Raw genomic sequence first — 72089 nt, forward strand, 5'->3', positions numbered from 1 at the left:
TAAAACGCATGAAAGTGCTACTTCAATGTTGGGCCTTTGTATGTGGCCAGGCTGTGTAAAAGCCTCACACATGTGGTATCGCCATACTCAGGAGGAGTAGAGGAATGCATTTTGGGGTGTCATTTTTGCTATGTACATGCTATGTGTTAGAAATATCTTATAAATGGACAACTTTGTGTAAAAAAAAATGCATTTTCATTTTTTTTCCACATTTTCCAAAAACTTCTGGAAAAAAAATGAACCGTTCAAAAGACTCATTATGCCTCATAGATTATACGTTGGGGTGTGTGCTTTCCAAAATGGGGTCATTTTGTGGACAATTCAATTGTCCTGGTGCTCCAGGACCTTCAAAAGTGTAATAGGTGGTTGAGAAAGGATATGTGCAATTTATGCTTGTAAAACGCATGAAAGTGCTACTTCAGTGTTGGTCCTTTGTATGTGGCCAGGCTGTGTAAAAGTCTCACACATGTGGTATCGCTATACTCAGGAGGAGTAGCAGAATGTATTTTGGGGTGTAGTTGCAATTATGCATATGCTGTGTGAGAGAAATAACCTGTTAATATGACCAGTTTGTGTAAAAAAAAAAAAAAAAAAATCTTAATTCTCCCAAGAATTGTGGGAAAAAATTACAGCTTCAAAAAACTCACCATGCCTCTTAGTAAATACATTGGACTGTCTACTTTCCAAAAAGGGGTCATTTGGGGGGTATTTGTACTTTCCTGGCTTGTTAGTGTCTCAAGAAATGAGATAGGCCTTCAGGTGAGATAGTACATCAGTTGTGATCAATTTTCAGTGATTGGCACCATAGTTTGTAGACTCTATAACTTTCACAAAGACCAAATAATATACATTAATTTGGGTTATTTTTACCAAAGATATGTAGCAGTATACATTTTGGCACAAATTTATGAAGAAAAATGACTTGTTTGCAAAATTTTACAATAGAAACTAAAAAAAAGTACGTTTTTTTCAAAATTTTCGCAGTTTTTTTGCTTACATCGCAAAAAATGAAAAACACAGTGGTGATTAAATACCACCAAAAGAAAGCTCTATTTGTGAGAAGAAAATGATAAACATTTTGTTTGGATACAGTGTAGCATGACTGAGTAATTGTCATTCAAAGTGTGAGAGCGCTGAAAGCTGAAAATTGGTCTGGGCGGGAAGGTGCATAAGTGCCTGGTATTGAAGTGGTTAAGGTTAAATCTCTTTTCTTCTAATTTTAATAAGTGGCCACATGTCTTATTAAACTCCCTTCCGCGGAAAAGTTTTCTCCCTATTGTGGGGTCACCAGTACGGTATTTATAAATTGAAACCATATCCCCTCTCAAGCGTCTCTTCTCCAGAGAGAATAAGTTCAGTGCTCGCAACCTTTCCTCATAACTAATATTCTCCAGACCCTTTATTAGCTTTGTTGCCCTTCTTTGTACTCGCTCCATTTCCAGTACATCTTTCCCGAGGACTGGTGCCCAGAACTGGACAGCATACTCCAGGTGCGGCCGGACCAGAGTCCTGTAGAGCGGGAGAATTATTGTTTTATCTCTGGAGTTGATCCCCTTTTTAATGCCAATATTCTGTTTGCTTTGTTGGCAACAGCTTGGCATTGCATGCCATTGCTGAGCCTATCATCGACTAGAACCCCCAGGTCCTTTTCCATCCTTGATTCCCCCAGAGGTTCTCCCCCCAGTGTATAGATTGCATTCATATTTTTGCCACCCGAATGCATTATTTTACATTTTTCTACATTAAACCTCATTTGCCATGTAGTTGCCCACCCCATTAATTTGTTGAGATCTTCTTGCAAGGTTTCCACATCCTGCGGAGAAGTTATTGCCCTGCTTAGCTTAGTATCGTCCGAAAATACAGAGATTGAACTGTTTATCCCATCCTCCAGGTCGTTTAGTAACAAATTAAATAGGATTGGTCCCAGCACAGAACCCGGGGGACCCCACTACCCACCACTGACCATTCCAAGTACTCCCCTTTTATCACCACCCTCTGAACTCGCCCTTGTAGCCAGTTTTCAATCCATGTACTCACCCTATGGTCCATGCCAACGGACCTTATTTTGTACCTACCATTCCAGTGAGTAGACTGTTAGTAAAAATTAGGAACAATGGTCTGTCAAATACTTGACTGAGTTCCCCCAGGACCCTCGGCTGCAAGCCATCTGGTCCAGGTGATTTATTATTGTTAAGTTTTCCAAGTCTATTTCTAATTCTGTCCCCTGTTAACCGTGGAGGTGCTTCCTGTGATGTGTCATGAGGATAAACACTGCAGTTTTGGTTATTGAAGCCCCCCGATTCCCTCGTGAAGACTGAAGAGAAGAATAAATTCAATATCTTCGCCATATCCCCATCTTTTGTAACCAGATTTCCTTCCTCATTCTTTATGGGGCCAATAAGGTCTGTCCTCCCTTTTTTACTGTTTATATACTTAAAGAATTTCTTGTTTTTTCTTTTTTGCTCTCCTCCGCTATGTGTCTTTCGTGTTCTATCTTAGCCGCCCTAATTGCACCCTTACATTCCTTGTTGCATTCTTTGTAAAGTCTGAATGCTGCTGATGATCTCTCAGCCTTGTATTTTTTTTGAAGGCCTTCTCCTTTGCTTTTATATGCCTTTTTACATTGGAGTTTTCCAAAGTTTCCAAAGTTTTCCAGGACTTTTGTTCGCTCTTTTAAATTTATTTCCCAATGGGATGCATTGGCTAATGCCCTTATTTAATGCTCCTAAAGCAAACCCATTTTTCCTTTGTGTTCTTTGTTCCTAAGATTTTATCCCAATTTATATCTTCTAGCAAGGTTCGTGGTTTAGGGAAGTTTGCTTTTTTGAAATTTCAGTGTCTTTGTATTTCCTATTTGTGTGAGTTATACACAAGCTAATTGACCTGTGATCGCTGTTTCCTAAATTGCCCCGTATTTCAACATCCCTGATCAGGTCTGTATTGTTGGTAATCAGTAGATCCAGTAACGCTTTGTTTCTAGTTGGTGCGTCTACCATGTGACCCATGGAATTGTCCTGCAAGACATTTAGGAACTGGTGAGCCTTACACGAATGCGCGGTTCCTTCCGCCCAGTCTGTGTCTGGATAATTAAAATCCCCCATTATGATAACATTTCCCATCCTTGCTGCTAATCCAAATTGTGATAGGAGATCCGTTTCCCCCTCCTCCCTCAGCTTAGGGGGCCTATAGCATACTCCCAGTATTATTTTCTCCTTAGCTTCATCCCTTTGGAGCTCTACCCATAAGGATTCCACCTCCTCCCTAGCTCCCTTAGTGATGTCATCTCTCACATTAATTTGTACATTATTCTTGATATACAGACAAACCCCTCCCCCTTTTTTACCTTCTCTATCCCTGCGAAAAAGGTAATACCCTTGAATGGTTGCCAGCCAATCATGGGAGCTGTTGGTCAACCTACCACTAATGCCCCCAATACTACCCTCTGGAATATGTTGCCTTTAAGTTGCCTTTAAATTCTCATGACTCTGCACACCAGCTGAAATATCTAGTCAGCCTGAGGCGAGGCGATTGTCAAAAAGCAGAGATTAGTGAATTAAAAGCAAAAAACAAAAAACAAAAAACAAAAAACACCTTCAGGTGTAGGTATAGTATTATTAGTATTGATCGCTGCATTCTAACCATTGTATGCATTTTTCTTTCCTCCAGCCTGTCATACAAGGTGAAGATAAAAGTTCATAAAAGTTCAGCACCTCTGTTATGTCACCATTAACCTCGAATGTGCGATACGGCGTTTATCAGTGACACACACCGGTCACTCGGGTGGCTAGGATAATTACAAAGCTGCCTCAGTGACATGGAAATTCCACCACTCAATGGAATAGCTTGTTAAAGGCCAAGTATGTGAGCGGTGATAACGATAAAAAACCTTCGCCCATCAGATAACGATGGGAAATCTATGCCAGTCACACATTTTTCTTCTACCACTTTTGTTCGGTAGCATTGGTTGAAAAAGGCATTCTGGTTTCACAAAAGACTGGAAACCTGCAGGAAACAACCATCTTGTTGGTGGACTAGTTCGGAGGTTTTTCAACCAGGGTTCCTCCAGAGGTTGCTTGGGGTTTCTTGAGCAATGAGCAATTTCTGCCTCTCAGATGGGTTCCCACTGGCACCACTGATCTTTTTATCTATCTGTAAGGAGCATTCTTCCCACTGACCATCACATGAGTTGTTGATATACTAATTATTAGCAGGGGTTTCCTGAGGCCGGAAAATTATTTCAAGGGTTCCTCTGCATTGAAAATATTGAGAAAGGCTGGACTAGAGGATCCTGCTAACCTTGCATGGGCTTCTGTCAGCCCCACCACTCAGCTAGCTTGGCACCACTTGCTATAGAATTGTGTTTGCACCAACTCCATGATATCCAGCTATCTCTGTGACTGCCCCCAAATTTACATTTTGCTCCATGCTCCAAAACTGTGTCCTCTCAGCACATGTAGCACATGAGTACCTTACTCTTTATTTTGGGTTAAGACCCAGGCCTGTTTTTGACTTTCTGTCTATGACCCTGCCTGAGGCTGAACACATCCTGCCATAACCTCTTGCCCGTGTTACTCCTCTGCCTAAACACCGCCTGGGCTAGCCTTCATCCATGTTACAGACTATGCTCTTGCCCATGGGGTCTTCAAACTCTGGGTCAGTGGCCACTTAAATAGATCTTCAGGTCAGCCTATGGTCTCCAATTTCCCCCCAACATCCACATCACCTGTCTGTCTCCAACGCAGGTTCACTGGGAGGCACCCTGATGTAAGGGGAGACTGTAATAGGGATCTAGATGTAAGAGGGGGTCTCTGATGGGGACCCTAATGTAAGGGGAGATCTTGAGGGGGATCCTGATGTAATGGGGGATTCTGAGGGGGACCCTGAGATATAGGAGGACTCTGATGGGGACCCTGATGTATGGGGAGACTCTGATGGGGACCCTGATGTAAAGAGGAACTGTGATGAGACCCTTATGTAAGGAGGAACTCGGATGGAGACCCTGATAGAAGGAGGAACTCTGATGGAAACCCTGATGTAAGGAGGAACTCTAAAGGGGGCCGTGATGTAAATGGAGATTTTGATGTAAGGAGATACTCTGATGGGGACTCTGATGGGGACCCTGATGTAAGGGGAGACTCTGATGGGGACCCAGATGTAAGGAGGAAGTCTAATGGGGACCCTGATGTAAAGGGGGATTTTGATGGGAATCTTGATGAAAGGGGAGACTCTGCTGGGGACCCTGATGTAAGGATGGACTTTGATAGGGACTTTAATGGGGACCCTGATGTAAAGGGGACTCTTCAGGGGACCCTGATGCATGGGGGGACTCTGGGGGGGATCCAAATGCTTGGGGGGGCTTTGAGGGGGACCCTGATGCATGGGGGGATACTGATGGGGACCCAAAAGTATGGGGAGACTCTGATGGAGACCCTGATATAAAGGCAAACTTTGATGGGGACCCTGATGTAAGGGTGAACTTTGATAGGGACCCTGGTGCATGGGGGGACTTTGAGGGAGACCCTGATGCATGGGGGGACTCTGGGGGGGATCCTGATGTAAGGGGGATTCTGAGGGGGATCCTGATGTAAGGGGGATCTTGAGGGGGATCCTGATGTAAGGGGGATCTTGAGGGGGATCCTGATGTAAGGGGGAATTCTGAGGGGGACCCTGAGGTATAGGAGGACTCTGATGGGGACCGTGATGTATGGGGAGACTCTGATGGGGACCCTGATATAAAGGCAATGTTTGATGGGGACCCTGATGTAAGAGCGGACTTTGATTGGAACTCTGATTTATGGGGGGATCTGAGGGGTACCATGAAAGTCTTCAGGCCAGCCTATGGTCTCTATTTCCCCCCCAACATCCACCACCCCTGCCTGCCTCTAGTGCAGGTTCCCCAGAAGGTACTCTGATGGGGACCCTGATGTATGGGGGGACCCTGACGGGCTCAAGTTTATTTAGAATTTATTTGCTTTGTTTTACTGAAGTTATTTCTCTGTTCCCTGCTTTTGCCTGACGATAATCTACTCCAGTTGGCCAATTGTTAGCTCATCTGCTGTTGAAAATCTGAGCGCTACAACCTGGAAACGTCACATGTGGCAGCCAAACCCTCCTAGTAAAGGTTCCCGTGGAGCAGGGGCCTCCAAACTTTCTAAACAAAGTTTATTGTCCTTCAGACTTTAGGAGGGCTGGATTGTGGCCATCGGGAGTACAAAATGTCCCAGCATCAGTGGGAATAAACAATCCCTCATCATTGGTGTCATTGGTAGGAATTGTGCCTCTTCATTGGTGTTATTGGGAGGAATTGTGCCCTTTATTGGAGTCACTGCTCTGTGTTGTGCTCATGCAATAAAATCCGTTTGGACGCTACCTTGTTGATCCATGGCGTGCTGGCAAATATTTACATTGTGACTTTCTGAACCAGTTCCCAGCTGGTTGTTGCTGCAGCACCCAAAACCTTCAGAGCTTTATCCAGGAACGTGTGCGATGGGAATATGGAGTACTTCATTGGAGTCAGTGAATAACATAGCAACCCAAGGACCAGAAAAAAAAGCAAGCAAAGGGTCACATTTGGTCTCCGAGCCACAGTTTGGAGACCATGGCTGTGGAGGATCAGTTCTTTACCGTTTAAGCTGGCCATACACACCCCTTGGGGTGACTATGAGGGAAGTTGCAGACACACATTGCACAAGCATGGTCCACCGCTGCCGGGGAACCAGTCCAGAGGAAGAACGTGCAGCACGACAGAGGCTGAAGGAGATCAATGCAAAAAAGGGATGATAAGAGTTAAAAAAAAAACAGACTGTAAAGTCAAGCTGGGGCCTTGAAAATAAGATTTAGATTCTCCATTTCTTATATATTCCAGATGAAGATATGACCTCCAGTTAATGCATTGTGTAATACACGTGTAGGACATCCTGTGACCTGCATAGAGGGTAAACATTCTCTGTAGGGGACTGGACTTGATTGCTGTCAACGACACCAGTGGAAAACACTCCGGAGGCCACATCAATCTCGTGTTTATCTTCCGCAGTAAAATAAGCATTTCGCCCGCGCATGTAATAAAGCGAAGGCGCGATCGGAGCTGAATATTGAGCCCCGGTGTGAAACTAATTGATTTTCATATCTCCCGAGGGGGTGGCATTGTCAGTCGCGGCGTCTCATCGGAAACCTGTCAGACCGGCTGATGTTTTTGTATCACGGTAATGGGTTAGCCTTCGCCCGGGGAATATCCAAGATATGCATCAGTTTTACACCCCGAGATGTGACAGATACAGCTATTAAAATCCATTTTTTTTTAAAGTTCCCATCTCCGCTTCTGTCACATCCTATGAAAAGGTGATAATCTTCCGTTGGGACTGTCGAAATAGACTTCTGAGTTTTGCTACGCACCAGTGGCGGCTGGTATGTTCTTCTTTTGGGGGGCAGCAAACAAACAACACCCCCACGGCGCGGCAGCAATTAAAACAAAACCCCCCTTCCCCTGCGTGCGGGCGGTCGGCACTTACCCGCTCGTGTGGCGGGGCTGTGGTGTCCTCTCCTCCTGGAGTGCGGGCATCGGCCGCGGCGGCTCCGGTGTCCACTCCTCCGGCTTCCTCTGCCACCGTGTGTGTCTCCTCTTCCGCCAAAGCGCTAGACATCCAATAGGATCGCCTGACGCTTTGGCCGATCGGGAAACAGGTGTCACAGACCTGCCCCCTAAACGACGGGGAGGAGCTTTAGTGTGATAGTAGCGAAAATTAATTTGCTTATCGTCACACAACAGGGTGGGATCGGAGCACAATGCTCTGCGCTCCGAGCTGACCCTTTTTTGAAGCCTATTAGAGCCTCTGGCTCTAATCAGGTGCTTAAAAAAAACACCCCATGGTCCGGCGCCACTGATATGTAGATCAGGGGGCCGGACGCATGGATAGGGGAGGTGGCACCCGTGTGCCCTTAATGGACGGGCCGCCACTGCTGTGCACAGAAGTATGGACCAATGGAAAAAAAAAAAAAAGAGGAAACAGACCGCTTTGGAGAACAATGGAGGCCAAAGAGATTCAGTTATGTGTTTAAAAAAAAATCAAATGAATTTGTCAAACTATGTCAATTTGTCACACGGGTGTCATTATAGTCAGATCGGTGTTTTTAGGGACAGGTCTTTGTTTCCTCATGTATACATTCAATTACAGTATTTGGATGTGTTGGTACATTCATTTTCTTCAGGCCCTTCGACATGCAACCAATGACCAACAAAATGCGCTTAATCATTTGTTCTAGTGCAGTGGTTCTCAACTCCTGTCCTCAGGACCCACCAACAGGTCAGGTTTGCAAGATAACTGAAATACATCACAGGTGATATCATTTGCTGCTCAGTGATTGCAGTATTGTAGTCTGCATCTCCCCAAGGTGATACTTAAAATCCGGCCTGTTAGTGGGTCCTGAGGACGGGAGTTGAGAACCACTGTCCTAGTGTATCATAAGGCAACAGATGTTGCTTCAACTCATGTGTAAGCAGGTGCAGTTAGCTAGTCTCCCACTAGGTGGCTCTGTCCCAGAATAGTGTTTGGCGACAGAGAATAATGCAAGCAGGCGCTAGGTCCCTTTTAGCAAGAGCTCTCCTTGTAGTGTTGTAATGAGTGAGTCAGTGGGCATACAGTATATACAGTATGCCATGAAAGTGGATTATCTAATATTCTGTGTGCTATATGTCCTCATCCTTAAATCTACTACAGGGGTCTTCAAACTTTCTAAACATAGGGCCAGTGTACTGTCCTTCAGACTTTAGGTGGACCGGACTTTGGTCAGTGGGAGTAGAAAGTGTTTCTGTCAGGGCTGGGCTCAGCCCTTCCTAGTCTGAGCTGGCCGCTCAGCTGTCAGCTAATTGCCAGCTCCTTTCTCTCCACAGTTACTCAGCTGTTGATGATATCCTGCTCGTCAGTCCTGCCTACTTAAGCTGTCCAGTCCAGAGGATCTCTGCCTTCGCCTTGGTCAACATGACAGAAACTCTCCTGCAATACTGTTCAAGACTGGCTTTGCTGACATCCCTTCTGGCTCCAGATCCTGCTTGCTGTTCCACTACATTGATTCCTGACTTCTGGCTTGGCTGACTATCCATTCCATTTACTGAGCTTTGGCTCACCTTGGTCAACATGACAGAAACTCTCCTGCAATCCTGTTCAAGACTGGCTTTGCTGACATCCCTTCTGGCTCCAGATCCTGCTTGCTGTTCCACTACATTGATCCCTGACTTCTGGCTTGGCTGACTATCCATTCCGTTTACTGAGCTTTGGCTATGTTCTGACTACGTTTGTTCTTTTTACTTTTATTATTAGACAAGTGTGATTTAACTGTACTTCTTTCTCGGCCTGATTTCATGGTTTCTGACAGTTTCAGCATCAGTGGGCATAAACTATGCCCCATCATTGGTGTCAGTGAGAGGAATTGTGTTCCATTGTTTGTGTCATTGGGAGGAGCTGTGCCCCATCCTTGGTGTTATTGGGAGGGATTGTGCCTCTACTTTGGTGTCAGTGAATAAAATCGTGCTCCAATGGCCAAATAAAAGCAAGCAAAGGGCCACCTCTGGCCCCCCGGGCCGCAGTTTGGAGACCACTGATTTACTATATACAAGCAACAGTGGAATTTTAGAGGAGTATATAGATACAAGGAAAACACTGCATATATAAAAACCATACATTTTATTATAACAAATCAATAAAAGCCAAAACACAAACCAGACAATAAAATATTAAATATAGGGCTCAAGTATTTGTTTAGATCCAATATAAGTCACGTGTAAACTCGACGCGTTTTGATAGATCTTCTTCAGGAGTACATGTGAACAATCAGCATGATGAAACCCATAATTCACATTGTATTAAAAACCACAGATTCGCTAGAATCCAACAGGTGTGTGTCATCCCTCCCCTATGTTGGGGGAAAGGTAGGAGGTTCTCATAAGGTCGGTTTATACAAAAGATGTTAGAGAGCCCTCATTGGTCATCTATAATCCAATTAGATGGACACATCTATTAAGAGATAAAGGCACACCACCATCTATGTTTCAAAATGCGCAGAGGGCTGGGGGCTTATACACATCGCATTATCAAACTATTCTGGGTGTCCGGAGGACATATACTGTATATGTCTGGTTGGGAGGAGCCTAGTACAGTCAGGGCATAAGAGCCAGAGATCCCAACATCAGGCAGATGGAGTCATCTAAGTGGAGGTCCTGGAGGACACGGTGAGGTAGTCCTGCACTCAGAAGAGCTGGCTGTAGTCATCCCGTCTCTTATGGTGGTGGAGGCTAGAGCAGATTGCAAAAGGACTTTTAGGCCAGGCCAAGTGTTCTGTGAAGTGAGTCTATCCACCTGGAGGACCTGGGAGCGTACAGTCAGAGGTGTCACTGCAGTGACCCGGTCTCAGGAACTACATGCAAGGAGTTGTGAGCTGGGCACAGATAGCCTAAGGCAAGTCAGAGCCCTCTGAGTGAGTACTAATGACCCTGGGAAGGAAAGAGACTGTATAAAGGGAAGATGGCTTAAGGGTGAAGTGTTCTATGCTGCTTTCACATGAAACTGCTGCAGATCATCCACTATATGTAATTGATAAAATGCTGCCACGTGACCCCAGATAGTAAGTCTATGTGATGTGATTGTAAATGTCATCTTCCAGTGGTGGCTGGTGTTTTTTTTAGGGGGTGGCAAACAACCCCCCCCTTGAGTGGTCGGTGGAACCCCCCCCCCTGCTGTTTGCCAGTTGGTCCGGCACTTACCCCATCTAGGCGGGTAGCGGCTCCGTGTCCTTTCCTTCATCGGTGGCTTCCAGCGTGCGTCTCCTCCCCTCCTCCTGGACATCCAATAGGATTGTCTGTCCTCTCAGCTAATCGGATGAAGGGTGTCAAAACCCGCTTCCTGATTGTCCAGGAGGAGGATCAGTGTTACAATAGTGAATATTCATTCGCTGTAGTAACACACCTGGGTGGGCTGTGAGCACATTCTCTGCACCCCGAGCCCACCCTATTTTGAAGCCTATTAGAGCCTCTGGCTCAAATCAGTGCTAAAAAAAAAAACACCCCATCCTCTGGCAAAGAGTTGGGCACAATATGGTGGAGGTTTAGGGCTTCAAGCAGGTAGATTGTTGCTCAAGCATGTAGAAGCTGGGCAGGGACTTGTACCAGTTGATGCCACACATCGGCCAATCACAAGCCCCCTTACATGTGCACAAATGTGAACACAATTTTTATCACTATGGGTATTTATATAGCCCAACTCAGAGCTCCCCCTGTTTATTGAAAGCCTCCAGGCAGTATATTATGCTTTTTCATTTTTTCTAGTTGAGTCTTCCATATGATCACATGTACCATTTCTGTATTCATCTGTTCTACAAGCTGCACGGTTCTGGGAGAGCAAGGTGAAAACCCCTTAGTGCCATCCAACCCCCTACACTCACCGTATGTCCTCAGCTCTCCAGGTTACATGACCCTGAGCAGTCTACAACACAGAAAACTGAGGACATCTTGTGGCAGAAAGAGATTATTGCAGGGTCAATGACAGAGAGAAGGTGTAATACATCCAGAGCTGACTTTTTTTTTAAACACTGGATAATGGGGGGACATTTTTAAGAGCATCAGCCCAGAACTGAGCAATAACAAATGCACTTTATAGTAACACACTGGGTCGTGTCATCAATGTCTTTGGACTGTTTAATATTTGCACAGATACAGTGCCATCTTAAGAGCATTATAGGCCCCCGAGCAATACAGGGCCCTGTCTACACAATCACGCACGAGAATAAAAATGCAAATTATCAATAATGCTATATTTATTGGTACTTCCAACAAAATCAGTGTTTAAACATTAACACAATGTTTGGACAATATAACACAAGCTCTGCTCTAAAGTTTATTTTCACCAACACGTAATAAAGTTTCTTTTTCCTCACCTTTGTTACACTTCCTCGAACTAGTGGCAACTCTAAGATTGATATATAAGGGGGACACATAAGATATTACAGTCAAAACTTGGGGGGCTTGGGCACTAATAACTTTCACCACTAAATCATACAACTAAAAACAACTAAATAAATATATATAAATGTACACACTCACACTCTGGTGCTGCTGGTGCTGCCTGATGGGTATTAATGCTGGCGTGGGTACTGCTGGTGCTGGTGGGTACAGTGCAGACCCCCCCTACAATACAGATCCCCCCTACAGTGCAGACACCCCTACAGTGCAGACCCCACTACAGTGCAGACCCCCCTCCTACAGTGCAGACCCCCCTCCTACAGTGCAGACCCCCCTCCTACAGTGCAGACCCCCCTCCTACAGTGCAGACCCCCCTACAGTACAGACCCCTCTACAGTGCAGACCCCCTACAATACAGACCCCCCTACAATGCAGACCCCCCTACAGTACAGAACCCCCCCCTACAGTACAGACCCCCTACAGTACAGACACCCCCTACAGTGCAACCCCTCCTACAGTGCAGACCCCCCCACAATACAGATCCCCCCTACAATACAGACCCCCCCTACAATACAGACCCCCCCTTCAGACCCATAATGTACCTCAGTCCTCAGATGATCAGGCGGGACATGCGCAGCACTGGTAGGGTCCCCTCTCCATAAACATAAAGGAGGAGGGGGAGGCGGCTTCACCTCTGCTCGGCTATGTGAGACAGCCAACTTGAGACTGATCACGGCCACGAGAGAAGGGGATCGTTGCAGCCGGGTGTGCCAACGGGTGTCACTTGGGTGCGGCTTGAACCCCCCCCTCCTGCAAAGCCACTGCAGCTCGCCTCAGGCTCTCCGTGTGCCTGTCACCACCCGCTAGTCTGTGCCGCTGCCTTAACCCGCCCGCTATCTCCGCTAGTCTACTTCGGTCATGGAGGGGGTGCATCGGCCTGACACCCCCCCCCAGTGTGTGGCACGCGGTGCGGCCCGGACATCTGAATGATGCTTGGCTGGGGTCGCTGGGCAGGTGGGGCCCCCCCCCCAGGCAAGTGGGGCCCCTGGGCAACTGCCCAGCGAGCCCATGCGAAAAGACGGCCCTGCACAGATATCTCCTGCATTGGGAAAACCTGCACTGCAGAGCTAATAATAGAGACTCACCTTGGTCTTGCTACACAGAGCGTATAAAAAGCTCCAAAAATATGCGGTAATGGAGCCAAGGCGAACGCTAGCTAAATGCTTTTAAGAGGTCAAGCAAAACATGTCCATCTGACCTCCATTACTGGGAATGACGACAAAGACTTAGAGAAGCTGAATGGGGCAGCGTGGAGTGTTTACAACACTGGCAAGGGCTGAAAACAATTAAATGAAGAACGTTGCAGGATAGTAGCAAGAATTTTTAAATAATACTATTTTTTACCAGATTAAAAAAAAAAAAATTCAAGCTGGGCTTTGTCATTCCTGCAGTAGGGGGTGCTTGGGCACAGCGGGCCACTCAGCACCCTTAACTAAACAAAGATCTTCCTCATCAGCAACGGCCACTAACAGTTGCCAATGCATTGACTTCCATCTGACAAAGTAGGAATGTAAGAATGTATTGAGAGAGAGAGAGAGAGAGAGAGAGAGAGAGAGAGAGAGAGAGAGAGAGAGAGAGAGAAAGAGAGAGGGGGGGGGGGAGAGACTTTGGAGCATCTGGAAAAATGATAATTAGCCACTCACATGTAGTAGGATTGAAAGCTTATGTTACATGCTACAGAGATTATAACATGCACTTTCAATTCTACTACATGTGAGTGGCTATAGCCGAAAGACAGCTACAGCACAGGCCTAACTTACCCGGTGGGCGTCCATGTACGTCCTCCTCCCATGCATGTGCTGCCGTGGGGCGTAGGCGATGTGCGATGTGATCAGCGAGTCCACGAGACTCGGATGATCACAGATCGGAGTAAGGGGCCAATCCCGGCCCTTTACCACGTGATCAGCTGTCAGTCAATGACAGCTGATCACGTGATGTAAACAGAAGCCGGTGATCTGCTTTTTTTCCCTGGAGAGAGAGAAAAAAAAAAGGCGATTAATGGCTTGTGTAAACGTGACATTGGTCCGGCACATGGACTGCCCACTGCTGCTAAGCAGTGCCCACCAGTGCCACCTACCAGTGCATATCAGTACTGCTAAGCAGTGTCCACCAGTGCCATCTACCAGTGCCACCTATAGTGCCCACCAGTGCCACCTATCAGTGCTGCCCATCAGTGTCACCTACCAGTGCCCATCAGTGTCACCTACCAGTGCCCATCAGTGCTGCCTATCAGTGCCCATCAGTGCTGCCTATCAGTTCTCGTCAGTGCCACCTATCAGTGCAGCCTTATCAGTGCAGCCTATCAGTGCCCATCAGTGCAGCCTATCAGTGCCCATCAGTGCCCATCAGTGCCACCTCATCAGCATACATAAGTGAAGGAGAAAAATTATCTGTTTGCAAAATTTTATCACAAACTATGAAAACAGTTTTTTTTTCTTCTAAATTTTCGGTCTTTTTTGTTTGTTTAGGAAAAAATGAAAACCCCAGTGGTGATTAAATACCACCAAAAGAAACCTCTATTTGTGTGAAAAAAAAAATAAAAATGTCATATGTGTACAGCGTCCCATGACAGCGCAATTGTCATTCAAAGTGTGACAGTGCTGAAAGCTGAAAATTGACCTGGGCAGGAAGGGGGTTTAGGTGCCCGGTAAGCAAGTGGTTAAAGGATAAGTTCACCTTTTGGAGCGTGTTGCACCTTATACCCATATTTAGGGTGTGACATGCTCCAGCAATCTCCCAGTACAGCGTCATTGTAGTATGGAGTGATGGCCTTCCATGGCCTCTGCAGCCAGTTTCAGTATTCATAATGACAACCTTGGGCAATAAATAACTGAACTCTTCAGTCATATCAGCACTATGTAAAGATTCCTGGAATTCAGCTTTAGGTCTCGGATGCAATGTAAGCGCAGGAAAGCAGCTGATATGCAAGGTCTCTTTGGGGGCGTGTCCGAGATGCGTTCACATTGACTTGTATGACGGCATAAAAGCAACTCAGTACACAGCAAAATAAGGGAAACAAGAGAATGGCACGCCAAAAGATTCAACTCAAAATTAAACACGGCATTCCCTGTTCCTCCACACTGCCTTATAAAGTGTCAGAGGTGAAGTTTGTTGATCCTTGCTGAAGCCTGCTAGCAGCTTGTTTAATACCTTCCCGCACTGTTGTTCTGGGACGATATCATATGACTTTGTCACAGAACGCGCCACGCAACGGCGATGACTGATCACTGCACTGGCCCGCTGCCAGTGTCATGTGATCGCTGTGACCATTCACAGAAGATCACATGACAATTGTAAACAGTGGGTGGCTTCCTTTCATGCCATCCATTGCATACAATTTTGTTGCTAGCTGTGATTGGTCACAGTGATCACATGGTACAGACAGGGCCAATCACAGCTAATCACAACAAAAGACACTGAATGAATCAGTTTCATTCAGTAAAAATGGTTGCTTATGCCAATGAAATTCATTGATATACTGTATGTGTTAGGGTTGTCCCGATACCACTTCCGTTGTTCCGCCCGCTGACTTCTGGTTGCGCCGGGTCGCTTTATTCATCTATCCCGGGTATCGGATCTGGCAGCGGGAGCATTCGTGCAAATGCTCGGTATCGGTCCCAATAACGATACTAGTATTGGTATCGGGACAAACCCTAGTATGTGTAAAAAAGGAATGACACAGGAAAAAAGACTTAGTTAGACTTACAGGTGATGGTATTTCTAAGAGCCTTTCAGGACAACCTTGGAGTGCGCAGCTCCGCCCATTTTCCAGGAAACACATGCAACCTTTAAATCCCTCCTCTTCCACCATGGCTTCAGTTATTGTGTGGTCTCCGACATACTGGAAAAACAAAGCACAGAGAGCCACCAAACAACCATGATAGACATTTAAAACCACTTCTAAGATAAACAAGGGAGGGAAGTAGCGGTTGTCCTGAAAGGCTCTTAGAAATACCGTCACCAGTAAGTCTAAGTGTTTCTCAAATCGCCTTTCAGGACAACCTTGGAGAGGATAACCGAGAAATTTACCCTAGGGTGGGACTACTGCCTGCAGTACCATCCTGCCGAAGGCTTGATTTGCGGCGGACAGTAAGTCCAACCTATAATGTAGGAGACATGTTGAGTAGTTGGACCAACTGGCAGCCTTGCAAATTTGTTCAGGCGTAGCACCGGCCCTTTCGGCCCAGGAAACTGCCGTTGATCTCGTAGAATGAGCAGCAATACCTGGGGGGGGGGGGGGTATTTCTCCCTTGGCCTTGTAGGCCTCTGTGATTGCCAATCTAAGCCATCTGCCCAGCGTGCTTTTGGATGCTTTTTCCCCTTTACGTGAGCCTGAAAATATCACAAAGAGAGCGTTTGACCTTCTGAATTCTTTAGTGATTGTTAGAAAGTGTAACAAACATCTCCTCATGTCCCGTGTGTGAAAAGCTTCTTCTCCTGGATTGGTAGGAGCTGAAGAGAAAGTGGGCAGGACTTTTTCCTGTGAGTGGTGAAGAAACCTAGGAATGCTGGGTCTGTTTGAAGGATCACTCTGTCTGAAAAGACCTTCAGAAAAGGTTCTGTGACTGCCAGGGCCTGAAGCTCGCTGACTCTTCTTGCCGACGTGATGGCTACCAGAAAAATTGTTACAAGAACTAAGTTCTGTAAGGATGCTTCCTGTAAGGGTTCACATGGAGCTCCCGTGAGACCCTGTAAAACAACAGACAAATCCCAATGGAGAAAAACTTTGAGGGCTACTGGCCTATTTCGTGAAAGTGCCCTAAAAAATCTTGCAATTAAGACTTCTCTGGATAGAGTCCTATTCTAGCCCCTTCTCCGTTCCATCATGGAGAAGTTCTAAGACTGACACTAAACTTTTTCCAGGGCTGACGACCTTGCTGACATCTTAACTACTTGAGCAGATGCATCAGCCATGTACTTTACTGCCTTCAGTATCAATGGAAAGGCCTCCAAAAGATCTTTCCCTGATATACCTGCCTCTACGTGGCTTTTCAGCTTCTCTACCCAGCATTCAAGGTTCCTTGCGACAACCGTGGAAGCCATAGCGGGATTGAGGCTGGCTGGTGTGGAATCCAATGCTTTTTTCAGGAGGGAGTCAGCTCTTTTATCCATCGCATCCTTCAGCACCCCCATGTCCTCGAATGCTAGATCTGTGCGTCGGGAAACCAGCGAGAATGCAGCATCTACCCGTGGTTTCTTGTTCCATACCTCTGACTCCTTATCTTCGAAGGGAAACCTTCTCCTAAGGGTCTTGGAAAAGAAGGGGCCTCTTCTCAGGGTCCTTCCATTCTTTCTTTGCCGTCTCCGAGAGGATCCTATGGACTGGGAATACTCTGTGTTTAGTGTTATCCAGTCCCAGGTACATTTTGTCATGAACCGACAGTTGCACCTTCTCCTCCTGGATTTCGAGGGTAGTGTAGATCGCTCTCAGAAGGTCGTCCACTTCCTCCAACGATAGCTTGTACCTAGAGGCTGGGCTATCGTCTTCCTCCTCCTCCTCTGAATCCCTGAAGGAGTGAAGAGTACTTGCCCCCTCATCACCTGAGTCCACAACCTCCACTGTTCTGGAGGAGGATGCCCTCGGGCTGGATGGTTGATGCTGGGGCTCAACCTGGACTGCCGGGCTCTCTACCAGCATGGACTTGACTGAACTCAGTGAACTCGTAAGTTCCCGTACTGAAGAGGACAAGTCCTTGTATTGCTGGGACATTTCCTCTTCAACCAAGTCCTTAATTCAGGACCTGCACATTGCCAGTATATATCCCATAGTTTGTAGACGCGATAATTTTTGCGTAAACCAATCAGTATACGCTTATTGGAATTTTTTTTTTTTTTTACCAAAAACATGTAGCAGAATACATATTGGCCTAAGATGAAGAAAAAATGACATCAATTTTATTTGGATACAACGTCGCACGACCGCGCAATTGTCAAAGTAATGCAATTCCGTATCACAAAAAATGGCCTGGTGATTAAGGGGGGTAAATCTTCTGGAGGTGAAGGAAATGATATACAGATGATAGCAGGGAGTGTATATTTTCTCTTATGGGTGTCCCCATCAAGGCTAATAGAGTCAAGGGGGACACAAGGATCTGTCTGGGAAGGAGACAGAAACGGAGCTGTAGGTAGAACACACTGTACATTGTATCAATACAGTTCTGGGTGATTTGCTACACTTTACAGATTTAAATAGCTACAAAAAGGAATGACAATATTACCTGCTGATACAAAGTATCTCTGCAATGACTTCTTCATCTCTGCTATCCACCGCATAGCGAACAGCGACATCTAGCGGCCGGCTCAGCACATAGCGCACTACGACATCTAGCGGCCGGCTCAGCACATAGCGCACTACGACATCTAGCGGCCGGCTAACCACATAGCGCACAGCGACATCTAGCGGCCGGCTCAGCGCGCAGCGCACAGCCACATCTATAGGACGTCCCAGCATTTAGCACACAGCGACATCTAGCGGTCGCTTCTGTAAATTCTTCCTCCCCCTACAGGATCGTTATTCGGACTATACCATCTCTATCCAATGGGGGGGGGGACACTCGTTACGTTTTGCTTAACATGAGACAACGAACAAAGCCTGTCAGTGAAAGTGTTCTTATTGGCTTCTTTTGGATAAACGTGTTCTTATTGGCGGTGCTACATAAAACGGGGGTGTTTTTTTTTTGTCGCGGGTCCATCTATCTATACAAGGTGGGAGGAGTCTCCCCGGCACGGAGCCGGCAGTGGTACGGTCCCAAGATGTCCGCCACCATGAAGAAAGCGGTGAGGAGCGTGTGTGGGGGATGTTTACCGGGTGTGTGGGGTGTATGGGGTGTATGAGACCCGGTGTGGGGCGGGGCCCGAGGGGTTATTGTAATTCAATACATCCCCGCCCCGGGGGGAAATTATGGGGTACAAGAATGTGCCGCATATTACACCTCATAGCACCCCATATTATACCTCCATATTACCCCACAGCACCCCATATTACCCCATAGCACTCAATATTATTCCACAGCACTCAATATTACCTCATAGTACTCGATATTACCCCACAGCACTCAATATTACCTCACAGCACTCAATATTACCTCACAGTACTCGATATTACCTCACAGTACTCGATATTACCTCATAGCACCCCATATTATACCTCCATATTACCCCATAGCACTCAATATTACTCCACAGCACTCAATATTACCTCATAGTACTCGATATTACCCCACAGCACTCAATATTACCTCACAGCACTCAATATTACCTCACAGCACTCAATATTACCTCACAGCACTCAATATTACCTCACAGCACTCAATATTACCTCACAGTACTAAATATTACCTCATAGCACCCCATATTACACCTCCATAGTACCTCACAGTACTCCGTATTACCTCACAGTACTAAATATTACCTCACAGTACCCCATAGCACCTCATAGCACTCCAGATTACCCCATATTACCTCACAGCACCTCACAGTACCCCATATTGCCTCACAGTACCCCATATTACCTCACAGCACCTCATAGTACCCCATATTACCTCACAGCACCTCATAGTACCCCATATTACCTCACAGCACCCCGTATTACCTCACAGCACCCCGTATTACCTCACAGCACTAAATATTACCTCACAGCACCCCATAGCACCTAATATTACTCCTGATTACCCCATATTACCTCACAGCACTCCATATTACCTCACAGCACTCCATATTACCTCACAGCACTCGATATTACCTCACAGTACTAAATATTACCTCATAGCACCCCATATTACACCTCCATAGTACCTCACAGTACTCCATATTACCTGATAGCACTCAATATTACCTCATAGCACCCCATATTACCTCACAGTACTAAATATTACCTCACAGTACCCCATAGCACTCCAGATTACCCCATATTACCTCACAGCACCTCATAGTACCCCATAGTACCCCATATTGCCTCACAGTACCCCATATTACCTCACAGCACTCCATATTACCCCATATTACCTCACAGCACTCCATATTACCTCGCAGCACCCCGTATTACCTCACAGCACTAAATATTACCTCACAGCACCCCGTATTACCTCACAGCACCCCATAGCACCTAATAGTACTCCTGATTACCCCATATTACCTCACAGCACCCCATATTACCTCACAGCACCCCATATTACCTCACAGCACCCCATATTACCTCACAGCACTCCATATTACCTCACAGCACTCCATATTACCTCACAGCACAGCACTCCATATTACCTCACAGCACAGCACTCCATATTACCTCACAGCACAGCACTCCATATTACCTCACAGCACAGCACTCCATATTACCTCACAGCACAGCACTCCATATTACCTCACAGCACAGCACTCCATATTACCTCACAGCACAGCACTCCATATTACCTCACAGCACAGCACTCCATATTACCTCACAGCACAGCACTCCATATTACCTCACAGCACAGCACTCCATATTACCTCACAGCACTCGATATTCCCTTACAGTACTAAATATTACCTCATAGCACCCCATATTACACCTCCATAGTACCTCACAGTACTCCGTATTACCTCACAGTACTAAATATTACCTCACAGTATCCCATAGCACCTCATAGTACTCCAGATTACCCCATATTACCTCACAGCACCTCACAGCACCCCATATTGCCTCACAGCACCCCATATTGCCTCACAGCACCCCATATTGCCTCACAGCACCCCATATTGCCTCACAGCACCCCATATTGCCTCACAGCACCCCATATTGCCTCACAGCACCCCATATTGCCTCACAGCACCTCATATTGCCTCATAGCACTCAATATTACCTCATAGCACCCCATATTACACCTCCTTATTACCTCACAGCACCCCATATTACCTCACAGTACCTCATAGCACCCCATGTTACCTCATAGTGCTCAGTATTACCTCACAGTACTAAATATTACCTCACAGTACCCCATAGCACCTCATAGCACTCCACATTACCCCATATTACCTCACAGCACCTCATAGTACCCCATATTACCTCACAGCACTCCATATTACCTCACAGCACTCCATATTACCTCACAGCACTCCATATTACCTCACAGCACCCCATATTACCTCACAGCACCCCATATTACGGAGTACTGTGAGGTACTATGGAGGTGTAATATGGGGTGCTGTGAGGTAATATGGAGTGCTGTGAGGTAATATGGAGTGCTGTGAGGTAATATGGGGTGCTGTGAGGTAATATGGGGTACTATGAGGTGCTGTGAGGTAATATGGGGTAATGTGGAGTGCTATGAGGTGCTATGGGGTACTGTGAGGTAATATTTAGTACTGTGAGGTAATACTGAGCACTATGAGGTAACATGGGGTGCTATGAGGTACTGTGAGGTAATATGGGGTGCTGTGAGGTAATAAGGAGGTGTAATATGGGGTGCTATGAGGTAATATGGGGTGCTATGAGGTAATATGGGGTGCTGTGAGGCAATATGGGGTGCTGTGAGGCAATATGGGGTAATCTGGAGTACTATGAGGTGCTATGGGATACTGTGAGGTAATATTTAGTACTGTGAGGTAATACGGAGTACTGTGAGGTACTATGGAGGTGTATTACCTCACAGTACTAAATATTACCTCACAGTATCCCATAGCACCTCATAGTACTCCAGATTACCCCATATTACCTCACAGCACCTCACAGCACCCCATATTGCCTCACAGCACCCCATATTGCCTCACAACACCCCATATTGCCTCACAACACCCCATATTGCCTCACAGCACCCCATATTACCTCATAGCACTCAATATTACCTCATAGGACCCCATATTACACCTCCTTATTACCTCACAGCACCCCATATTACCTCACAGTACCTCATAGCACCCCATGTTACCTCATAGTGCTCAGTATTACCTCACAGTACTAAATATTACCTCACAGTACCCCATAGCACCTCATAGCACTCCACATTACCCCATATTACCTCACAGCACCTCACAGCACTCCATAATACCTCACAGCACTCCATATTACCTCACAGCACTCCATATTACCTCACAGCACCCCATAGCACCTAATAGTACCCCATATTACCTCACAGCACTCCATATTACCTCACAGCACTAAATATTACCTCACAGCACCCCATAGCACCTAATAGTACTCCTGATTACCCCATAGCACCCCATATAACCTCACAGCACCCCATATAACCTCACAGCACCCCATATTACCTCACAGCACCTCATAGCACCCCATATTACCTCACAGCACTCCATATTACCTCACAGCACCCCATATTATCTTACACTACCTCCATAGTTGTCCATATAATCTCCTATTACTCCTCATAGTACTCCATATTTCCTCCTGTTACCCTCCCAGTTCCCCATACCACCCCCCAATACCCCTCCCATTACCCCATACCACCCCCTATTACACCCCCATTACCCCTTACAGTACCCCATACCACCCCCATTACCCCTCACAGTACCCCATACTACTACCCCTCACAGTACCCCATACCACCCCCCATTACCCCTCACAGTACCCCATACCCCCTCCCATTACCCCTCATAGTACCCCATACCACCACTCACAGTACCCCATACTACCCTCCCATTACCTCTCACAGTACCCCATACCACCCCCCATTACCCTATGACTTCCTGATTTTTCCCTGGGACAGGAAGTGAATGAATAGACGTGTATCCTCGCCCAATATCAATCTATAATGTATGGTTGTAGATGCACACTGACCCATCACTGTTCCCGGCAGGTCGCTGAGGACGTCAATGTCACCTTTGAGGACCAACAGAAAATTAATATCTTCGCCAGGAACACGAGTCGTATCAACGAGCTGAGAGATGAGATTGAGCTGAAGAAGGTACGCTGGGATTCCCCCCCCCACCTCCTGTCTGTGTGCTGATTGGATTCCCTCTGCTCTGGGGGGGGGATTCCCCTGTATTCAGCTGGCCGTACACTGATCATCTGTGGGCTGAACCAAAGAAAATAGCAGGTTCCTCCATCCACGCCATACAGCGCTGATGGAAGGATCTCTCGCTGTGGCTGTCCTGACAGCGGCTTCTTCTGATTGGACGCAGCACTCATTCAGCCAACAATTTTCTATGTAAATATATTGAGAATACAGGTTAGACCGCGAGGAATCGCACAAAAAAGTGTTCAGGCTGGAAAGGTATTGCTGTAGATAACATCCATGAGTATACAGTACATCATCCTATGACATAGGGATGGTCTGTATACATCTCCTAAAAGATCAGACAATATACGGAGCTCCTTCCATTTGTCAATCAAGGGATATTGGCCCAGGGTGGGAGGGGGGGGAGGGTTTGGCTGACATGGCCACCCACTGAGTGAATTTCGGGCTGGTTCCATAGGAACTGTGCAAAATTTCTATAGTATTTGGCCAACTTAAAGGGTAACTCTGCTTTTGAGGGGAAAAGAAAATCACAAAGAAAAATAATATAGCGTATACAATTGCTACACAAGTCATTATTGTAATTGAATTAGGGTTGCACCGATACCAATACTAGTGCGGATACCGAGCATTTGCCCGAGTACTTGTACTCGGGCAAATGCTCCGATGCTTAATCTGATACCTGGACATTTAAGGGTGATCGGTGGGGGGGTTACATGCACCGATTTCCCTGTATAGATTTCAAAAAGCAGCCGACAGCCGCTTCTCCTCCTCCTCCCTCCCGCTGCTTTTAGCTGCTTTATTAAAATCTATACAGGGGGATCGGTGCTTGTAACCCCCCCCCCACGTCACATCGATCACCCCTGACTTTCCCGCATGTCCCCCCTCTGTGTCTCCTCCTCCGGTCCCCCCTATGTGCTCCTCCACCCCCTCTGTCCTCGATCTGTCAGGATTGATAGCGGAGGAAAATCTGTCATTTACCGGCTCCTTCGGAGTCAGTGATCACTGTCCGTTTATAACTGTCACCGAGCATCGTAAACTGTGTTTACGATGCTTCAGTTTATGAATGGAGAGGAGCCTCTGTCTCCTCTCCATTCATCTCCAGTGCAGCTGAGGCTGCAGAGAAAAGGGACTGGGGAATCTGTGTTCTCCGTCCCTTTCCATGTCTCAAAAGGGAGATCTCACCAAACCCCCCCCAACAGGGCTGATAAAAAAAAATAAATAAAAAGAAAGAATTGTGGTAAATATTTAAAAGGTTAAATTGTAAAAATAATAAAAAATAAAATAAACACTGACACCGTCCACTCCCACCCCCCAAAAAAAGAAAGTAAGAAAGAGAAAAAAAATGTAATTGTAAAAAAAAATAAATTAATAAAAAGCTACTGACACATCATCAGTGCTGCATATTAGTGCCACTGTCACATGACATTAAAAAAAAAAAGGATCTGTAATCGGTATCGGCGAGTACTTGGAAAAAAAAAGTATCGGTACTTATACTTAAAAAAAAAAAGTGGTATCTGTGCAACCCTAAATTAAATGTTAATAAAAAAATAACTTTCCTTTTCAGTGCTGGTTCACACATTGCATACAACTCGCAGGCAGTTCACACTGCCCTATGCGAACCGCTGTGGGTGTCAATAGAAAGTTAATGATTCCCCCAAATCGGTTCACATATCACAGTTGCAAACTGTGAATTCAGACCGAAATCGGATTGCATTGGGTGTGAACACCCATGCGATCCGATTCTGGTGCGGACAAAAAAAAAAGAAGAGGGTTCTGCACGATTTCGGTCTGAATGTGATGCGAATTCAGCCATATAATCTGTATGTAGCGTGGTGCAAATCACATGCAATGTCTGGCATCGCACAAGTGTGAACCGGCAATCATTCTGCAGCCGCTGTCATTACCTGGGGGTGTGTACAGAACGCCCTCCCAGAAATGTAGTTTCCTGCTTGTGTGATTGGCTCACTGACTTTCCCAGAAGCCTGCACTCTGATACAAGTCAGATTTTTGGCATCCCCTGCAATAAAAATTTAATTTTTGTTGAAATGCTCCTAAAGGGAAATCATGCCTAAAGAAATGCAGATCCTGCCACTTTCCTCATTCAAGCCCTGCAGGTGCAGCAGCTGATTGATAATTATAACATCACTTCCATTAGATTCACACATGGACACAGAGAAACAAACCGCTTATTCTCCAGAATATCAGAAGGTCGGAATCTGCAACATGGTTGGATCAAATCCCTGCAATGTACATAGGTCACCCAGAGGGGTGTGGTGTTTTTTCTCAAGTCGTCTTCCAGGACGGCACCCTGAGAGATGACTGGTCCACCTGACAGGAAACACAATCAATCAAGAGGTTAAAGGCCCCCGCCCCTCCCGATGCTCCTCAGTTTTTGATTGTGTTTCCCCACAGCGAAACCGTTTGTTATTTTTCTGTTGACCTAAAAGCCTGGGGCTGGTGGTCTCCCCCTGGGAGCTGGACCAAATGCCTGGGAAGCCTCTGGGTCCGGCCGGATGGTTCTCATCCTTCCTGGGGGGTTTCCCAATCCGTGTCTCGGGGGAGGGCAGCAGAACCGTGCTAATGGAAGAGCCCCCCCGAGTGCTGAAGAACCCTGGGTGCGGTGGTGTACCCAGAACTTCAGGGGCCAAATTTCCTGTTGCCCTTCCTTACCTGTGCGGTGGCCGCGCAGTTGCAGGAGTTGGTGGTTTTCCTTCTACTGGCTACAAGACCACAGGAGGTGAGTCTGGGACCCGTTCTGGGGTCTGGCCAGGGCTGCCGTTCGTCCGCCAACCGTTCACAGGAGGTCGCGCGGCAAGAAGCTCCACATGGAGAGCTTTTCTTCCAGGGACCTTTCTGAGTGTAGCTCAGCACCATTTTCCTGAAGATCAGGAAATGACATCACTTCCTCCTCTAAGAGGAGGGAGTGGGAAGGGCTGCAGCAGGAAGTGACCTCAGGTCCAGTATCACTTCCTGTCTTCGGCAAGATGGCGGTGGCAAGTTGCAGCCAGCATACAGAGGATATAAAAAGCCACAGGGAACAGGCGCCCATGTCTCCTCTGCGTTCCTGTATGCAGCACCTCCAGGGAGAGATTGGAAGTAGCATGGAACATGAGAAGGAGAGACCTGCAGGGTCTGCGGCCATGGAAGAGACCACAGGGGGTGAGTCTGACCGGCCTTCGGAGGTTTAGAGGGGGAGGGTACCCCAACTCCTCTCCTCTGACTCTCACAGTGTATGCCTGTGTGTTTTTTTTCAGGGGACGACGCTATTGCCCGTGAGGTTGCCAGTCGTCCTGTGAAATCCTCCACCCGCTCCAAACGATGTGGGAACTGTAATGACAGGCTACCCCCAGAACATCCAAAGCCCTTCTGTTTTAAATGCATACAGAAGTTGACAGGGAAGGAGACATCTCAGATAATGAAGGAATTTCTTACTGTGCAAACTGAGATGCTGTCCACCTTAAAGTCTTTTCAGGCCACCCTTAAGCCTAGGGATTCAGAGGCTCACTCTAGTAAGGATGCCTCTTCCCAGGAGAGCTCCACCTCCTCTAGGAGGTATCGGGCAGAGGTACTGAAGTATCCACTCCCCCACGATTCAGAGGAAGAGTGTGATTTAGAAGTTCCTAATCAGGAGTTTTCTGATGAAGGGGTGGTGGACAGCCAAGAGGAGGATGGGAGGGAGGAATCCAGGTCTAGCAGACATATATTTTCTGCCGACGACATGGAAGATCTTCTGAAAGCTATTTATGCCTCAGAAGGGATTCAAGAGCCTGCTGCACAGGTGTCCGCTCAGGATAGGATGTATAGAGGCTTGATTAAACCTCAGGCCAGGGTCCTTCCGGTACATTCCGCCCTTAAAGAAGTCATCTTAGGGGAATGGAGAGAACCAGAAAGAAGGCTTCTGAAATATAAAACCTGGAAGCGCAGATGCCCCTTCTCTGAGGAGAATGAGGAAAAGTTTTTCAAAACTCCTAGACTAGACGCCTCCTTAGCACGGGTCTCTAAGCAGTCGGATCTTTCCTTTGAAGATACCGGTAACTTAAAGGATCAAATGGATCGCAGGGCTGAAACCATTTTACGCAGAGCCTGGGAAGCTAACGCTGCGGCTATGAGCCCCGCATTGGCCTCAGCTTGCATTGCAAGGAATGCCGACACGTGGGTCTGTAAATTAATGGACCACGTATCCCGAACCTCAAAATCTAAGGAGGTCCTGGATTCTCTGGAGGTCATAGGGAATGCTGTCGCATATTTAGCAGATGCTGCGGTTGAGACAGTGCGTACAACCGCTAAGACAGGTGCCTTACTAAACTCAGCCAGACGAGCCCTCTGGGTTAAAACCTGGGATGGGGATAGCTCATCCAAGACCCATCTATGTGGTCTCCCTTTTGAAGGGACGCTCCTTTTTGGTGCTGGCCTAGATCAGGCTCTAGCTAGATCTACCGAGAGGGGGAAAAAATTTCCTACCAAACCTAGGAGAGAGAGGAAGTGTTTTTTTTCGTGGCCCCCAGGCAAGGAATCGCTTCTCAGAGAAAAAGGTCTCCCCTAATAGACGTTGGGGCGCAGGAAAAGACAAACAAAAAACTGGCGTTCTCTTTTCCAGCCAGAAGTCAGTTGACAAGACCCCCAAATGACTTTCCGGTAGGGGGCAGACTTTCCCACTTTGCCTCTCAGTGGGAAAGGATCACCCAAAGCCCCTATGTACTTCGGATCATAAGAGAGGGTTACAGATTGGAGTTTCTCTCCCCTCCACCCCTCAAGTTTCTCTTGACCTACCTTCCCAGGGATCCCTGCAAGGTGGTAGGAATCCTTCAGAATATAAGAGAGCTGGCCAGTCAGGAGGTTATAATACCTGTTCCATTGGACCAGCAGGGTCAGGGGTTTTATTCCCACATTTTCGTGATACCAAAACCCTCAGGAAGGTATCGTCTTATTATAAATCTAAGGAACCTCAATGTTTCTTTCTCGAACATCACGGGACACAGAGCCACAGTAATTACTGATGGGTTATATAGGTATCACTGGTGATTGGACACTGGCACACCCTATCAGGAAGTTCAACCCCCTATATAATCCCTCCCCCTTGCAGGGATACCTCAGTTTTTACGCCAGTGTCTTAGGTGATGGACGTGTAAAGATGTCCTGTGCTGAGCTCCAAAGGCAATATCCTAAGATCCTATACTGGGGCAAGCCAGGCGAACCGGATCCATTCAAAGTGTCTTTTCATGGCCGAATTGAATGGTACCCGGGCCTCGTGTCCGAAGAAACGAGGTTTTACCCGTAATGCTTCTCTTTTTAGAGAGCTGGACCCCGCAGATCAGAAAATGGCTTTAAACTTCCTAATTTCTGGCGAGGTGCTTTACGGTCCCAGAACTGTTGGATCCCCCTACTGATGGGGGCCCCAGTCTCTGACGGTTTTTTCAAACGGAGCCCACCGTGAGAGGTGAAGATTGGGTCTGTGTAAACGGCACCCTGCGGCTGGATAAGGTAAGAGGAGATTCCACAGAATTTTTGAGTTCTAGTGGCTTTTCTCCTTTAAGGTAAATGCATGCTATGCCTATTGTGACCACCGGGGGCTGCCAAGAGCACAAACCTACACATGCTGACTGATTGTCTCAGGTGTTGTAATCGCTGTGTATGTCCCAGCGTATCAAGCAGGCTGCAAGCAGGTAAGGTGGATGGGGGGATTTCTCATGTTTGAATGTTCCCCCCCAGGCTAGAGAGGGGCCACAGGGGTCTAGAAAGTGGTTATACCACCCGGGCTCTGTGGCCTAATGGCCACCATCTCTGAAGATAGCCGTTCAGGCAAATCTTGTTACCAGTCTCCCTCCTCCCCCCCCCCCCCCCCCCATCCCCAGCCTTTTCTCCAGAGCATGACAGGAGAGTCGGCAGTGCGGGAAGCGCTCGTTTTTTTTCAAAACTCGAGGGGGGGGGGGGGGCGGCGGTAGAGGAGGGGGCGGGATGTCAGCACAGAGTGTTTAGACTCCCACTCAGGCCAGCTGCAGGCTATTAAAGGCACTCTGTACAGGTGCACTCAGCCTTCTGAGAGACACAGAGCTGACGGTCGCATGTAAGGTGGGACACAGGCATTCTCCTAGGCAGCATTTACTGAAGTAACACCAGACTGAGCATTGGGTAGCAAGGCTTTTAGCCAGACTACATCGCTCAGCGGACAGTGTTCATTTGTATACCTCACACCTTGTTGCTTTGCACTATGGGTAGAAGAGGTTCAAGCACCCCAGGAACCAGAGACACTAGGGGATCTCGTTCAGGTTCTGAGGGCCCCCTGTCGGCAGCATCCTTCCCCCCTAAAGATGGGCCAGGGACGGCTAGCCAGGGAGAGCCATCGGGGTCAGGGGCTACACCTGCTTCTGGCACTTCAGCCCCTGTATATATTACACAAGAGGTTTTTTCCCTCAACCATTAATGGTCTAGAGGAAAGATTAATGGCCGTGATTACGTCTTCACTCAGTGGAAGAAAACGCACTAGGCTTTCCTCTGTTCCCCAAGACCCTCAGACAGAGGAGCTCTGGGATAAAGGAGATGAATCCCTTTCAGAGGATCAGGATGGGATGGATGATTCCTCTTCGGAGGATTCAGGTGGAGAGGGACCCTCTGCGACTTCCCAAGAGGAGAAAGTCTTAGTGCAGATCCTCACTGGATTGGTCCGCTCCACATTTAAGTTGCCCATACCTGAAACTGCTAAAGAATCCTCTTCTGCTTTGGGGTCACTGAAACCTTTCCAAGCAGCACATGCTTTTCCTGTTCATACTTTACTTGAAAAGCTTATTTAGTCTGAGTGGGATCACCCAGACAAATGTTTTTTTCCGCCGAGAAAGTTTTCAACACTTTATCCGATGGAAGAAAAGTTTATTAAAATGTGGGGAATACCAGCTATTGATGCCGCCATTTCCTCCATAAATAATAGCCTGACTTGTCCTGTAGACAATGCTCAGATGCTCAGGGATCCTGTAGATAAAAGGATGGAATCCCTATTGAAGGATGTTTTCTCCTTAGCAGGATCAGTGGCCCAACCTGCAATAGCAGCGATTGGAGTCTGTCAATACTTAAGAGACCATGTTAAGCAGGTCATCAAAGTATTACCTGAACAGCAGGCCCAGGGGTTTGCTAACCTTCCAGCGGCCTTATGCTTTGTGGTTGACGCCATTAGAGATTCTATCGTGCAAACCTCCTGTCTTTCACTGGGGTTGGTGCATATACGTAGAATCCTATGGTTGAAAAATTGGTCAGCCGAAGCACCATGTAAGAAGCTACTGGCTGGGTTTCCATTTCGTGGTGCAAGGTTGTTTGGAGAGGACTTGGATAACTATATCAAGAGAATCTCTTGTGGGAAAAGCACTCTCTTACCTGTCAAGAAGAAGAGTAAGCGTCCCTCTTTCAAACGGACTCTTTCCCCAGCGCCGGGGGCTTCAGCCTCCAGGCAGTCTCGACGGCCGCCTCCATCGGGGTCCAGAGACAAGAGTCAACCCCAGGGACAAACACTAAGACCTCTGCATGAGGGGGCGCCCCCGCTCACTCGAGTGGGGGGGAAGACTGCGACAATTCTCAGAGCTCTGGCAGGAGGACTTCCAGGACAGATGGGTAGTCTCCACGGTAACCTTAGGGTACAAGCTGGAGTTTCAGGAATTCCCTTCTCCTCGGTTCCTCAGATCAAATGTTCCCAGAGACCCAGAGAAGAAGCAGTCGCTCCTTCTAGCGTTAGAGCGACTTTTGTCGCAGGAGGTCATTATGATAGTTCCCGCAAAGGACCAGGGATTGGGCTTCTATTCCAACCTTTTTACGGTCCAAAAGCCAAATGGGGATGTCAGGCCCATTTTGGACTTAAGGGATCTGAACTGATTCCTAAGGATTCAATCCTTCCGCATGGAATCAATTCGAACAGTAGTTCCCACCCTGCAGGGAGGAGAATTTCTGGCATCAATAGACATCAGAGATGCATATCTGCATGTGCCCATTTTTCCTGCTCATCAGAAGTTTCTGCGCTTCGAGGTAGGAGGGCGCCATTTCCAGTTTATGGCTCTGCCCTTTGGGATAGCCACTGCACCTCGAGTGTTCACAAAGATCTTGGCTCCTCCTCTGGCCAGATTAAGGGCTCAGGGTATAGCTGTCATAGCATACCTAGACGACCTGCTCTTGATAGACCGGTCGGTAGCCTCTTTGAATGGAAACTTGAGGACCACGGTCAGGTATCTAGAACACCTGGGTTGGATCCTCAACTTAGAAAAGTCTTTCCAAAAACCAGTAAGAAGACTGGAATATTTAGGTCTGATTATACATACAAGCCAGGAGAAAATATTTCTACCCCAGGCAAAGATCACTGCTTTGAGAGAGCTGATTCTGACAGTAAGGACCAAGAAGGGTCCCTCAGTCCGCCTTTGTATGAGGCTACTAGGGAAGATGGTGTCTTCATTCGAAGCAGTTCCCTATGCTCAGTTTCACTCAAGAATGCTGCAACACAGTATTCTGTCGACCTGGAACAAGAAGGTTCAGGCATTAGACTTTCCGATGCACCTGTCGCATGCGGTGCGTCAGAGCCTCAATTGGTGGCTCATACCCGAAAACCTGCAGAAGGGGAAATCCTTTCTACCGGTTACCTGGACGGTGGTAACAACAGATGCCAGTCTGTCAGGTTGGGGAGCAGTTCTGGAACAGGCTGCGGTCCAAGGAGTATGGTCCAAGACAGAGAGGACCTTACCCATCAACATTCTGGAGATCCGGGCGATACATCTAGCTCTAAAAGCCTGGACTATCAGGCTACAGGGTTGTCCGGTCAGGATCCAGTCCGACAATGCCACAGCAGTGGCTTATGTCAATCATCAAGGAGGCACCCGGAGCCGAGCTGCTCAAAAAGAGGTGAACCAGATCTTAGTCTGGGCAGAGATGCATGTGCCATGCATATCGGCAGTTTTCATCCCGGGAATAGAGAATTGGCAGGCGGACTATCTAAGTCGCCAGCAGTTACTTCCAGGGGAATGGTCTCTGCATCCCGACGTCTTTTGGGCCATATGCCAAAGATGGGGGGTTCCAGATGTAGATCTCTTTGCATCCCGATTCAACAAAAAGATAGACAGATTTGTGGCAAGGACAAAAGATCCTCTTGCATGCGGGACGGATGCGTTGGTGATTCCGTGGCATCGGTTCTCACTGATTTACGCATTCCCGCCTATTCTGCTACTACCACGACTCCTTCGCAGGAAAGGAAGTCGGTACTTCTGGTGGCCCCCGCTTGGCCCAGAAGGACTTGGTATGCAGAAATAGTAAGGATGACGGTAGGTTCCCCGTGGACACTACCGGAACGCCCAGACCTGTTATCTCAGGGTCCTGTGTTCCATCCTGCCTTACAAACGCTAAATTTGACGGTTTGGCTATTGAGACCCACGTTCTACTTCCCACCCGTTCTATTTAGGAAACATGTAATGTTTAAAGTGTGGTGGTGGTTATGTTTTTCACTCTCGTGCACTGGTGTGGGTCAATACTTTGTCACAACTGAGGAGCATCGGGAGGGGCGGGGGCCTTTAACCTCTTGATTGATTGTGTTTCCTGTCAGGTGGACCAGTCATCTCTCAGGGTGCCGTCCTGGAAGACTTCCCAGAAACACCGTTACCGGTAAGTGTAACTGGTTCTTTTTTTCCCTGTTTTTTTTTCTTAACAAAAGGGGAATTTTTTTCTAAACAGTTCGGCCCCTTTCAAGTTCTGTGACTTGGGACTGCAAAGTCACATGACACGTCGTACCCGATGATTTACAATGAGTACCATTCATATCTGTGAGACTTCAAAGTAGTCCCTGCACTGCTTTGGTCCGACTTTGATGCGACTTGAGGTCCATAGACCTTTAAAGATTACACAGGCATCGCTTCAAGCCGCGTGGCAAAGTTGCATCAAAGTCGCATGACTTTCAGGTTGTACAAGTGTGAAAGGGGCCTTTAGATTTTTCTTTATTCGGTTGCTGCATTCTATTATCTTGCAGAGCATAGCCGCTTTCTCATGAGCTCTGTCAGTACATAACCCTGTGCAGTCAATGTGTGATTACGGCCTTCACAATCTCACCACTTCTTACTTGTAATTTGTTGATCATTCTGACAGAAAGAGCTCCAGAATTTGGAGGACGCCTGTGATGACCTCATGATGCTGGACGACTCCCTGCTGATTCCTTACCAAATCGGCGATGTGTTCATCAGTCATCCTCAGGAGGAGACACAGGAGATGCTAGAAGCTGCCAAGGTTAGTAAGCACCTTTGGAACTTAACGTTTGCCATAGGAATCCTTTCGTTTTCTTTTGTCACAATCATTTGAGCAATCTACTAATGCAAGGGAGACTCTTGCTGAAATATAAATCCCCCCCCCTTCCCTAAGGGATTGTTTTTTCCCCAATGGTACTCTCAGAAGTTGTGCTGATAATTGGGGTCACTGTGACAAGCAGATCCTAAATTCAATTGTTGGTCCTGCCCATCGGAATTGTAGTGGAACATTTTTAAGCTTCTCTTAACGACATATAATTCCGCTGAAAAGCACAGTTATAGTTTTCTTGTATAATGCGCTTGTATATCTCCAAGTAACACAGACACTGGTATCACGTTGAGCTTAGCAAAATCCTCCTTAGTAGGAGCTGCTGCCTCTTATTTATACCGTAAAACATAAATAACAAAAGGAAGGTGGTGGCTTCAGAATCAGCCAATCAGACACTTGTATTCCTTCAAATAGAATTCCAGTAATGACATGTGCAAACAGTCGTGGGCAGTCTCCTGTTGAGACACAATGTGCCTCACATTTGTGAATACTACAAACATGGCTCTGATCACGGCTGTGTGCACATTCCTACCGCTAACCATTGACGCGCGCCATACTCTACCATGGCTCGGTAAGCTATCACCTCGTATGGTTATGCTATGTTGTTCCCATGTACGCAGATCTGTTTGCTAGGAGCGTTAATGCAGTCGCCATGAGGTGGCCAGTCTCTTGGTGAGGCAAAAAACGAACATCCCTTAAAGGGCGAACAGATCTGCCGTGTCCACGGGAAGGTTTCCGCAATCAGTGGTCCTCCACTGACGTCTGTATATGCGAATACGCTTGCATGAGCGTATTACAACAAAACTGACTCTGGGGGAAATCTGACAATATACATTAATACAAATTTCCACAACAGAATACAGCGGACAAAACTCTGAGCCAACTATAATTACCAAAAAACAATATATATATATATATATATATATATATATATATATATATATATATATATATATATATATATTTATATTATTACACACAGTGGGGACGGAAAGTATTCAGACCCCTTTAAATTTTTCACTCTTTGTTATATTGCTGCTAAAATCATTTAAGTTCATTTTTTTCCTCATTAATGTACACACAGCACCCCATATTGACAGAAAAACACAGAATAGTTGACATTTTTGCAGATTTATTAAAGAAGAAAAACTGAAATATCACATGGTCCTTAGTATTCAGACCCTTTGCTCAGTATTTAGTAGAAGCCCCTTTTGATCTAATACAGCCATGAGTCTTTTTGGGAAAGATGCAACAAGTTTTTCACACCTGGATTTGGGGATCCTCTGCCATTCCTCCTTGCAGATCCTCTCCAGTTCTGTCAGGTTGGATGGTAAACGTTGGTGGACGGCCATTTTTAGGTCTCTCCAGAGATGCTCAGTTGGGTTTAAGTGAGGGCTCTGGCTGGGCCATTCAAGAACAGTCACGAAGTTGTTGTGAAGCCACTCCTTTGTTATTTTAGCTGTGTGCTTAGGGTCATTGTCTTGTTGGAAGGTAAACCTTCGGCCCAGTCTGAGGTCCTGAGCACTCTGGAGAAGGTTTCCGTCCAGGATATCCCTGTACTTGGCCGCATTCATCTTTCATATACCGCTTAGAATTAAGGCCAAAAAGTTCTGTCTTGGTCTCATCAGACCAGAGAATCTTATTTCTCACCACCTTGAAGTCCTTCAGATGTTTTTTCAGCAAACTCCATGCGGGCTTTCATGTGTCTTGCACTGAGGAGAGGCTTCCGTCGGGCCACTCTGCCATAGAGCCCCGACTGGTGGAGGGCTGCAGTGATGGTTGACTTTCTACAACTTTCTCCCATCTCCCCAGTGGCGTAGCGTGGGTTGTCAGCACCCGGGGCAAGGCAAGTAATTTGCGCCCCCCCCCCCCAACCTGCGGACTTTTAGCTATCCCTGAGTCCCTTCAAATACAATAGTACTGACCTACCTGATTCCTATACTGACCACTACACTGCAAAACTACACTGTCCACTACACTACATTGTCCACTACACTGACCACTATACTATACTGACCACTATATTACACTGACCACTACACTGACCACCACACTGACCACCATACTACACTGTCCACTATACTGACCACTATACTACACTACACTGTCCACTATACTACACTACACTTGACCACCATACTACACTGACCACTATACTACACTGTCCACTATACTACATTATACTGACCACCATACTACACTGACCACCATACTACACTGACCACTATACTACACTACACTGACCACCATACTACACTGACCACTACACTACACTGACCACTATACTACACTGTCCACTATACTACACTATACTGACCACCATACTACACTGACCACCATACTACACTGACCACCATACTACACTGACCACCATACTACACTGTCCACCAAACTACACTGTCCACCAAACTACACTGTCCACCAAACTACACTGTCCACCAAACTACACTGTCCACCAAACTACACTGTCCACCAAACTACACTGTCCACCAAACTACACTGTCCACCAAACTACACTGTCCACCAAACTACACTGTCCACCAAACTACACTGTCCACCAAACTACACTGTCCACCAAACTACACTGTCCACCAAACTACACTGTCCACCAAACTACACTGTCCACCAAACTACACTGTCCACCAAACTACACTGTCCACCAAACTACACTGTCCACCAAACTACACTGTCCACCAAACTACACTGTCCACCAAACTACACTGACCACTACTCTGACCACTATACTACACTGTCCGCCATACTACACTGTCCGCCATACTACACTGTCCGCCATACTACACTGTCCGCCATACTACACTGTCCGCCATACTACACTGTCCGCCATACTACACTGTCCGCCATACTACACTGTCCGCCATACTACACTGTCCGCCATACTACACTGTCCGCCATACTACACTGTCCGCCATACTACACTACACTGACCACTATACTACACTACACTGACCACTATACCACACTGACCACCATACTACACTATCCACTACACTATACTGACCACCATACTACACTGTCCACCACATTACACTATACTGACCACCATACTACACTGAGCACTACACTAACCACTACACTAAACTACACTGTCCACTATACTACACTGTCCACTATACTACACTGTCCACTATACTACACTGTCCACTATACTACACTGTCCACTATACTACACTGTCCACTATACTACACTGACCACTATACTACACTGACCACCATACTACACTGACCACCATACTACACTGACCACCATACTACACTGTCCACCATACTACACTACACTGTCCACCATACTACACTACACTGTCCACCATACTACACTGTCCACCATACTACACTGTCCACCATACTACACTGTCCACCATACTACACTAACCACTACTCTGACCACTATACTACACTACACTGTCCGCCATACTACACTGTCCGCCATACTACACTGTCCGCCATACTACACTGTCCGCCATACTACACTGTCCGCCATACTACACTGTCCGCCATACTACACTGTCCGCCATACTACACTGACCACCATACTACACTGTCCACCATACTACACTATACTGACCACCATACTACACTGACCACCATACTACACTATACTGACCACCATACTACACTGTCCACTACACTAAACTACACTGACCACCATACTACACTGTCCACCATACTACACTGTCCACCATACTACACTGTCCACCATACTACACTGTCCACCATACTACACTGACCACCATACTACACTGACCACCATACTATACTGTCCACTATACTACACTGTCCACTACACTACACTGACTGACCTCCATACTGAACTACACTATACTATACTGACCACTATGCTAACCACTATACTATACTACACTAACCACTATACTATACTACACTATACTGTCCACTACACTGCCCCCCCCATAGTGACACTACACTGACCTCCATACTATACTACACTGTCCTGCCTACAGTCTCTCTCTCTCTCGCCCCCCTCCCCCTCCCAGTAAAATGACTCTCACTTACCTTCTTATCCTGGCTGCATCGATCCGGATGAGGAGGAGAACACAGCGGCGGCTCACTTTCTTCTCACCCCTGCGCTCTGCTTGCTGCCATGTTCAGTATCCAGCGCCCTGTGATTGGGTGTATGGGGGTCATGTGCGGAGGCAGGGCGCCTCACATGACCCCCATACACCCAATCACAGGGCGCCGGACACTTAACATGGCGGCCGGAGCCCGGGGACACAAAATTAGAAATTAGGAGGAGGCAGCCAGTGACACATACTGGCGCCCCCCTAAATATCGCGCCCGGGGCCACGGCACCCCCTGCACCCCCCACGCTACGCCACTGCATCTCCCGACTACATCTCTGGAGCTCAGCCACAGTGATCTTTGGGTTCTTCTTTACTTCTCTCACCAAGGCTCTTCTCCCCCGATAGCTCAGTTTGGCCGGACGGCAAGCTCTAGGAAGGGTTCTGGTCGTCCGAAATGTCTTCCATTTAAGGATTATGGAGGCCACTGTGCTCTTAGGAACCTTAAGTGCAGCAGAAATTTTTTTGTAACCTTGGCCAGATCTGTGCCTTGCCACAATTCTGTCTCTGAGCTCTTCAGGCAGTTCCTTTGACCTCATGATTCTCATTTGCTCTGACATGCACTGTGAGCTGTAAGGTCTTATATAGACAGGTGTGTGGCTTTCCTAATCAAGTCCAATCAGTATAATCAAACACAGCTGGACTCAAATGAAGGTGTAGAACCATCTCAAGGATGATCAGAAGAAATGGACAGCCCCTGAGTTATATATATGAGTGTCACAGCAAAGGGTCTGAATACTTAGGATCATGTGATATTTCAGTTTTTCTTTTTTAATAAATCTGCAAAAATGTCAACAATTCTGTGTTTTTCTGCCAATATGGGGGGCTGTGTGTACAATATGGGGGGCTGTGTGTACAATATGGGGGGCTGTGTGTACAATATGGGGGGCTGTGTGTACAATATGGGGGGCTGTGTGTACAATATGGGGGGCTGTGTGTACAATATGGGGTGCTGTGTGTACAATATGGGGGGCTGTGTGTACATTAATGAGGGAAAAAAATGAACTTAAATGATTTTAGCAAATGGCTGCAATATAACAAAGAGTGAAAAATTTAAGGGGGTCTGAAAACTTTCCGTCCCCACTGTATATAAAATATATATATATATATGGTGCTTGGAGGACGTTCCTGTTTGCCTAAAGCGGTAATAAACCCCAAAAACAATAATGTAGTATATTGCGGCTTACCAATCATTCGTTTTGGTGGCTGCATTAGATTTCTTTCTTTCATTTTTGGACAGCAGCATTGTCATTCTGGGGGGATGGGAGTGTTAAATGCGTCAGCACATATATATATATTTTTTTTTTTTTCCTTATGGGATAAAGGTTTGACATGAATAAATAAAAGCTGATCATTGTAAGCACCCCTGCCAGTGGTAAATGGTTTGTCTCCTCTCTGTAACTGCTACTTTGGCAGGACAGCTTAAACTGCAGATTTACAGGCTGGATCACCAGATGAAAAGAAAGTCTAGCAAAGAAAACAAATTCAGTCAACACAACTAAGAATTTGTACGCTGCAATATAATAAATGCTTGCTTTTGGGTTTAATCCCACTTTAATTTCCAGAAAATATATGTCCCATGATTCTTTGGGACTTGTGTGGTTTGTAGGGCAGTTCTGGGTGTTACTGTGGGTGGAGCTTTGGAGGTAGACGTTACCTGAAGGCTCAAGGTATAGTACAAGCAAGGCTTGGGGAGGTAGGGGTGCCTGAATAGGATTGTATTCACTAATTGCGATCTATTTTACATGCCGCACAGAATCGGGAGTCTCAACAGTGTGGCTCTGGACAGGAAGTGGCTGTGCGACTCTTTAATGAAGCACAGCCAAAAAAAATGGCATTCAGTGAAAGGAAGAAGTAATATTTACTCTATATGAATATGGACAGGCTTGTGTCATGGGAAGCTTGAGGTGATTGCAGCCGTATTAGTGCACTTGCAACAATAACAATTGAGTACCGTCTGTGATACTTTTTTTTTTATTTCGGCTAACATTCAAAATTTTCAGGACAAGCTTTTGAGGTGCGCCCCCCTTTTTTCAAGGCCCAAGCAGTACTTAGTATTTAGGCCAATATGTATTCTGCTACATATGTTTGGGAAAAATAAAAATCCCAATAGCGCAAATTGAGTGGTTTGTGCAAAAGTTGTTATAGCGTCTACAAACTATGGGGTATTTTTAATTTATTTTTTACTAGTAATGGCAGCGATCAGTGACTTACAGCGGGACTGCGATATTGCGGCGGATGTTCAGACACTAACTGACACGTTTGACATTTTTTGGGGACCAGTGACACTAATACAATGATCAGTGCTAAAAATATGAACTGTCACTGTACTAATGACACTGGCTGGGAAGGGATAAACGTCAGGGGCGATCAAAGGGTTAACTGTGTGCCTAGCTGGTGTTTTGTTACAGGGAGGTGCTTGTACTAGGGGAAAACATGCTTTGCAGAGACACGGGATCCGTGCCTTCCCTCCTGTCAGAATTGCGATCTGCCTTGTGTACATAGACAGACCAGCGTTCTTCCTCTCGGCTGGATCATCAGCGGGTGCCAGCGGACATCTGTCTTGCAGCAATAATTTTTTTTTTTTTTTCACAATTCTTAGAGCATAAAATGCAATAAAACTAAACAAAACGCAGTGTTAGTTTACCACTTCAAGATTAGGCCTATTCCTGACATTTGTTTACAAGCTAACATCAGTATTTTTTGCTAGAAAATTACTTAGAACCCCCAAACATTATAATTTTTTTTTTTTAGCAGAGACTCTAGTTCAGGGATATACAATTAGCGGACCTCCAGCTGTTGCAGAACTACAAGTCCCATGAGGCATAGCAAGATTCTGATGGCCACAAGCATGACACCCAGAGGCAGAGGCATGATGGGACTTGTTGTTTTCCAATAGCTGGAGGTCTGCTAATTGCATATCCCTGGTCTAGAGAATAAAATGGCAATCGTTGCAAAATTTTATGTCACGCGGTATTTGCGCAGCGGTCTTTCAAACACCATTTGTTCGGAAAAAATACACTTCAGTGCAGAGGAGTGATTTGAACACTGGTTACATTTGCTGGCGCAACTTACCTATGCGTTTTCTTTGGCGCGCGAGCGAACACGTTCCCTTTTTTTCTAAGAAAAAAAAATTTTGATGACTTTTATTGCTGTCTCAAGGAATGTAAACATCCCTTGTGACAATAATAGGCAGTGACAGGTCCTCTTTGTTTAGGTTTTTGAATACTGTTGGCTGCCGAGTAAACAGGAAGTGATGTTGTGACGTCGCTTCCAGTTTACTACATCGGAGACCTGATCAAACCCGATTCCAGGTTTGTTCAGGTCTCTAGGCCAGCCGGCGGCCTAGAGACCTGTCTTCTGGTGGAACGGGATACCCGGGCAGAGCGGCGGGAAGTCCCTCTTGATGCTTGAAATAACAGCCGATTGGCTGCTTAGCCGCATCCGTTGTTCTTACAAGAAAGCTGATCGTCGGCTCAAAAAAAAAAAAAAAACGGTACCGGGGTGATGCCTGCAGCTGCATATCACCCCGCTACAACCACTTCAGCAAAATGACGTACAAGTATGTGATTTTGTGGGAACTGGTTAAAAATAAATAGTGTTACTGCAAATAAAGACATTTTGATCTGTAATTTGTCCTGTTTTTAAAATTTATACTAAAATTATGATTCTGGCACAAAGCATTATAAAGTTATTTACAAATGAAAGTACTGTTTCTCTCTTCCCCCCCCCCCCCCCCCTTCCGTTGTACATCCCAGAGCTGCTGATCTCCTGCAGCCTCTTTGCAGCCACGTCCCGTCTACATGTTCTAATAGGAAGTGCCTGTATTGTAATGAAAGTGGTAGGTTTAAACTTATATTTAAAACAACTTTTGAAATGACAGCTGAGTGCATGTGCAGTTCCCAAAGCGGGAGGGGTGAGACTTTTGCATTGGGTCTTTAAAGACTTCTGTGAGCTCCGTTGTGGAGCAGTCACTAACGGGAGTGGGGGGTGGGGGTGGGGGGGTTACACGGTTTTGGGGACAAAACATATGTTAATGCAAATGCTGTTTCTGCCTCGGAATGATAAATGATTATTTTGATTGGCGTCCCTTTTTTAGGTTTTGGAGAAAAGCATCTCCTGTACTGCGTTGGGTAAAATGTACAGAGTCTGGCAGGATGTAATTAACCGCCATCACTCTACTCTAAATAGCTCGGCAAAAAGCGGCGGCTGGTTGTGGTGCCTGCCCCCTCCGTCAGTCATGAGGCTATTCTGGTCGGTTTCTATTGAACATGATGTGTATCTGAAGAACTCTCTAAGTGACATGTTTAGAGATAATAGCGGGTTATATATATAGGTGTGCGATGTGTGAACCGATCTCCTGAGCAAATACAAGAACTCTTTAGACTGTCTTAAAATAATCTCCACAGGTTATTGGGATGTGAAAGTAACTCTTCCTTGGAAAGTTGAAATTGAGGGGCATTTATAAACCGGATGAACAATGGCCATGTACTATTTTGCTGATGATTTAAGTTCTAGATGAGTAAAAAGTGCTCAGTTATATACACAAACGGCACAACATTTGGAAAAAAGTAACATACACTGCAGTAGAAAAAAAATATTTTAAGTGCAAAACTGAAGTTTTCAGCTGCCTTGAGCTTAATACATTTTTAATAAAGGTCTCCTATAATTTTTATGTGACCGTGTACCTTCTCTAGCCACATAAATGAAAAATAAAATGTAAAAAAAAAAAAAAATATATATATATATATATTTATATATTAGCAGAGACTCTAGAGAATAAAATGGTGATCATTGCAATTTTTCATGTCACACTATTTCCGTTGCAGTCTTTCAAATGCAGTTTTTTTTGTAAGAAATTACACTTTCATGAAAAAAAAACAAACAGTAAAGTTAGCCCAATTTTTCTGTATAATGTGAAAGATGATGTTATGCAGAGTAAATGGATACTTAACATGTCACACTTTAAAATTGTGCACGCTGGTGGAATGGCGACAAACTAAGGTAATTAAAAATCTCCATAGGCGACGCATACCAATTTAGAATTACAGAGGAGGTCTAGCGCTATAATTATTGCACTTGCTCAAAGGATCGCGGTGATACCTCACCTCTTACGTGTGCATTCAGCCTCTGCGCGCAAACACGGAGGGGCGCTTTAAATTTTTAATTTTTTTACACTGCCCTTTTTTATTTTTTTATTTTTTTTATCACTTTTATTGCTGTCACAAGGAATTTAAACATACCGTATATACTCGAGTATAAGCTGAGTTTTTCAGCACATTTTTTTTTGTGCTGAAAGTGCCCCCCTCAGCTTATACTCGAGTCAAGCACTTTTCTGCAGCAAAGAGTGTCATTTTCCGAACCGAATTTGGGGCCCTGTATCTCATGGCCACTTGGAGCTAGGAACCCCAAATTCGGCGTAGAAACCCAGTGGAACTAGCACTACAACATATCCAAAGCTGGGGTTCCTAGAACCAAGTGGCCCCAAGATACGGGGCCCCAAAGTCGCTTCGGAAAATGTCATTCTCTGCTGCAGAAAAGTGCTTGACATTTTCCGAACCGAATTTTGGGCCCCGTATCTTGGGGCCACTTGGTGCTAGGAGCCCCAGCTTTGGATATGTTGTAGTGCTAGTTCCACTGGGCTTGCAATGTCATTTCGGGACCCTTTGGGTCCAGAGACCCCAAATTTTGGCTGCAGCTGGAGGGCATCTAGGAACCCTTAACTGCCGAGTTTGAAGTTTGGGGGACCTATGGCTGCAAATGGGTACAGTGAGGCTGCAGATGGGCATTGTTGACCCTCTTTTCCACTTACAGTAGCTGCGCATTTCTCACCCTAGGCTTATACTCAAGTCAATACGTTTCCCCAGTTTTCTGTGGTAAAATTAGGTGCCTCGGCTTATATTCGGGTCGACTTATACTCCAGTATATACGGTACCTTGTGACAGCAATAGTCATGTGTCAGGTATGTGTGTGTTTTCTTTTTAGGAATCTTAGGTCTATAAGACTACAAATCCCTTCTTGTGCACGTAAAGTGGAATTCCACCCAAAAGTGGAACTTCCCGCTTTAAGCACTCCTCACAACCCTTACATGCTACATTTGGCATGTCATTTTTTTTGGGGGGGTTACTAAGTTTTGACAGGTACTGAGCGGAAGTTCTTCTCTCTCCCTGCAATTTTCTGGGATACGTCACAGTTCCCAGAGGATTGCGTGCAGAGTGCGCTCCCGGCTGCAAGCCGCATGCTGTCACAGCCGGGTGCCAGCAGCAGGGGGGTGAGAAGTGAGGCTTTGGGACGGCTGGATCGTGGGACAGGTGAGTGTGTGTTTATTAAGTCAGCAGCTACACTTTTTGTACCTGCTGGCTTTTAATAAATGCAGAAATAGCTGGAACTCTGCTTTTAAAAGCATTAAAAATGTTTTGGCTGTTTTTAATTCTGACATTTTTTTGTAAATCTAGCGCCTTTTAAGGCTTCAGTAAACCGGAAGTGATGTCATTGCATCCGGGTTACTAGATCCAAGACCCAATCAAAGCCCATTTTGGCTTTGTTCAGGTCTCCGGCCAGCCAGCGGACATGTTGGCTGGTCGCTCGGGCCTCCCGGTGGGACAGAGGGGCCTAGGTGGCGTGGCGACAGGCGGCGAGTGGGAGGGGGGCTGCTTGCGATAACAGTCGAGCGGCTGCATCGGTTGTTCCTAGAAGAGAGCTGACCATCGGCTTTAAAAACGGTGCTGGGGTGATGCCTGCAGCTGCATATCACCCCGGCACAACCACCTGAAGCAGAATGACGGACAGGTATGTGATTTTACGTCAAGTGATTAATGAATTTTTGATAAAGGTCTTTTATAATTTTTATGCTTCCCCTTTGTGACTATGTGTGCCTTCTCTAGTGATAGAGAAGGCACACATCATCCATCATCCTAAAACATAGAGCAGGGCTCACCAAACTTTCTAAGCAAAGGGTCAGTTTACTGGCATTCAGGCTTTAGGGCTGGCTGGAATGTGGCCAGTGGGAGTAGAAAATGCCCCGGCATCATGGCCCCATTATTGATCATAATAAGGGGAATAGTGCCCCATTGTTAAGAATAATGCCCCAACGATGGTGTCAGTAGGGGGAATGGTGCCCCATCATTGGTGTCAAGTATATGTCGGAGCTATATAAATTTATAATATTAGTGTGTGACTGTGGGGGGACATTAGAGTGTAAGCTCCTCTGGTGCAGGGACTGATTGGACTGGCTCGGTGTTCTCTGTACATTGCTGTAGAATATATGGTGAGGGGTTAGCCTGTAACTTTCTCTGGAGAAGACTGATATAAATAGGTCAGAGCTGGCTGAGGAATAAGTTGGAAATGTATGTTCGTAAATTTATTAGGCAGGATCTTGAAGGGTCTACAGTGCCCAGTGGGCAAATCTTCCCGTTTTTTTTTTTTTTTTTTTTTTTTCTTTCCAATGACCCCCAAATAAATTCTGAATCCGCCCCTCAGGGCATACTTCAGGAGCCTGTAGAAACACAGCGGAATGCTATTTGTTTTGTGCAGCTTCCGGTCTCGGTGTCCCACTTTCCAGAGCGGCCGGCTGTGAAATGTCTGTGTTCTCTCTGTTCTCTGTGGTCAGTCTGTTTTTTTGTTTTTCTCACTTATCCAGAAAGCAGTGGAGGAAGAAATGGAATCGTTACAGTCCCGGGTAGAGTCTATACAACAAGTGCTCTCTGATCTTAAGATCCAGCTTTACGCCAAGTTTGGAAACAACATCAACCTGGAGGCGGAAGACAGCTAAATCATTTCAAATCAATATACATTTTTTTTTTTTTTTTTCTTAATATCTTTTATTTTATTGATTGCACATATGAAATATGAGGCCAGACTGCTTAATACCCCTTGATGCAGAACTGGATTTTGCAGCCCTAAGAACCACTTTCTAAAAGGCGTTCATCCATGTGAAGCAATGGCATCTCAGAATCTGATTGTACAATCTCCTTTTTAGATTCATTAACATCTGTTTAGTACATGGCCCTCTCGGAACAATTAATTTATTTTTGGTCCAATAGACTCCACCACTACACAAATGTTTGTCACTTTAATAGAGATTGTACAGTTTGGATCATAATGTTTTGAACGGCAGACAAGGTGAGACTGTGTCTTAATTCTGATTTTTTTTTTTTTTTAGAGACCCTGTCATCCTAGAATAGAGGTAAAATGCTAAAATGCTGACCCCCCATCTTTCCTCATTGGCTCACTGACAGGAGCCAATGGCTCCTGCTGCTGTCTCAGCCAATGAGGAGGGAGAGTCCCCAGACAGGGCGAAGCTCTTGTGCACATCACTGGATCGAGATGGAGCTCATGTAAGTATTGGGGGGGGGGGGGGGGGGGGGTGCTGCTGCACACAGAAATGCTTTTTATCTTAATGCATAGAATGCACCTTCTGCCTTTTACAACCACTTTTAAGCTGACCATGCATGCCACAACAGAATCCCACATCCATACAAACGAGCTTGATGGAGGAATCCTCACCCGCCCCCCCCCCCCTCCCCCTTATCCCCTCCTAATGACCCCCCCACCCCCCTCTTCCCCAGCAGGACATTGTAATCTGACAGCGGCTGCAGCCACTGATTGATGGGATTTCCAGCATGTCCCCTCGACAGAAATTGATTATACAATCGACTTATGTCAAAATTGGGGGGGCTCCACACTAATCAATGGGCCACGTTCGGTCATTGTATGGCCAGCATTATGCAGGCTGCAGCCCTGGAACAGAGAGAAGGGAGAAGACTTGGTACATGAGAGAGGTGAGTATTCTACTTCTTCTATTACAGGGAACTTCAGGTAGAATTTTTTTTATTTTTGGGGTCGACAGAGTCTTATTAAAGTGGAACTACGCTATCTCATCACCACAAACCAAAAAATTCAGTGTAAGGCTGGGCTCACATATATGTAGCGGGGTTTCAGAGCGGCAGTCCCGTTCCCGTTCACTGGTTCAAGTGCGATTCGGGTGCAAATTTGTACCTAGAAAGCACAAGACCCTTTTTTTTTTTATTTTTCTCATTCAAAGTTTTATTAAGAGAAAATGAAGGTGATAACATGCATATTTCGTAAATTGCTGATTTTTTTTTTATATATTAAACTGCACCACACATTAAAAACTCATCCAACTCACATGTATGTGAACCCAGCCTAATTCATTTTTAATATTCTAAACCAACTCCCCTATCCATTCATGTCTCTATACTTTGTTGCTGAGAAATCACTTTGAACCCCCCCCCCCCCCCCCCCCCGAGCATTGCAGGCCATGGCCGAGTAAGGGCAGATGATTTGTGCAGAATTTGCTCCCTTGAATCCATCTGCCCTTAGATCAGGCATGCAGGCAGGAGGGTGTTGAGTTGCATCTTGATATATGCAACTCAACTCCAATATGTGCTGATAAAAACCCTCCTGCCTTCCTTGAAGACTCCTGGAATGTATGACAGCATTTTGGCCTAGACCACAAACCAGGAAGTATCTGAAGAAATATAAAAACAAAACAAAAAAAAAAGTTTAAAACAAGCAAATATAATATACCTTCCTATCTATTTATTAATACTAGCAGCATGAGGATTAAAAGTAGTCAATGTTGTTTGAGAGAGTAAAGTTCCACTTTAGTCCCCCCCATTCACAGCAGTGCAATTTGTGCCTATGGAACCGTTCAAATTAATACAAGCCACACCCATTTGAATGATTACCATAGGTGTGAATAGGGTGCGACTTGTCATGTGATTTTGAACTTTGGAAAAGTTTCTTTTACTATCTTTGGCGATTTTCATGTGCTACTTGCATTGACATCTGCACATGAAATCACACAGATGTTGGCAAAAACCGTACATGAAATCGCACTGACCGGCGCCTTTTGAAGTAGCGTGATTTTCAAAGCCGCGTTCGGTGTGAACCAGGGCTTAAGATCGAAGTAAGACTTCCTCACCTTCTTGTCTGCCTCTTAAGCTGTGTCTGTTTTATGTTCACAAGAACTCTGCTGAAAATACATTCTCTCTTCTCATAGGAAATCGTGCAACAAACATTATTATTATTATTATAACATGGAATGCGTTCTTCAGACTCTGCTTTGAAAAGTGCACTCTGTTCATTTTTTTTATGGCAATGTATGAATTTCAAATTTATTAAATCATTTGCTGCCATTTGGAAATGTGTTTTTTTGTTTGTTTTTGTTTTTAACTGAATCCTTATATAATTGGTTATCCCTGAATGGATACGTCTTTTATAAGGCCTGGTTCACACCTAATGCATGTCTTAGTGCGTTTTCAGTTTTTCACAAACGCACTACAGTCCATATAACATGGGTTCCTAGGGATGTAGTTCACATCTGTGCAATTTATGGAAAGGGGCCAGGGACTTGTTTTTTGGTTCCATAGACTTCAGTGGATAAAAAAATGTGTATTGAAAAAAACGCAAAACGTACCTGGAATATGCAACCTGCATAGGTGTGAATCGGGCCTAAATCTCGAGGTTGCACGTACTAGGAGTCATCGATTTGTGTCTTTTGTTGTAGGCTGATACACTATATTGTCAAAAGTATTGGGACGCCTGCCTTTACACAAACTTTAATGGCCTCCCAGTCTTAGTCCGTAGGGTGTACAAAGCAAGGTCCATAAAGACCTGGATGAGTGAGTTTGGGGTGGAGGAACTTGGCTGGCCTGCACAGAGTCCTGATTTCAACACGATAGAACACCTTTGGGATGAATTAGGGCGGAGACTGCAAGCTAGGCCTTCTCGTCCAACATCAGCGCCTGACCTCACAAATGCTCTTCTGGAAGAATGGTCAAACATTCCCATAGACACACTCCTAAACATTGTGGACGGCCTTCCCAGAAGAGTTGAAGCTGTTATAGCTGTAAAGGGTGGGCCAACTCAATATTGAACCCTACAGACTAAGACTGGGATGCCATTAAAGTCCATGTGCGTGTAAAGGCAGACGTCCCAATACTTTAGGTAATATAGTGTATATCCATCTGCGTTTTTGGATTACAGGTTTTGCTGGGTTCTGTGGTGTGGGGTTGGTGACATAGAACATCCTATAGATGACCTGAGTGGAGAGACTCGGCCAGGATTGGACACTCACTTTTGTTCTATTGTTTAGGTGCTATAGCCCAACTGTATAATAATGAAACATCTGACATAGACCGTATCTAAACCTTGTTTGACAGACGGCATTCATGAAATCACCGCCTGTAGCATTTACTCTTGTAAATGTATTCTGTAAATGCAAAATAAAATAGCATTCTGCCTTTTCAGATCCTTTTTCTTCTATTTTTTTTTTTTTTTTTATTTATCTTTTGTCCTTCCAGTTTTAGAAAAGCATTTAAAAAAAAAAAAAACAACTTCTTAGCGTTATGCAATTTTAATGTCCCAAAGACTGCGGTGCTTTCTGAAGCAGTGCTTCGGGTGTTAACATTTTAATGCCTTGTTTGCAGTTCTCCAAAACTTCCGGCCTCCCGACGCACCAAGTACAATAATAAACTTGTGAGAAATGAAAATTCTGTTTTGTGGTGTTTTTTACTGGTAAATAAAAATGTTCAGTAAATGTTTGGGTCTATTTAGACATTGTTCATGGCAAAGGTTTATTAATTCATTAGAAGGCAGAACAGATACACAGTAACCGCTTCAGCTCCAGAAGATTTACCCTCCCCCCCCCCCCCTTTCCTGACCAGGCCATTTTTTTTTTTTTTTTTTCAATATGGCGCTCTGTTACATTAACTGACAATTGCACAGTTGAGCGATGCTGCACCCAAATAATGCTTTCTTTTTTGGTCACCTCTGCAGTTTTTATTTTTTGTGCTATTAACAAAAAAACATTGACCACTTTGAAAAAAAAAAAAACTTTTTTTTTTTTTAAATTTCTCCTATAAAACATATCCAATAAAAAAAAGAAATCAAATTTCTTTATCAATTTAGGCCAATATGTATTCTGCTACATATTTTTTGGTGGTAAAATTCCCAAGAAGCGTATATTGATTGGTTTGCACAAATGTTATAGCGTCTACAAACTATGGGATAGATTTATGGAATTTTAATTTTTTTTTACTAGTAATGGCGGAGATCAGCGATTTATAGCGGGACTGCGACATTGTGGCAGCCAATTCTGACACTAACGACACTTTTTGGGGACCAGTGACACTAATACAGCGATCAGTGCTATAAAATATTCTGTCACTGTACTAATGACACTGGCAGGGAAGGGGTTAATATCAGGGGCGATCAAGGGGTTTAATGTGTCCCTAGGGAGTGCTTTCTAATTGTGGGAAGACCGAGATCCGTTCTACCTCTCTCAGGAACGATTGGTGGGTCCCAGCGGACCTCGGGCACTAGTCCTCCCACTGACACCAATGATGGGGCACTAGTCCCTGACACCAATGATGGGGCGCTGTTCCTCCCACTGACACCGATGATGGGGTACAGTTCCTTCCACTGACACCAATGATGGGGCACTAGTCTTCCCACTGACACCAATGATGGGGCACTAGTCCCTGACACCAATGATGGGGCGCTGTTCCTCCCACTGACACCGATGATGGGGTACAGTTCCTTCCACTGACACCAATGATGGGGCACTAGTCTTCCCCCTGACACCGATGATGGGGCACTGTTCCTCCCACTGACACCGATGATGGGGCACTATTCCTCCCACTGACACCAATAATGGGGCACTATTCCTCCCACTGACACCAATAATGGGGCACTATTCCTCCCACTGACACCAATAATGGGGCACTATTCCTCCCACTGACACGATGATGGGGCACTATTCCTCCCCCTGACACCAATGATGGGGCACTATTCCTCCCACTGACACCAATGATGGGGCACTATTCCTCCCACTGACACCAATGACGGGGCACTTTTCCCACTGACACCAATGACGGGGCACTATTCCTCCTACTGACACCAATGATGGGGCACTATTCCTCCCACTGACACCAATGATGGGGCACTATTCCTCCCACTGACACCAATGACGGGGCACTATTCTTCCCACTGACACCAATGATGGGGCACTATTCCTCCCACTGACACCAATGATGGGGCACTATTCCTCCCACTGACACCAATGACGGGGCACCATTCTTCCCACTGACACCAATGATGGGGCACTATTCCTCCCACTGACATCAATGATGGGGTACAGTTCCTCCCACTGACACCGATGATGGGGTACAGTTCCTTTCACTGACACTAATGATGGGGCACTAGTCTTCCCACTGACCCCAATAATGGGGCACTATTCCTCCCACTGACACGATGATGGGGCCCTATTCCTCCCACTGACACCAATGATGGGGCACTATTCCTCCCACTGACACCAGTAATGGGGCACTATTCCTCCCACTGACACCAATGATGGGGGCACTATTCCTCCCACTGACACCAATGATGGGGCACCATTCTTCCCACTGACACCAATGATGGGGCACTGTTCCTCCCACTGACACCAATGATGGGGCACTGTTCCTGCCACTGATACCAATGACGGGGCACTATTCCCACTGACACCAATGATGGGGCACTTTTCCTCCCACTGACACCAATGATGGGTCACTATTCCTCCCACTGATACCAATGATGGGGCACTATTCCCACTGACACCAATGATGGGGCACTTTTCCTCCCACTGACACCAATGACGGGGCACTATTCCCACTGACACCAATGATGGGGCACTTTTCCTCCCACTGACACCAATGATGTGGCACTATTCCTCCCACTGACACCAATGACGGGGCACTATTCCCACTGACACCAATGATGGGGCACTTTTCCTCCCACTGACACCAATGATGGGGGCACTATTCTTCCTACTGACACCCATGATGGGGGGCACTATTCCTTCCACTGACACCAATGATGGGGCACTATTCCTCCCACTGACACCGATGATGGGGCACTATTCCTCCCACTGTCACCAATGATGGGGCACTATTCCTCCCACTGACACCAATGATGGGGTACAGTTCCTTCCACTGACACTAATGATGGGGCACTAGTCTTCCCACTGACCCCAATAATGGGGCACTATTCCTCCCACTAACACCGATAATGGGGGCACTATTCTTCCCAATGACACCGATAATGGAGCATTATTCCTCCCACTGACACCAATGATGGGGCACTATTCCTCCCACTGGCACTGATGGTGGGGGCACTATTCTTCCCACTGACACCGATAATGGGGCACTATTCCTCCCACTGACACCAATGATGGGGCACTATTCCTCCCACTGACACCGATGATGGGGCACTATTCCTCCCACTGACACTGATGATGGGGGTACTATTCCTTCCACTGACACCAGTAATGGGGCACTATTCCTCCCACTGACACCAATAATGGGGCACTATTCCTCCCACTGGCACCGATGATGGGGGCACTATTCCTCCCACTGACACCAAAGTGCAGCGAACCTCTCACGGAAAAATGTTGGTACACTTCTATGTACCTACTCTGTGGCCAAAGCACAGTGGAGCAATGTGAAGCCGCCCTTCATGTGAGTGTAAACTCCCACTAGTCCCATATTAAGGTCACTAGTCTCACTCTAGAGTAATATTTGCACAAGGATCTTTCCCCCAATAGTCTCACGCCAAGTCCGACTCTCACTAGTCTTACACAGGAGTTGGATACCCACTAGTCCCAAGTTCAGGGTTTGACCCCCCACTAGTTTTACACCATGTCAGACTCACACTATTCTCACACTAGGGTTGGACCCCCCACTAGTCTCAAACCAGGGCCTTACCCCCACTAGTTTCATGCAGGGTCAGACTCACACTAGTCTCACACTTGGGTTGGACCCCCACAAGTCCCAAGCAGGTGTCGGTCCCTCCATAAATCCCACTCCAGGGTTGGGCCCCCACTAGTTTCACACCGGGTCAGACACACTAGTTTCACACTGGTGTTGGACCCCCCACAAGCCCCACACTGGGGTTGGTCCTACAAAAGCCCCACGCCGGAGTCTTATCCCAATAATTTCATGCCAGGGCCTGCCCCAACTAGTTTTACCCTGGGTCAGACTCACACTAGTATCACACTGGGGTTGGACCCCCACTAGTTTCACACTGGGGCAGACTCACACTAGTCTCACAATGGGGTTAGGCACCCACAAGCCCTACGCCGGGGTTGGTCCTACACAAGCCCCACTCCGGGGTCTGACTAGTCTCATGCCAGGTCTCATGCCAGGGTCTGACCCCCACTAGTTTAACACCGGTTTGGACCACCACAAATCCCACTCCAGAGTTGGACCTCCTCTAGTTTCACTCCAGGTTAGACTCACACTGGGGTTGGACCCCCACAAGCTCCACGCTGGGGTTGGTCCTACACAAGCCCCACGCCAGGGTCTGACCCCCTCTAGTTTCACAATGGGTCAGACTCGCACTAGTCTTGCACTGGGGTTGGACCCCCACAAGTCCCACGCCGGGGTCAGTCCCCCAAAAATCCCACACCAGGGTTGGACCCCCACTAGTTTCACGCTGGGTCAGACTCACGCTAGCCTCACACTGGGGTTGAACCCCCACAAGCATCACACTGGGATTGGTCCTACACAAGCCCCACACCGGGGTCTGACCCCCCACTAGTTTTACAGCGGGTCAGACTTGCACTAGTCCCACACTGGGGTTGGACCCCCACAAGCCCATGCCGTCTGACCCCGACAAGTTTCACACTGGGTAAGACTCACGCTAGTCTTACACTGGGGTTAGCCCCCCCCACTAGTTGCACACTGGAGTGGACCCCCACTATTCTCACACAAGGTTTGGACCCCCACTTGTCTTATGCTTCATTTTTTTTTTTTTTATTTAAATCAGTAGCCCAATATTTCAAATCATTTATCTCCCACTGCAATGCTCACCTCTTCACCAGTGCTATCTACTACAGACTGACCACTGCAGTCCATCTCTGGTCCTATCTCGGTTAGATGATGTCCATGTCATTCAGCCCACTTTTGAGTACAGGGTGTCTTGTCATTATTTTTGTTGTTCTCTAAAAATTATTATTTTCAAATAATTTTATTGTAAAGTTTTACACTTTTAAGCTTAGACCCTGTGCATTTTAGGATGCTGTACCTTCGCGTAAGAGAATTCAGACATTTGACTTGGGTTGTCCTTTAACATATGATATGTACACAGCGCCGTCTCCTGTAATGCTGGTCTAATGCCGGGGACAGTCATTATGTACGCTCTGCAAGTCAAGGCGAACATGGACATACTATAAGAACTGCACGTTACTCCTTCACATTTCTATCAAAAAGCAGGAGGTCCATTGCCGTTCTAAAATCGGTGTAACCAATTCCCGGGCATTACATTTTCTTATTTCCTCGGAGTGCCATTCCATTCTCGCACATTACCTCCATTACAACAACATAATCTACATTTAAATATGACATTTCTGGAGAAAACGCATCCATTTTTATTTTATGTATTTGTTTTGTGATTACATTGGTTCTGACATTGGGACCCCCAGGCTAGAAAGCGCTGAAATACCCAGTGTAGATAATTGACTGAGTGCATAAGCTGAGTGCGCGGCACGTCGAGAACCGTCAGCGTGAAATTGTTTAAAGGGAGGCAGTAGAATCAAAACCTTGTGTAAGAGCCTCTCGGATCTCCGCCTAGAGGAAGCCTGAGGCGCTTCCATTCCTCCTGCATCAATTTAGATTCTGGAAAATCACTGGCGAGCTCAGCCTTCTTTTTCCTAATGTCATAGCTCTGTGCGATATTACGTTAAGTATTTCTACAAATCCCAGGCTTAGACTTTTGTTTATAGATACTTAGGAAAAGGTGTGTAGATTTAACTTCCAGTCTGCGCCTTTGGCTGGTTTTTGTTTGTGGTATTGTTCTTTCTTATCAATGAAAAACTAAACCCAAAACAAACATGTAATATATTGCAGCTCAACAATCTTTAGATGTGGTAGTGTCATGGTCAGATGGTCAGAAGTCAGGCTCGGAGACCAGTAGCTAAAGCAGTAGAGAGGCTCCCACCAACCAGCAGGATAGATATACAAGCAGGTCACCCTGGCAGATGACAAGGGCTCACTCGATGTGCGGGGTCTAAGCACTAACCGCCATTCCCCAGAGCTCCTGATGGTGGAGATGGGTTTTGCTGCCTGTTAGTGCCAGGTGATGGTCCTCAGTATCGATCCACCAGGAGGTGAGCAAGCTGGGGTCCAGTAGCAGATATAGCCGGTAGGGATCAAGCAGAAGCGTAGTCAGTAAACAAGCCAAAGGTTGATAACAAGTGGTTGCAGGTTGGGTTCAAGCAAAAGTGTAGTTGGTAAATAAGCCAAAGGTCGGTAACAAGTGGTTGCAGGTTGGGCTTAATATTATTATTATTATTTTTCAGGATTTATATAGCGCCAACAGTTTACGCAGCGCTTTACAATATAAAAAGGATACAATACAGTTATAATACAATAAAATACAAGAGGATTAAGAGGGCCCTGCTCAGAAGAGCTTACAATCTAATAGGGTGGGGCAGGTGGTACAAAAGGTTGTAACTGTGGGGAATGAGCTGGTGGAAATGGTAGGAGATTAGTTGGAGACGTGATAGGCTTTCCTGAAGAGATGAGTTTTCAGGGATCGCCTGAAGGTAGCAAGAGTAGGGGATAGCTGGATAGATGGAGGTAGCGAGTTCCAGAGGTAGGGAGAGGCTCTGGAGAAATCCTGGAGACGAGCATGGGAGGAGGAGATGAGAGAGCTTGAAAGCAGGAGGTCTTGAGAGGAGCGGAGAGGTCGATTTGGATGATATTTGGAGACAAGATTAGTGATGTAGCTCGGGGCAGAGTTGTGAATTGCTTTGTATGTTGTGGTTAGTATTTTGAATTTAAAGTGGAGTTCCACCCAAAAGTGGAACTTCCACTCATTAGATTCCTCCCCCCCTCCGGTGACACAGTTGGCACCTTTCAGGGGGGAGGGGGGTACAGATACCTGTATATTACAGGTATCTGTACCCACTTCCGGCATAGATATCCGCAGAATCTGCGGGTATTTACGCCACATCCTGTTCCCCCCCCGCTGCCTGCTGGGAAACACACGGGTCCCAGAGGCAGCAGGGACCATCCGTATTGCGCTGCGCGACTCGCGCATGCGCAGTAGGGAACCGGGAAGTGAAGCCGCACGGCTTCACTTCCTGATTCCCTTTCCGAAGATGGAGGCGGCAGCACCCGAGGAAGAAGAGACGCTTCGGCCTCGGGTGCCGACATCGCGGGCGCCCTGGACAGGTAAGTGTCCATGTTTTAAAAGTCAGCAGCTGCAGTATTTGTAGCTGCTGACTTTTAAAAAAATTTTTTTTAGGTGACACTCCGCTTTAATTCGCTGGGTGATTGGAAGCCAGTGCAGGGATTGGAGTAGAGGGTTGGCAGACACTGAGCAGTTGGTAAGGTGGATAAGTCTGGCAGCAGCATTCATGATAGACTGAAGAGGGGATAGCCTGTGGAGAGGTAAGCCAATGAGAAGGGAGTTGCAATAGTCAAGGCGAGAGATAACAAGGGAGTGAATGAGGAGCTTGGTGGTTTCATTTGTTAAAAAGGGGCGAATTTTAGAGATGTTACGAAGGTGAATTCTACAAACTTTTGACAACGATTGGATTTGAGGCTGAAATGACAAGTCAGAGTCTAGGATTACACCTAGTACCCTGGCGTGAGGGGAGGGACTGATGGTTGCATTGTTGATTTTGAAGGAAAAGTCATGGAGGGGTGCACGGGCGGGCGGGAATATTAATAGCTCCGTTTTAGAGAGATTTAGTTTAAGGAAGTGGTGCGACATCCATGCTGATCAAGCAAAAGCGAGGTCAGTAAACAAGCCAAAGGTCGGTAACAAGCGGTTGCAAGTTAGGATCAAGCAGAAGAGTATTCAGTAAACAAGCCAAAGGTCAGTAACAAGTGATTGCAGGTAGGGATCAAGCAGAAGCATAGTCGGTAAACAAGCCAAAGGTCAGTAACAAGTGGTTGCAGGTTGGGATCAAGCCGAAGCGTAGTTGGTAAATAAGCCAAAGGTCGGTAACAAGTGGTTGCAGGTTGGGATCAAGCAAAAACGTAGTCAGTAAACAAGCCAAAGGTCGATAACAAGTTGTTTCAGATTGGGATCAAGCAAAAGCTTAGTCAGTGAACAAGCCAAAGGTCGGTAACAAGTGGTTGCAGGTTGGGATCAAGCAGAAGAGTTGTCAGTAAACAAGCCAAAGATCGGTAACAAGTGGTTGCAGGTTGGGATCAAGCAGAAGCGTAGTCAGTAAACAAGCCAAAGGTCAGTAACAAGTGCTTGCAGGTTGGGATCAAGCCAAAGCGAAGTTGAAGAGCAAGCCAAAGGTTGGCAATGAGTGGTATGGTAGCTACGGATGACAGCAAGAGTGACAAGAGCGACATATTGGCTGGAGAGAGCACAATAATCTGGCAAAGAGGAAGTGCAAAGGCACGGCTTAAATAAGAAGTTCATAGGAGTACTAAAGAGTTGAATTTTTAAGAGAAATAAGGCAAGGTGACACCAGACTAATCCCATTGTGTAGGACCCTCCAAGAGATAGCCAACAGACAGAAACAATAGGTGACTCAATTAAAGCGGAGGTTCACACAAAAATTGAACCTCCGCTTTTCTGAACCCTCCCCCCTTTGGTGTCACATTTGGCACCTTTCAGGGGGGGAGGGGGGTGCAGATACCTGTATAAGACAGGTATTTGCACCCACTTCCGGCATAGACTCCCACGGGAGTCTACGCCCCCTTCCGTCCCCACCGCGCTGTCTGCTGGGACACACACGGGTCCCAGAGACAGCGGGGACCAGTTAGGAAGCGCAGCGCGACTTGCACATGCGCAGTAGGGAATCGGGAAGTGAAGCGCAGCGCTTCACTTCCTGATTCCCTTACAGAGAATGGTGGCGGCAGCACCCGAGGACCGAGGGACGATTCGGTCTCTGGTGCCGACATCGCTGGACCCTGGGACAGGTGAGTGTCCTTATTTTTAAATTCAGCAACTGCAGTATTTGTAGCTGCTGAGTTTTAATTTTTTTTTTTTCGCGGGACTCCCTCTTGGGAATGCACACAATGTGAGAGACGCACATAACATAAACAGTGATCCCACCCCACCTCAGACTGGCCGGCACCCGTCTACAACAGTCTATGAGACCAACTCATACAATGTTCCAGCAGTCTGATACAGTGGAATTAATTTATCTTCATAGATTTTTGAGGGAGATTGTTAATAAATATTTCTGTCCCAAGTGAAGGAGCCTCTCCAACCCAGTCTGCAAGAGGGCCACCATATTCCCTGTGATCATTAACCTGTACAAGATTAATATTACACCTTTTCAACCACTCTAGAAGAGAAGCTTTATTGTCCTTATTCAGAGAATGAATCCAAGCCTCGCTCCCAGCGTTCATCACATGGTCTATCATTGGAGAATGATCTGCTCTCTCCATGGGCCATAATCAATCAGTAGGAGGCATGCCCCTAGTCCTCTCCAAAAGCCCCTGTCCTGGTTGGATCTGTCACAGGTGACATCACTGTTTTTCAAAGATATAGTACAGTGAATGAGTGTTGTCACCCTAGAACAGAAAGTGTGTTAGTTATGACACCAGCAGCTGTATAGCTGCTAATTGCTTCCAAATAACCCCATATGTTACTAAAATATAAAAATGTCTCTGGCAGGGAAAAATATATATATTTTTTTGTATAAAGTAGGTGTGGGGGTTTGCAGTCCTACCAGGCTTTTATTGTTTGGGGTGCATACACAGGAGGCGCTAATGTCATGGATATGCAGTGATGTTTGTCTGTCAGGTTACCTCTCCATGTGTTCAGCTTTAGAGGCCAGCCACTCTCACCTGGCTGCTTAAGTAATCTCTCTTCAAAGCATGGCTCCACCCCAGCCCCTATCAGGGAACTCTATATTAACCTGTGCACTGCAAGTCAGCCTTGCTGATCAATATTGTGTTTTTGGCTTCCATGTGCTACTTTCTCTGTGTGCTATGTCTGATTCCAACCGATCTTGGCTTGTTCTTGACTATTCTTACCTGCTTGCTACCCCGACCTTTAGCTATCTCCTAACTATCCTTACCTGTTTGTTGCCCCGACTTTTGGCTATCTGCTTCCTCTCTACCTCTCTGTAGTCTACCGTGAGCGTGAGCTGGGAGGCCCTAGGGGTCACGATCTGGAGCCAGACTACAGCTAAATCCATCCCCACCACTAGGGGCCCCTGGTGAACACCCGCTGGCTCTTAGATTCCAAGCCCTGGGAAATCTCATGCTCTAGCGCCCAGTGTCATCTGTGTTGGTACTACAGAGTACCTGCTCTCCTGTATCACCTAGAGCTCCATCCGCAGCAGTCAGCCGTAGGGTCCACTACCTTGCGGTACACTCCAGACCCCAACAGGGTGCATCTGTCACCTGGACTCAGGTGACCTGACAGTTTGATCAGCCATGGTCCCAGCTGACATGCCTCTACCCGCAGATAATCCATTACAGGGCATAGTCCGCAGACTTGAGACCCAGGAATCAAATAAGACTCAGGAGGTGATGCGATTTCTCTAGGATCTGGCTTCCTACTTCGAGCAGCTTCAGGCCTCCTTGGGAACCCCGAGTCAGCAACCTCAAGTACAATCGGCGGCTGCACCTATTCCGGTCGCAATCGCAGCCACACATTCACTACAAATTCCAGCTCCATCCCATTTCTCTGGGGACTCCAAGGCCTACAGGGTGTTCCTCAGCCAATGCACCATTCATTTTGAGCTCCAGCCTCAAAACTTCCTGTCTGATCGGGCAAAGTTAGCGTATATAATTTCCCTCCTTTACGGTGAAGCTTAAGCCTGGGCTGCCCCCCTGTGGGAGAAGAATGATCCTATGGTTTCCAGCCTGTCCGACTTCTTGAAGCTCTTTCGTAACATCTTTGAGGAGCCGGCTCAGGTTTCCTCAGTGGCCAGTGCCCTTTTACATCTTCGCCAAGAATCTTCTTTAGTGGGACAATAAGCTCTTCAGTTCCGTATCCTCACAGCTAAGATGAGCTGGAACAATGAGGCCCTGTTTGCAACCTTTTTACATGACCTCTCTGACCGAGTGAAAGACGAATTAGCGGAACCATCCCCGCCAGTCTGCACGATGTAATTTCCTTGTGTAACCAGATCGACATTCTTTTTCAGGAGAGGTGCCTAGAAAAAAGACGCCAGCACTCCCTGGGCCCTAGCCAGTCTGAGCTTTCCTCCCTTCACCCCATGGAGCATCTTCTGCCTGTTGAGGAACCTATGCAGCTGGGCCGGACCAGGCTAACCCCGAAGAACGTGCTAGGCAGAGAACTCTGGGCTTGTGTCTCTATTGTGGCGGCAAGGGTAATTTTCATGACTCCTGCTTGCTTCATCTGGGAATTCCTCGGGTCTAATACATCTGGAAGGTGATGAATGGAAAACTGCATTTAACACTAGAGACGAGCATTACGACTACCTAGTTATGCCTTTTAGTTTGTGTAATGCTCCAGCTATATTCCAAAACATTGTCAATTAAATCTTCAGGGATCTGCTGTATCAGTTTGTTGTCATCTATTTGGATGACAATCTCATCTTTTTGGAAAATCTGCTTGTCCACAGAAACCATGTTGGCACTGTACTTCAGCACCTTAAAGAGAATAATCTGTATACCAAGCTGGAGAAATGTTCTTTTGAATGATCTGAGGTCCTGTTTCTGGGATGCTTTGTCTTGAGTTTGGGTCTTCGTATGGATCCTGGAAAGGTCTTGGCCATTACCAACTGGCCTCTTCCTGCTAGCCTCAAGGCCACACAGCGCTTTCTTGGGTTCACAAATTATTATAGGCAGTTCATAAGGAATTACTCTTCCATTGCTGCTCCTATTATCGCTTTGGCCAAGAAGGGTGCGAATACCAAGGACTGGCCCCCTGAAGCTGTCTCTGCATTTAACGACCTGAAACAGACCTTTGTTTCTGGACCTCTCTTGAGGAGACCTAATCCTGGAGATCCATTTTTTATTGAAGTGGACGCTTCTTTAATGGGGGTGGGAGCTGTGTTTCCTCAATCCTTTGAGAAGAGACGTCAACCATGTGCGTTCTTCTCCAAAACATTTTTTCAGGCAGAGAGAAATTGCTATCGGCGATCGGGAACTTCTTGCAATTAAATTGGCGTAAGAGGAGTGACGTCATCTCTTGGAGGGTTCCCCTCACTCCATAACGATTTTTACTAATCACAAGAATCTACAGTACCTACGGAATGCTAAATGTCTGAATCCCAGACAGGCCAGGTGGAGTCTTTTCTTTTCCCGTTTTAATTACATGATTACTTACAAACCTGGTCCCTGCAACTGTCGGGCTGATGCATTCTCTAGGTCATTTGACACTTTAGACGAGGAGTCCACCCCTGAACCTGAGCCGATTGTTCCGACCTCATGCATTGTTGCCCATTCTACCACCTTGGAGTCAATAATTCCTCCTGGCAAGACCTTTGTCCCCACCAAGCTAAGAGCTAAAATCCTTCGTTGGGGACATGATTCCAAGGTGGCAGGTCATGCTGGGTTCCTCCGATCCTTCCTGCTCATTAGTCATCACTACTGCTGGCTTAATCTCCGCTCGGATGTCTAAGACTACGTTAAGGTTTGTCATGCCTGTGCTCAGTCTAAATCCTCCACACAAGCCCCTGCTGGTCTTCTCATGCCCTTGCCCATTCCTAAGGAGCCCTGGTCTCACATTGCCATGGATTTTATCACCGATCTCCCACTGTCAGAGAATTATACAGTCATTTGGGTGGTAATAGATCAGTTCTCCAAGATGGCTCATTTTGTTCCTCTTCCTGGTCTTCCTTCTGCTCCTGCCTTGGTTACCATTATTGTTCGAGAAATTTTTTGCCTCCACGGGGTTCCTTCTCATATTGTTTCTGACAGGGGCATTCAATTTACATCTTGTTTTTGGAGAGCCTTTTGCAAATCTCTCAATGTTGTCTTGGAGTTAGAGGTCTTTCTTCGCACCTTAGTCTCTGCTCATCATGACGATTGGTCCTCTCTACACCCATGGGCAGAATTCTCTCACAACAATCATGTAAATACCAGTTCTCAGAAAACACCCCTTTTAATAGTTTATGTAAAAAAAACATCAACTCCCTCTTCCCATGACCTGTTCTCCAGATATTCCAGCTTTGGCTACGGCTCAGGAGTCTTTTAATTCCATTTGGGGTGACGTTCATGATTCCCTCCGGACAGCTGCTGACAAATTCAAAGGCTTTGCCGACCACCGCAGACATAAACCTCCTTCTCTACAGCCAGGGGACAAGGTCTGGCTCTCCACCAGAAACATCAAGCTCCAAGTTGCTTCCCTGAAGTTTGCCCCAAGATTCATAGGGTCATACAAAGGAAGGGAGGATGGATGGAGCCAAATACAGGGCAATCTTAGAAGAAAGCCTTTTAGAGTCTGCAAAAGACCTGATACTGGAATGGAGGTTCACCTTCCAGCAGGACTAAGACTCTGAACATAGAGCCAGAGCTACAATGGAATGGTTTAGAGCAAAGCATATTCATGTGTTAGCAGATAATCCAAAAGACCGCGCTAAATTAAATGAAAATACTAGTAAATAAAAATATACATTGAATTGTAAATTGTGCTAAAAATCAATCTGTAAAGTGACCACAAAATAATGATAATAGAATAAATAAAAAATGACAATAATTGGAAAATGTGAGAAATAATGAAAAGTCCCAAATGAAATAAAATATTAAACACCAAATATCAAAAGTGACTGAAAAATAAATAGGGATGGTTGGAGGAGAAAAAGTCCTTAGGAGCCAAGACAAATAGGAATGTGATCTTAAATGCTCATCAACCGACACCTAGTGAGAAATCCTCCACCTTAATAAATGCACGCTTACCAGAGGTAAGCTAAAAATCAGCTTATCTGTGGATATCCACTCAAGGGGAACGACACCTCCAATCTCCTCACAGGGTAGGGGCAGACAGGATCTCTCAGTCCGGTGGATTCAAATGATAAGCAGGGGGGACCTTCATCCATTCGACCACTAGTCCAATCAAGGAGATCTGCAGAGGAGTCACTGGTCCTTAACCTACAGTATCTATTGCTTCTTTACAGACTGTAGGTCATGACACAGGAAGGAGTTGACCATATTCATGTGTTAGAATGGCCCAGTCACAGTCCAGACCTAAATCACATTGAGAATCGGTGAGAAAACTTGAAAATTGCTGTTCACAGACGCTTTCCATCCAATCAGACAGAGCTTGAGCTATTTTGCAAAGAAGAATGGGCAAAAATGTCCCTCTCTAGATGTGCAAAGCTGGTAGAGACATCCCCAAAAAGACTTGTAGCTGTAATTGTAGAGAAAGGGGGTTCTACAAAGTATTGACTCCGGGGGGGCGCCATACAAATGTGCCCCCCACACTTTTCACATATTTATTTGTAATAAAGTGTGAAAATCATTTATTATTTTCCTTCTACTTCACAATTATGTGCCACTTTGTGTTGGTCTATCACATAAAATCCAAATAAAATATATTTACATTTTTGGTTGTAACATGACAAAATGTGGAGAATTTCAAGGGGTGTGAATACTTTTTCAAGACCCTGTAAGTATAAGGGAGGAGGAAATCCTGTAGCACAAACATTTTTTTTTTTTTTTACCTTAATGCATGGAATGCATTAAAGTAAAAAACCTTAAGGCTTTACAATTTTGACGGTCCTATGACTCCATCCATCAATGTATTGTTAGATATGCTAATGCGGCAGTGGAATGCGTTCTCTCAACGCATATCTCTAAAGTATTTTTAATGGATGATTAATAAATGTCATACTTTGATTTTACATGTAATGTCTGTGCACCTTATAATTCCACTATGAAGTGGAAAATGATTTGGTATTTTAGATGTGGTACCTCCCCTATATAATAAAAACAGCTCACTTGTAAATATTCTTCGATGTTGAAACTGAGTCAAAATGCAACCTTTCTTAGCATGTTTTCACCCTGAAATTGTGTGTGCAGAATTCCGGCACCTAACTATAACTGAAATTCCGGCTTCCAAAACAGAAAAATAAAACGGTATTTTTTTTTTTTTTTTATATATGCCAGATTCTAAATGTTCTGCAAAATCACAGGTCAAAACATTTGCAGGTCATTTCTCCTATTCAAACTACTTTGCTGAGCAAAACGATGCGCAGAATAGTAAAAAGATGAGACTTGAAGCTGAGAATAGAATTTTCCGCCAGTGCAGCTCCTTATTGATCGCTTCAAGAATGAGGAGTTACAGGATCTTATAAATGATAAAAGATCTTCTAGTGTTCAGGTCAGGCTTCCAGTTGTATATTTTTTCTATAAATATTTATGGATACATTTGCCTCAAAATAAGAACAGCAAAAGGGGACGTTTATGATATACAGTCATGAATGGTTGGGATTATTTGTACTTTCTTTTTTAAAAGCCCAACCCTGGGCTCCTGGGCTCCTCTCCTCGAATGACCATTTGGCCACTCAGGCACTGCCCGGGGGTCCCGGGCCACTAGGGGGCCCCATTGCCAGCCTCAGCAAAACCAGGGACAGTATGTAAAAATCTGTGTTTTTTTTACATCTGTCTCTGAAATGTCCCTTACCCACATCCTTTTGGTCTAAAAACCCTGAGATTATAGCTGCCCCACCTCTCCAGTACCTTCTCAGCCAATAGAAACATGTCTGTGTATACTGTGTGTACATGTATGTGTATACTGTGTGATTGTATACTGTGTGTGTTTGTGTATACTGTGTGGCCCCATAATCTCTGATTGCCTGGGGGCCCATAATCTCCTATTGCCCGGGGGCCCCATGAGTTGTCAGTCCGCCCCTGGCTTCTCTAAGTACTTACCCTTGACCACTAGAGGCCCCTCTAGCATCTGTTGTTTTTCACATTCAAAACAACTTTATTGAGATAAAGTAGCAGATATTGAAATCAGCATTACAGTATCTGCTGTTTTTAAAGCGGACCTTGAGTCATTTTTGTTGACCTTGTCGATGTTTTAACTTTGGATAGTAAAACATTTTTTTTCTGCCAGTAAATCTCTTATACAGCCCAATTCCTGTTTCTTGTCTGGTCATTAGCCTAGAATTATGACATCATGCACAGCTCTTTCTCTGACTCTCCTGAGAGTTTGCCAGGAAGGGAGGGGGGATGAGTCATAGGAGGGCCAATGAGAGCTGCAGGGCCGGAGGTGTGTGTGTCTGTGTAAATCCAGGAAGTGAACAGGCAGCAGCTTCAGCTGCCCACAGTTAAAATGGTTGCAGCCAGACTCAGTGGAGGGAGATTTCTGTAGCATATTTGGCAAGTACAGAATCACAGTAGATATAAAATAATATGCAAAGTGGTTGGAGGGAGGCTTCAGAATTGCAAAGATGTTTTTATTGCAAATTATGTGAGAAGACCGCAGTCCCTCTTTAACCACTTCAATACAGGGCACTTAGACACCTTCCTGCCCAGACCAATTTTCAGCTTTCAGCGCTGTCGCACTTTGAATGACAATTGCGCGGTCATCTAACACTGTACCCAAACTAAATTTTTATCATTTTGTTCCCACAAATAGAGCTTTCTTTTGGTGGTATTTGATCACCTCTGCGGTTTTTATTTTTTGCAAAACAGATAAAAAAAGACCGAAAATTCTGAAAAAAATAAAAGTTTTGCTTTTGTTTTTGTTTAAAAATTTTGTAAATAAGTAAGTTTTCTCCTTCACTGATGGGCACTGATAAGGCGGCACTGACGGGCACTGATAAGGCGGCAGCGATGAGGTGGCACCAATGAGCGGGCACTGATGGGGACTGATATGCGGCACTGATGGGCACTGGTAGGCGGCACGGATGGGTGGCACTTATATGCAGCACTGATGGGCATTGATAGGCAGCACTGATGGGCACTTATGGGTGGCACTGATGGGCACTGTTAGGCAACACCTATGGGCATTGAAAGGCTGCACGGATGGGTTCTTATGGGTGGCACTGATGGGCACTGATAGGCGGCACTGCTGGGCACTGATAGGCGGCACTGATGGGCACTGATGGGCACTGAAAGGTGGCACTGATGGGCACTGATACGCGGCACTGATGGGCATCCCTGGTGGCACTGGCAGTGGTAGGCATGGGAGTGGGCACTGATTGGCAGCTGCCTGGGCATTGATTGGCAGCTTCCTTTGCACAGATCAGTATTTCCCTGGGGGTCTAGGGGGCATACCTGGTGGTCCAGTGTGGCTGGTTTCCCTGGTGATCCTGGGCGGCTTCCCTGGTGGTCCTGGGCGGCTTCCCTGGTGGTCCTGGGTAGGATCCGAGGGGGGGCTGTGCTGATAAACAATCAGTACAGACCCCCCCTGTCAGGAGAGCAGCCGATCGTCTCTCCTCTACTCGCGTCTGTCAGATGCGAGTGAGGAAAAGCCGATCACCGGCTCTTCCTATTTACATCGTGATCAGCCGTGATTGGACACGGCTGATCACATGGTAAAGAGTCTCTGTCAGAGACTCTTTACCTAGATCGGTGTTGCGGGGTGTCAGACTGACACCCCGCAACAACGATCGCCGCGATGCGCGCCCCCGGGGGCGCGCAGCGGCTCAATATCCTGAGGACGTCATATGACGTCTAGTCAGGATATTGAAACCACTTTGCCGACGTCATTCTGCTATATGGCGGGCGGCAAGTGGTTAAACCATAGCTCCCAACTGTCCCTGATTCCAAGGGACTGTCCCTGATTCAGAGGGACTGTCCTTGATTTGGAACAATGTCCCCCTGTCCCTCTTTCCCCCTCATTTGTACCTAATTTTGGTCTGATCTATATAGATGTATATAAAATGCACTTTATATCTTTCAAAAAGTGTTTTCCAATGGTAAACCTTTCATCTGATTTCTAAATTGCTGCATTTGTAAATTCCAAAAGCCAATATAAAGGAATAGTAGTGTTAAAAAAGCACTTGTGGGTTTAAGGAGCTCCAGCCCTCCTCTGGTCCTCCTCCAGACCCATACTTTCTGCTTTCAAGCAATGCATCCAGCTTCTTCCCAGCAGCAGCATAAGGAAAGGGGGTGCACTGTGATGTTAGGGAGAGTAATGGGCTCAACTTCTGATGGTGGGGTGGCTCTTAACATCCAATGTAAGGGGAGGGGATGCGCTGTACATCTAATCTTACAGATACAACCGGCCCTTTTGAGGACAATCATAATGCTGATGCAGCCCACGATGAAATTGAGTTTGACACCCCTGCCCTAATGCAATAACCTGCGTACACCAATGTCAGCCCCAATCTCTGCACTGTTAGACTGTATTTGCAGGGTATCATGGTGACTCAGAGAGCCGGCCCATGATGCCCTGCACTCACTGTATAAAACGAAAAGGAGCGCCCGGTGTCCAGAGAAATTAGACTTCTAAAATATGGTTTGTAGATGTTCAGTAACCACTTGCCGACAGCGTTATAGCCGCATGACGGCTACATTGCAGTTCTCCAGTTCTGAAAGAGCGTCTATTGATGTCCTCCCAGAACAGCACGCTCGCTGTACCCATCAGCGCAGCCTATCAGTGCCCATCAGTGCAGCCTCATCAGCGCATATCAGTGCAGCCTCATCAGCGCACATCAGTGCAGCCTCATCAGAGCCCATCAGTGCAGCCTCATCAGCGCCCATCAGAGCAGCCTCATCAGCGCCCATCAGAGCAGCCTCATCAGCGCCCATCAGTGCAGCCTCATCAGCGCATATCAGTGCAGCCTCATCAGCCCACATCAGTGCAGCCTCATCAGAGCCCATCAGCGCATATCAGTGCAGCCTCATCAGCGCACATCAGTGCTCGTCAGTGCAGCCTCATCAGCACCTATTAGTGCAACCTCATCAGCGCCCATCAGTGCAACCTCATCACGCCCATCAGTCCAGCCTCATCAGCGCACATCAGTGCAGCCTATCAGTGCCCATCAATGCTACTTCATCAGCGCACATCAGTGCACATCAGTGCAGCCTCATCAGTGCCCATCAGTGAAGGAGAAAAATGACCTGTTTGCATAATTTTATAACAGAAACAAAGAACAGGGATTTTATTTTTAACATTTTTGGTCTTATAGTTTCTGTTTATCAAAAAATAAAAACCCCAGTGGTGGTTAAATACCACCAAAAGAAGGCTCGATTGGTGTGAAAAAAATGATAAAAATTATGATTTTGGCCTTTTGAATGCTTTTAAGTGCAAAGGAGGGACTTAGGGTCTTTCAGAAGAATACCTGTCACTGCCTATTACTATCACAAGGGATGTTTACATCCCTTGTGACAGCAATAAAAGTGATGAGGAATTATTTTTTCAAAGGGACAGTGTAAAAGAAAAAAAGAAGAAAAAAAGATTTTTTTTTTTGTTTTTTTTAACCACTTCAGCCCCGGCAGATTTGGCTGCTCAATGACCAGGCCATTTTTTGCGATACGGCACTGCGTCGCTTTAACTGACAATTGCGCAGTCGTGCGATGCTGTACACAAATAAAATTGACGTCCTTTTTTCCCCACAAATAGAGCTTTCTTTTGGTGGTATTCGATCACCTCTGTGGTTTTTATTTTCTGCGCTATAAACAAAAAAAGAGCCACAATTTTGAAAAAAAACAATATTTTTTACTTTTTGCTATAATAAATATCCCAAATGTATTTTAAAAAAAACAAATTTCTTCCTCAGTTTAGGCCTATATGTATTCTACATATTTTTGGTAAAAAAATCGCAATAAGCGTATATTGATTGGTTTGCGCAAAAGTTATAGCGTCTACAAAATAGGTTATTGATTTATGGCATTTTTATTATTATTATTTTTTTTTTACTAGTAATGGCGGTGATCTGCGCTTTTTATCATGACTGCGACATTGCGGCGGACAGATTGGACACATTTTTGAAACCATTGACATTTATAGAGTGATCAGTGATATAAATAGCCACTGATTACTCTATAAATGTCACTGGCAGGGAAGGGGTTAACACTAGGGGGCGATCAAGGGGTTAAATGTGTTCCCTGACTGTGTGTTCTAACTGTAGGGGGGATGGGACTGACTAGGGGAGGGGACCAATCGGTGTTCCTATATACTAGGAACACACAATCTGTCTCCTCTCCCTGACAGGACGTGGATGACAGATCCACGTTCCTGCTCTGTCAGGAGAGATCGCGTGTGCCTGGCCGACATCGCCGGTCGCCGGGCATGCGCATCGGCTCCTTGGAGACGTGGCGCGTGCCCCCTATGCCGGCAGGAAGCCAAGGACATCATATGACGCCTGCCCGGAGGGACAGAGTGTTCCTGCGGACATCATATGACAATGGCCTGGTATGGAAGTGGTTAAGTACTATAGTTTGTAGCCATTCCATGAGCGTGCACAATTTTAAAGTATGACGTGTTAGGTATCTATTTACTCGGCGTAACATCATCTTTCACATTATATTAAAAAACCTGTGCTAACTTTACTGTTTCAGTTTGTTTTTTTATTCGTTTTTAAAGCGTCGCCTATGGAGATTGTTAAGTACCGTAGTTTGTCGCCATTCCACGAGCGTGTGCAATTTTAAAGCGTGACATGTTAGGTATCTATTTACTCAGCGTAACATCATCTTTCACATTATATAAAAAAAAACTGTGCTAACTTTACTGTTTCGTGTTTCTTTGTAATTCATTTTTAAAGCGTCGCCTATGGAGATTTTTAATCCATTCCACGAGTGTGCGCAATTTTAAAGTGTAAAGGAAATTTGTAAGTTCTGTATATAATTGTATTGTATTTTGTATGTATTGCACACTGCCCTCACTGTGCACACGGCACTAATAATGTTTTCATTACATGTTTGCATTCTTTCGAGTCCTGATTAGAATTAGCCTGCCTATGTTACGCCCCTTGTTACCATAAATGTACAATTGTAATAATAATGTGATACCTACGTAATCATGTGTATAAAAACCTTCAATTGCGTCATAATAAAGCAGAACAGTTATTTGGAAAGATGCGGAGCGTATCTTTTGTGTCTGTTGCCTACTGCAGTAGTTATTATTAATTTGGAACCACTAATCAATATGAGGATGGGAGTTGCCTATCCCATAAATTCCCATGTCAAAAGCATGACATGTTGGGTATCTATTTACTCGGCATAAAATCATCTTTCACATTATACAAAAAAAAATTGTGCTAACTTTACTGGTTTTTTTTTTTTTTTTAATTTATTGAAGTGTATTTTTTCCAAAACAATTGCATTGAAAAGACCGCTGCGCAAATACAGTGTGACATAAAATATTTTAACAACCGCCATTTTATTCTCTAGGGTCTCCGATTAAAAAAATATATATGTAATTTTTAGGGGTTCTAAGTAAAAAAAAAAATACTGATTTTAACAACAAGTGTCAGAAATAGGCCTGTTCTTGAAGTGGTTAAGCAGGTCACTGCAGGTGACAACGCTTGGGAGAAGGTGAGTATTTCTACACATTCTATGGCTGGCACACCGTTTAAAAAAAAACAACAATTGCCGCAGACTTGAGCGTTAACATCCAACTGCCATTTAAAGTCCACAGCCACCTTTTTCGCTAACACAAGCTTAGGAGTATTCTAATGCTATAACGGTGAACAGACATGTAATGTGGGCACTGAGACCTATTGATCCACGCGGCAGTAAAATACTCGTCCTTAAAAGAGTTGAGCTATTAGATAAATGCGTAGGGGACATCTTTGCACTCTGTTAAGATTTGCTGAGCTCGGCATTCGCTCACATCACCGCGGGAATGTGATTCTGCTCTCATCACCCTGACTTTTAATGGTACCTACACTATTTAGTGTATAATGGCGCTATAAAACCTGGTCCGACAATGGCGTGACATTGAATAACGGCGGCGATGGGCTTCACTGGATAGGAAAAAGTCTGCGTTAGGACTTGTTGATTATTCCTAGCACGCAATTATTTATTGCGCTTTATAATTGGAAACTTTTTTCAGCACAAATGCGCTATGCAGTTTTAAGATCTTTCACACGCAGTACATAATTGAGCATTCCCCAAATCTAAGTAGGTGTCAGGACAGGACTGCGGTTGAGGGACAATGACCTCTCTGCAACCTACTTAGGTCCTTAGTAACCACCTTTCAAGGAAAATTTCACAACACGCTTTTTTTTTTTTTGTCATTTATTGATTTTAAAAGTTAAAGTAGAAATAAAACAAAAAAATTAGCAGCACTCATGACTAAAGTGCACCGAAAGGATTTGCCCCCTTCCTGACCAGGCCATTTTTTTGCGATGCGGCACTGCGTCGCTTTAACTGACAATTGCGCGGACGTGCGACGCTGTACCCAAACAAAATTGACGTCTCCCCCCCCCCACAAATAAAGCTTTCTTTTGGTGGTATTTGACCACCTCTGCGGTTTTTATTTTTTGCGCTATAAACAAAAAAAGAGCAGGAATTTTGAAAAAAAAAAACAAAACAATATTTTTTACTTTTTGCTATAATAAATATCCCCCCCCAAAAAAAGTCTTCATCAGTTTAGGCCAATATGTATTCTTCTACATATTTTGGGTAAAAAAAAAAAAAAATCGCAAAAAGCGTATATTGATTCGTTTTTCGCAAAAGTTATAGTGTCTACAAAATAGGGGATAGATTTATGGTATTTTTATTTATTTATTTATTTTTTTAATGAGTAATGACGGCGATCTGCATTTTTTTTTAGCACGACTGCGACATTACGGCGGACAGATCGGACACTTTTGACATTTTTTGGGACCATTGAGATTTATACAGCGATCTATAAAAATGCACTGATTACTGTGTAAATGTAACTGGCAGGGAAGGGGTTAACACTAGGGGGCGATCAAGGTGTTAAATGTGTTCCCTCGGAGGTGTGTCTAACTGTGGGGGGGAGGGGACTGACTGGAGGAGGAGAGAGATCGCTGTTCCTAATCACTAGGAATAGCAAATCTCTCTCTCCTCCCCTGTCAAAATGGGGATCTGTCTGTTTACATTGACAGATCCCCGTTCTGGCTCTCTTTCCCAGCCACGTGCATCGTTTCCCCCGCTGTGCAGCGCGCCCGCATGTGCATGCTGTGGCTCTTAAAGGAGTCGTCGTACAGCTACGGCGATTCACGGGAAGGTGCCGACCTGCCGCAGTATAATGATGGCGGTTGGCCGGCAAGTGGTTAAAGGAGAAGTACAGCTAAAGCTCAATTGGCTGTATTTCTCCCGTGGATCACAGGAGTGCAGTTCGTTCCGCACTCCTGTGACCTGTTTTCAGCAGACAGCGGGCTGAAGTCCGCTGTCGGCTGATGTCACAGAGCTGTTCCAGGCTCGGGCAAGATCACGACAATGACGTCGGGATCCACCGGCATGCCTGGACCAGCACCCGACTCAGTCTGTCCACGAGCCACCAATAGCCTATGCCGGCCGCTCCCGCCCCCCTCCACAGCCCAACGCCCCAGTGAGCGCGGGGTGGCAAATCAGAGAGCTGCGACTGACAGTCAGCAGCTCTCTGCTCGGGTAGCTCTGAGAACCAAACGATCGTCGGTGTTAGAAAGCTTGGTTCTCAGTCTTAGAGGCGCCTGGGTACAGATGCAGCATCGGACCAATGCTGCCACCTAGGTAAGTATAAGTATTAAAAGACCCCATACTTCTCTTTTAAAGTAAAAAGTGCAAATGTGCCTACATTAAAGTGTTACTAAACCCAGGAGCCTGCAGTCACTATATCTGGTCTCCCCAGGACCCTGCATTCACTATATCTGGTCTCCCCAGGACCCTGCATTTACTATATCTGGTCTCCCCAGTACCCTGCATTCAC

At 45.9% G+C, this 72089-nt stretch overlaps 2 protein-coding genes across 2 annotated transcripts; both read left to right on the forward strand.

Moving 5' to 3' along the window:
• The first annotated feature begins 18636 nt into the window (after positions 1-18636).
• PFDN4 (prefoldin subunit 4) lies at positions 18637-47523 on the forward strand. Its single transcript, XM_073607239.1, has 4 exons — positions 18637-18784; positions 22795-22902; positions 33055-33192; positions 44995-47523. Exons 1-4 carry the CDS (start codon positions 18761-18763, stop codon positions 45124-45126), a joined length of 402 nt encoding a protein of 133 aa, XP_073463340.1. The 5' UTR covers positions 18637-18760; the 3' UTR covers positions 45127-47523.
• LOC141113892 (uncharacterized) lies at positions 25224-32577 on the forward strand. The gene is made up of 2 exons (XM_073607238.1): positions 25224-28619; positions 32519-32577. The coding sequence occupies exon 1, from the start codon at positions 26189-26191 to the stop codon at positions 27497-27499; it is 1311 nt and encodes a 436-aa protein (XP_073463339.1). The 5' UTR covers positions 25224-26188; the 3' UTR covers positions 27500-28619; positions 32519-32577.
• Positions 47524-72089: the final 24566 nt, after the last annotated feature.

This window comes from Aquarana catesbeiana, linkage group LG12 (genome assembly GCF_042186555.1).
Source record: "Aquarana catesbeiana isolate 2022-GZ linkage group LG12, ASM4218655v1, whole genome shotgun sequence".
Classification (NCBI taxonomy): Eukaryota; Metazoa; Chordata; class Amphibia; order Anura; family Ranidae; genus Aquarana; species Aquarana catesbeiana.

What these genes read in the sequence shown, in the direction of transcription:
- LOC141113892 (XM_073607238.1), top strand. Translation starts at nt 26,189, where the DNA reads ATGCCTGTGTGTTTTTTTTCAGGGGACGACGCTATTGCCCGTGAGGTT.
- PFDN4 (XM_073607239.1), top strand. Translation starts at nt 18,761, where the DNA reads ATGTCCGCCACCATGAAGAAAGCG. An exon ending in CCGCCACCATGAAGAAAGCG is followed by an intron (nt 18,785 to 22,794) that starts GTGAGGAGCGTG and finishes TGTTCCCGGCAG; the next exon opens with GTCGCTGAGGACGTCAATGT. An exon ending in ATGAGATTGAGCTGAAGAAG is followed by an intron (nt 22,903 to 33,054) that starts GTACGCTGGGAT and finishes TCATTCTGACAG; the next exon opens with AAAGAGCTCCAGAATTTGGA.